The sequence below is a fragment of the Schistocerca americana genome, chromosome 11 (genome assembly GCF_021461395.2).
Source record: "Schistocerca americana isolate TAMUIC-IGC-003095 chromosome 11, iqSchAmer2.1, whole genome shotgun sequence".
In the NCBI taxonomy this organism is placed as follows: Eukaryota; Metazoa; Arthropoda; class Insecta; order Orthoptera; family Acrididae; genus Schistocerca; species Schistocerca americana.
The window spans coordinates 172,138,971-172,211,059 of NC_060129.1; the positions used below are offsets into that span (position 1 = coordinate 172,138,971).

Here is a 72,089-nt window from a genome sequence, read left to right on the forward strand (position 1 = left end):
ACGTTATCAGCGTTGGGAGGTATAAAAAATTATGTAATGGATGGTCAGGAGAGTGTTTCAGTGGGGCCATCGATTTAGGCCATTACAGTATGAAAAGCATTATTTGTCCTACAGTGAAATGTCTGACGTCACTGCAGCCAAAAAATGTGAGTAGAGAGGATGGCAACCAGTTTTTCAGTGAGAACGCGCCAGGTGTTGGAAGAAACTGGACAGGTAAAAAATTGGTGCTTCACCTCTATGGCATAACAAGCTTTTCTTGCTCATTCCCAGTTAACAAACTGCCATGAAATACAGTTTCATAGGAAGTGAGTCTGTTTGACACTGATGAAGTATATTTTGTTTTGTGACAATCTACACAGACTTAAAAGATGATACATAATGAGCAAAGCTAACGCAGTGCAATACATCATCACCCCAACTCAAACTGGTAACTGGGACGATGTAGGGTGCCAAGTTGTCGACTGGTTGAATGTTGTGACTATATCATCGTGCGTGGCCTCTTGGTCATGATGACAGGCTTAAATCAGTTTGTGTCATGTTATTACTTGCCAGCAGATCCAAAATCATGTGGACTTTGTGGACTTATGTCCCATTCGGTGGACCACTCAGTACAGAAGTATTGTTGCAGGGTAGAACTGTAGACTCATCTACACACATATGACTACCACTGTGTCTCATGAGAGAAGCAATCCGTGAGTGCTGGTGGTAAGTAGGAGGGTGGGGAAAGAGGAAGGATAGCATGGAAGCGGTGGGGGAGGGTGCAGTGTTGCTTGTGGGAACACGCAGGAAAATGATGGGGACATGACAAGAAACAAGCTGTCAGTCCGCATGACAAACTGTGACCAAGAGGCAGCTGGACACCCAGTTGCTGAATACGCTGCCCAATACATTGGACCTCAATTCAGTGACTGCTTCACAGCCTGGGCCATCTGGAACCTTACTAACAGCACCAGCTTTTCCCTAACTGAGCAGGTGGGAACTATACTGCAATTATCTTACCTTCCCATAAGCCCCCTGACTGAGACTTTGCTATTCCTTTTGCTCCACACTCCTACCCCCTTCCTGCTCCCACTTCAGCTCTACACAGCCTTCTGTTTCATCAATGCCTTTACTACTCTGTTTCCTCTCGTCTCCCATTGCCATTCCCCTTCCCACCTGCTCAACTGGTAACTTTAAGGGAAGTTCAGCTCCGTATGACAAACCTGAAGAGTCTTGTGAACTTCAGCGGTCATTATCAAGTTTTCAGCCGGTGTCACAAGGTGTTACCTTGATGTCTCCTAGATGACCAAAGTTTCGTCCCGTCTACTGACTAACTAATATTAGTCTCGGAAAATAGAGGTAGTAAAGGTTGCTTAGAGAACAAATACGAGAACTGGAGAAGAGGATTACACGTGCGACTATGGGTTGGTTCTTTCAGTGGCGTACGTACCCTTGTACAGAGCAAGAGCGAATGCAGTCGGCAGCGACGCGGCGGATGAGGCCCCTGGTGAGTTCCCTGGAGCTGTCCTCCGTGAGGTGGCGGACCTCTGCGAGGGCGCGGCCGCACTCCTCGTCCTCCGCGGGCGGCGGCTCGTGGCCTCTGCGCGGCACCAGCCGTGTGGCGGCCGGCACCGCGACGGACGGCGCCTCCAGGTTCTCGCACGTTTCGAACAGATAATAATTTCCTGCGAAACGATTTCCAGTACCCATTAGGCTGGCACACTGACTGATCACACAGGTTCTTGTTGACTGCTACTGTCTAGACGGTCACTGGCAGCCATTGAAATTGCAACAAAAAAATCCACCGAGATCGAACGTTGCCAGGTTGAACTGGTCGCTCTCATATATGCCTGGCACCTGGTATTATCGTACGCGGAGCCATTTGCTACACAGCAAATGGCTGGCAAGTTTGACAACAATCGTTAAATTTCTGACATGTTAAGACCGGTCAGTGTTCTCTATCTTCGAGATCTCCATCATTCTGTCTCCAGCAAAATATTAAGTTCCTGACAGATGAAAATCGTGTGCCGGACGGAGACTCGAACTCGGGACCTTTGAATTCGCGGGCAAGTCCTCGATTGGTGAAGCACTTGCCCACGAAAGCCAAAGGTCCCGAGTTCGAGTCCCAGTCGGGCACACCGATTTTATCTGCAAGGAAGTTTCAGGTCCAGAGTTCGAGTCTCAATCAGGCACACAGTTTTAATCTGCCAGGAAGTTTCATATCTGAGCACACTCTGCTGCAGAGTGAAAATCTCATTCTATGTTACCCATGCTCTCCAAACGTACATCAATACAGAGAGTGTTGGGCTGTTACGTACAGCACGTCCTGCAGACCACTCACCCATTCAAAGCACCTTGTCACGTGTTGCTAAGAAACGGGCACGTCAAAACTCACCAGCCATTGAGCTCCGGTACAGAGTTGAAGAGGGGTAGAATGTAACTATACCTGTCATGTAAGCTTTAGTTCGACTCAGTGTCCAGTCAGATCACAGCCACTGTTGATGGCACAACTGGAGGCTCTGTGTACTACAGCTTGTATAGTCATCAGTCAGCTAACAACGTAATCATAGTATCTCCTATATTCAGAATACACACAGAAAGTACAATTTAGTTATTTTCTGTACCTTCTGCTGTTACGAATCTAGTAGCCAAATGTGGGCTTCTACACCCATAATTTAGCGACGACTTTGAGGTACAGCAAACCAGCTACTTGGTATTTCCTGAAGGAATGCTACTACGAGCCGGACTGGGACTCGAACTCGGCAACTTTCCTTTTTGCCCTCCGGACTGAGCCACCCAAGCACGACTCACGACCCCTTCTCACAGATTTACCTCCGCCAGTACTTTATAGAAGTTTTCCTGCTAAACTTACGGGATTAGCACTCTTGCTTCATCCAGTTTTTCTGATTTTGCAAATTTTCTGCAGTTTTTCAGGTGTGACATGAATTACTCGTCTTTTTTAAACAAAAATCTTGTTCAATATTGCAGCATTTTCAAGAACAGTCTCAAATGTCATCATTCGTAAAAAGACTTCAGCGTCGATTCTAATGATACGTTCAGTACCATACCTTTTATCTCCGACACATAACACTTCAGCTTAGTGGAGCATTATACACTTGAGCGCCAAAGAAACTGGTATAGGTATGCGTATTCAAATGCAGAAATATGTAAACAGGCAGAATACGGCGCTGTGGTCGGCAAGGCCTATATAAACAAAAAGTGTCTCGCGCAGTTGTTAGGTCGGTTACTGCCGCTACAATGTCAGTTAATCAAGACGAGTTTGAATGTGGCGTTACAGTCGACGGGCGAGCGATGGGACACAGCATCTCCGAGATAGCGATGAAGTGGGAATTTTTCCGTACGACCATTTCACTAGTGTACCGTGAATATCTGGAATCTGGTAAAAGTCAAATCTCTGACACCGCTGCGAACGGAAAAAGATCCTGGAAGAACGGGAGCAGCGACGATTGAAGAGAATAGTTCAACGTGACAGAAGCCCCACCCTTCTGCAAATTACTGCAGATTTCAGTTCTGCGCCATCGACAAATGTCAGTGTGCGAATCATTCAACGAAACGTCATCGGTATGGGCCTTCGGAGCAGAGCGCCCATTCGTGTACCCTCGTCACCGCACGATACAAAGCTTTACGCCTCGCCTGGGCCCGTCAGCACCTACACTGGACTGTTGATGACTGGGAACATGTTGCCTGCTCGGACGAGCCTCGTTTCAAATTGTATCGAGCGGATGGACGTGTACGGGAGTGGACACAACCTCATGAATCCACGGACCTTTGCTTGTCAGCAGGGGACTGTTCAAGCTGCTGGAGGCTCTGTAATATGGGGCGTGTGCAGTTGGAGTGATATCGGACCCCTTTTAATTCTAAATACTAGATACGACTCTGGGAGGTGACATGTACGTAAGCATCCTGTCCGTCACCTGCATCCATTCGTGTCCATTGTCCATTCCAACGGCCTTCGGCAATTCCAGCAGGACAATGCGACATCCCACACATCTATAATTGTTACAGAGCGGCTCCAGGGACACATCTGAGTTAAAACACTTCCGCTAGCCACCAAACTCCGCAGACATGAACATTATTGAGCATATCTGGGATGCCCTGCAACGTGCTGTTCAGAAGAGATCTTCACGCCGTAGTACTCTTTCGGATTTATGGACAGCCCTGCAGGATTCATGGTGTCAGTTCCCTTCAGCACACCTTCAGACATTAGTCGAGTCCATACAACGTCATCTTACGGCACTTCTGTGTGCTCGCGTGAGCCTTACACGATATTAGGCAGGTGTACCAGTTTCTTTGGCTGTTAAGTGTAAAAGAAATGAGATGTTGTGGTTAGCATTGTTGTGGATAGGGAACTGTTGACGGCGTTTTCTATGTTCATTTTCGTAACGTCTTTTTGTAATCTACGTTGTTTTATGTGTGGTTAGCTAACATTTTGGGAGAGAGAACCTATATCCATGTAGAAACGGTAACGGAAGAAGCGATCAGTGAAATTCCTAGAAGTAGCGCTGCAAAGCGATGAGCAATGGAGCGAGTTCGCAAGGACGGTAACAGGTAGTAAGGCGAATGGTCGACTTCGGTTACAGGGAAGTGTAGCTCATCTGCAAAGGAGGCCGCGTATAGAAGAATTGTGCGGTCCATTCTTGAGTACTGGTCGTGTGTGTGGTACGTCCGCCAAGTGGAACTGTAGGAAGATGTCGAGGCAAATCAGAGGAGTGCTCCTGGACTTGTTACCGGTAGGTTCGATAGACACGCGATTGTTACTAAGATACTTGGTGACGTCAAATGGGAATTCATGCAGGGAAGACGATGTTCTGTTCGCGAAAACCTGCTGAGGAAATTCACAAGTGGAATGGAACTGACTAATAGTGGCGGCCTGAACCCTCCTGCATTCGCCATGCGGTGGCCTGGCCAGTATCTATGTAGATGTAGATGGAATGCTTGTTACAGGCTGCTTTCCCTTGTACTACACACGAGGGGTTCCTCAGTGCTTTGCGTATTGTACACGGGAACAATGAAATGCGTAGGTGGCTCTAGTTTAATCTCTGATTCCAAACTTTTTACTGGATCGTCACCCTATATAGATAGGATTTCGAGTAATAGCTGAGACTAGTTTGGCCTTTACAGCGTTCCCCTGATGCTCTTATGCGACTCAGAGAAGCCTCTGGCCATTCGAATTGCTCTCTTCGTTGTTGTTGTTATTGTGGTCTTCAGTCCTGAGACTGTTTTGATGGAGCTCTCCATGCTACTCTATCCTGTGGAAACCTCTTCATCTCCGAGTAACTACTGCAACCTACATCCCTCTGAATCTGCTTACTGTATTCATCTCTTGATCTCCCTCTACGGTTTTTACACCACATGCTTTCCTACAGTACTAAATTGGTTGTTTGTTGTTGTTGTTGTGGTCTTCAGTCCTGAGACTGGTTTGATGCAGCTCTCCATGCTTCTCTATCCTGTGCAAGCTTTTTCATCTCCCAGTACCTACTGCAACCTACATCCTTCTGAATCTGCTTAGTGTATTCATCTCTTGGTCTCCCTCTACGATTTTTACCCTCCACGCTGCCCTCCAATACTAAATTGGTGATCCCTTGATGCCTCAGAACATGTCCTACCAACCGATCCCTTCTTCTGGTCAAGTTGTGCCACAAACTTCTCTTCTCCCCAATCCTATTCAATACTTCCTCATTAGTTATGTGATCTACCCATCTAATCTTCAGCATTCTTCTGTAGCACCACATTTCGAAAGCTTCTATTCTCTTCTTGTCCAAACTATTTATCGTCCACGTTTCACTTCCATACATGGCTACACTCCATACGAATACTTTCAGAAATGACTTCCTGACACTTAAATCTATACTGGATGTTAACAAATTTCTCTTCTTCAGAAACGCTTTCCTTGCCATTGCCAGCCTACATTTTATATCCTCTCTACTTCGACCATCATCAGTTATTTTGCTCCCCAAATAGCAAAACTCCTTTACTACTTTAAGTGCCTCATTTCCTAATCTAATTCCCTCAGCATCACCCGACTTAATTAGACTACATTCCATTATCCTTGTTTTGCTTTTGTTGATGTTCATCTTATATCCTCCTTTCAGGACACTGTCCATTCCATTCAACTGCTCTTCCAAGTTCTTTGCTGTCTCTGACAGAATTACAGTGTCATCGGCGAACCTCAAAGTTTTTATTTCTTCTCCATGAATTTCAATACCTACTCCGAATTTTTCTTTTGTTTCCTTTACTGCTTGCTCAATATACAGATTGAACAACATCGGGGAGAGGCTACAACCCTGTCTTACTCCCTTCCCAACCACTGCTTCCCTTTCATGTCCCTCGACTCTTATAACTGCCATCTGGTTTCTGTACAAATTGTAAATAGCCTTTCGCTCCCTGTATTTTACCCCTGCCACCTTTAGAATTTGAAAGAGAGTATGCCAGTCAACATTGTCAAAAGCTTTCTCTAAGTCTACAAATGCTAGAAACGTAGGTTTGCCTTTCCTTAATCTTTCTTCTAAGATAAGTCGTAAGGTCAGTATTGCCTCACGTGTTCCAGTGTTTCTACGGAATCCAAACTGATCTTCCCCGAGGTTGGCTTCTACTAGTTTTTCCATTCGTCTGTAAAGAATTCGTGTTAGTATTTTGCAGCTGTGACTTATTAAGCTGATAGTTCGGTAATTTTCACATCTGTCAACACCTGCTTTCTTTGGGATTGGAATTATTATATTCTTCTTGAAGTCTGAGGGTATTTCGCCTGTTTCATACATCTTGCTCACCAGATGGTAGAGTTTTGTCAGGACTGGCTCTCCCACGGCCGTCAGTAGTTCCAATGGAATATTGTCTACTCCGGGGGCCTTGTTTCGACTCAGGTCTTTCAGTGCTCTGTCAAACTCTTCACGCAGTATCGTATCTCCCATTTCATCTTCATCTACATCCTCTTCCATTTCCATAATATTGTCCTCAAGTACATCGCCCTTGTATAGACCCTCTATATACTCCTTCCACCTTTCTGCTTTCCCTTCTTTGCTTAGAACTGGGTTTCCATCTGAGGCCTTGATATTCATACAAGTCGTTCTCTTATCTCCAAAGGTCTCTTTAATTTTCCTGTAGGCGGTATCTATCTTACCCCTAGTGAGATAGGCCTCTACATCCTTACATTTGTCCTCTAGCCATACCTGCTTAGCCATTTTGCACTTCCTGTCGATCTCATTTTTGAGACGTTTGTATTCCTTTTTGCCTGTTTCACTTACTGCATTTTTATATTTTCTCCTTTCATCAATTAAATTCAATATTTCTTCTGTTACCCAAGGATTTCTACTAGCCCTCGTCTTTTTACCTACTTGATCCTCTGCTGCCTTCACTACTTCATCCCTCAAAGCTACCCATTCTTCTTCTACTGTATTTATTTCCCCCATTCCTGTCAATTGCTCCCTTATGCTCTCCCTGAATCTCTGTACAACCTCTGGTTCTTTCAGTTTATCCAGGTCCCATCTCCTTAAATTCCCACCTTTTTGCAGTTTCTTCAGTTTTAATCTACAGGTCATAACCAATAGATTGTGGTCAGAGTCCACATCTGCCCCTGGAAATGTCTTACAATTTAAAACCTGGTTCCTAAAACTCTGTCTTACCATTATATAATCTATCTGATACCTTTTAGTATCTCCAGGGTTCTTCCATGTATACAACCTTCTTTCATGATTCTTAAACCAAGTGTTAGTTATGATTATGTTGTGCTCTGTGCAAAATTCGACCAGGCGGCTTCCTCTTTCATTTCTGTCCCCCAATCCATATTCACCTACTATGTTTCCTTCTCTCCCTTTTCCTACACTCGAATTCCAGTCACCCATGACTATTAAATTTTCGTCTCCCTTCACAATCTGAATAATTTCTTTTATTTCATCATACATTTCTTCAATTTCTTCGTCATCTGCAGAGCTAGTTGGCATATAAACTTGTACTACTGTAGTAGGCGTGGGCTTCGTATCTATCTTGGCCACAATAATGCGTTCACTATGCTGTTTGTAGTAGCTTACCCGCATTCCTATTTTCCTATTCATTATTAAACCTACTCCTGCAATACCCCTATTTGATTTTGTGTTTATAACCCTGTAGTCACCTGACCAGAAGTCTTGTTCCTCCTGCCACCGAACTTCACTAATTCCCACTATATCTAACTTCAACCTATCCATTTCCCTTTTTAAATTTTCTAACCTACCTGCCCGATTAAGGGATCTGACATTCCACGCTCCGATCCGTAGAACGCCAGTTTTCTTTCTCCTGATAACGACATCCTCTTGAGTAGTCCCCGCCCGGAGATCCGAATGGGGGACTATTTTACCTCCGGAATATTTTACCCAAGAGGACGCCATCATCATGTAATCATACAGTAAAGCTGCATGCCCTCGGGAAAAATTACGGCTGTAGTTTCCCCTTGCTTTCAGCCGTTCGCAGTACCAGCACAGCAAGGCCGTTTTGGTTATTGTTACAAGGCCAGATCAGTCAATCATCCACACTGTTGCCCTTGCAACTACTGAAAAGGCTGCTGCCCCTCTTCAGGAACCACACGTTTGTCTGGCCTCTCAACAGATACCCCTCCGTTGTGGTTGCACCTACGGTACGGCTATCTGTATCGCTGAGGCACGCAAGCCTCCCCACCAACGGCAAGGTCCATGGTTCATGGGGGGGACTAAATTGGTGATCGCTTGATATCTCAGAATGTGTCCTACCAACCGATCCCTTTTTTTTGGTCAAACTGTATCACAAATCTCTGTTCTCCCCTTTCTATTCAGTACCTCCTCATTAGATACATGATTTACCCATCTAATCTTCAGCATTCTTCTGTAGCACCACATTTCAAAAGCTTCTATTCCTTTCTTGTCTAAACTATTTACCAGCCATTTTTCACTTGCATAGATGGCTACACTCAATACAAATACTTTCAGAAAGGACTTCCTGACATTTAATTCTATACTCGATGTTAACAAATTTCTCTTCTTCAGAAACGCTTTTCTTACCATAGCCAGGCTGCATTTCATATCCTCTCTACTTCGACCATCATCAGTTATTTCGCTTCCCAAACAGCAAAACTAATTTCTAGTTTAGTATTCAAGTGCCTCATTTCCTAATCTAATTCCCTCGGCACCATCTAATTCGACTACATTCCATTATCGTCGTTTTCCTTTTGTTGATGTTCATCTTATACCCTCCTTTGCTCTCTTCGCCTACCTTCGGTATCCCCACTTAATCCTTTTTGGTATGCATCCCATTCATTTGACCAGTAAGCAGGGCTGGGTTGCACGACCGTTTTGTAAGGAAGCTCCCGTGTAGACTAATTAGTCGTTAGACACAGCTGTACTCCCATACCCGTGGTTATGTTGTGATGAGTAACGGAGCAGTACACCGAACTTACAGTTCGGCCCTCGGTGCATGGACAGGGTGAATCACTTCTTTGTAATCTCCTCCTAGCATTTTCTCCAATGCAGTTTTAAAATTGGTAATTAGGTGATTGTATTCACGCAACATTCTCTTTTTTCCACGCCTCGGATATATTTATGCCTACAGGCTGCTTCATTGGTTCCATTCCCCACTACGTCCGTCTGTAGGGACTAATGCTGACGGTTACGTGGAGGACGCAAAGAGGCAATTACGGTAATTTTCACCTTGAATCGTAAGAGTAGGTGAAAACCTGGCATTTTTACCTCCGTACCCGCAGCAAATGAAGTCATCTCAAAGCATGCATTGCATTTCCCATTTATATTTTAACAACACACTGATTAATTACATTCCGTCAAAAGTGCAGTTTTTAGGGGTTCCTCTGGCTTTCCTAGGAATGTAAGTGAGAGCTCGTCTCCAGAGCAAATCAGACCAACCATTCCTTTCTACTATTTCAACGCGTTACGATGTGTACATTTTTGATCTATACTCCCTAAGATGACCAATCGATGATTAACGTAGTCAGTTAAACGATTCATAATTAAATGCAGCTCACTAAATGCTTCTCACATTTTACATGTAAAGGTACGCAGTCTCTCTGTTTCTTATATTGCATTTAAATAACGCCGTCGCTCAGAGCGTTCAAGCGTCTCGGAAGCTGTAAGACACCTGCGACACTCAGTGTCTAAAATGCAGCGTGTTAGTGACTGGTCTGTCTCTGCAGCTGTTACGGCCGCGTGATGTTCTGCGTGTACGGCTCTGAGACTGCTTCGAGGCTTGTTGAGTTCGAGAAACTTTCGCAGACCGAGCTATCTTAGAAAATACTCTAAATCACACTTATGTTTACGAAGCGTAGCATGAAATAAACGATAATCAGTGCGCATCTTGCAGCACGCGAACCTAATATACTCCAAATCTCTGCGTATAAAAACAGGACCTTAATGTTCTCGTACCTGAGGTTATGTTGATGATAAAAAGGTAGGGCCCAGTGTTGTGGATGGACCTTGGGCTAGAGGCCATTTGCATACCCAGCAGAAGGTTCCTCTCAGTGCCACTATCCTACAGTACAGGATCAAAGTACGAATAGTACACACTTCATCCTGCTTAGGCAAATGGAGCAAATCGGTTGGCTCTTTTTGCATTTGACGTGGTCTATAATGTGTTTGGGCAACGGCCTTGCCGCAGTGGATACACCGGTTCCCGTCACATCACCGTGTAAGTAGGCTGTTTATGTTTTCTTATTGCCAACGTTACGTAGCGCTCTGTATCAAAATCACTGGCTGTGCTGTGTGCAGTCTGTGGCTAGTTTGCATTGTTGTATGCCATTGTACTGTTGGGCAGCTGGATGCGAACATCGCGTAGCGTTGCACATTTAGGGGTGAGCCGCCAGCAGTGGTGGATGTGGGGAGAGAGATGGCGGAGTTTTGAAATTTGTAAGACTGGATGTCATGAACTGCTATATATATTATGACTATTAACGTAAATACATTGTTTGTTCTCTATTAAAATCTTTCATTTGCTAACTATGCCTATCAGTAGTTAGTGCCTTCAGTAGTTTGAATCTTTTATTTAGCTGGTAGTAGTGCCGCTCGCTGTATTGCAGTAGTTCGAGTAACGAAGATTTTTGTGAGGTAAGTGATTTGTGAAATGTATAGGTTAATGTTAGTCAGGGCCATTCTTTTGCAGGGATTTTTGAAAGTCAGATTGCGTTGCGCTAAAAATATTGTGTATCAGTTTAAGCACAGTCACGTATAATTGTCCAAAGGGGACGTTTCAACCGAAGTTAAGCACTGTCGGGCGTGGCCGGTACTTGGATGGGTGACCATCCAGCCGCCATGCGCTGTTGCCATTTTTCGGGGTGCACTCAGCCTCGTGATGCCAATCGAGGAGCTACTCGACCGAATAGAAGCGGCTCCGGTCAAATAAAACCATCGTAACGACCGGGAGAGCGGTGTGCTTACCACACGCCCTTCCTATTCGCAACCTCAGCTGAGGATGACACGGCGGTCGGATGGTAGCGATGGGGCACTTGTGGCCTGAAGACGGAGTGTTTATAATGTGTTTGATGAAACTGACAGAGGCACCGTTAGTTTATATGCGGTTCCTTGGAAAACCATACAAAAAAGGCTTTTTACTATATTTTCGCCTGCACTGGCTGACCAGAACCCAGCCGAGGATTCCAAGACAGCGATGCACAGCAAATATCCCAAAGATCCCGGTCTCGAACAACCTTGAAAATTGTTTTCATAACTTTTTACATTCCGAGATACAGAGAGGTTAAAAGATATCCTACTTGTACACGCAAAATACGCACCTATAATCAGGTTTGAGACGAAATCATGATACATAAAGTGACGTAACAAGAAGAAATATGCTGTGAGGTGTCTCCGTTATCATCTGGGAACTTCATGTTGTAAAACTAAAATCCATTTGCTCCTAAAAATCAGGTCTGAAGGCGAAACTCAGTTTTGCGTTATTTCAGTTTCACATACTCTATGTGGACAAAAGTATTCGAACACCTGGTTGAAAATGACTTACAGGTTCGTCGCGCCCTCCATCGGTAATGCTGGAATTCAATATGGTATTGACCCACCCTTAGCCTTGATACAGCTTCCAGTCTCGCAGTCATAATTTTAATCAGGGGCCTTTGGGAATGGCAGCCCATTCTTCACGGAGTGCTGCACTGAGGAGAGGTATTGATGTCGGTGAGGCCTGCCACGAAGTCGGCGTTCCAAAACATCCCAAAAGTGTTCTATAGGATTCACGTCAGGACTCTGTGCAGGCCAGTCTATTACAGAGATGCCATTCTCGTGTAACCACTCCGCCACAGGCAGTGCATTATGAACAGGTGCTCGATCGTGTTGTAAGATGCAATCGCCACTCCCGAATTACATTTCAACAGTGGGAACCAAGAAGGTGCTTAAAACATCAATGTAGTCCTGTGCTGTGACAGTGCCACGCAAAACAACAAGGGGTGCAAGCCCCTCCATGAAAAACACGACCGCACCACAACACCACCGCCTCCGAATTTTACTATCGGCACTACACACGCTGGCAGGTGACATTCACCGGGCATTCGCCATTCCCACACTCTGCCATCGGGTCGCCACATTGTGTACTGTCATTCGTCACTAAACACAACGTTTTTCCGCTGTTTAGTCGTCCAGTGTTAACGCTCCTTACACCAATCCAAGGATCGTTTGGCATTTACCGGCCTCATGAGTGCCTTATGAGCAGCCTCTCGACCATGAAATCCTCCCGCCTAACTCTCGTAATACTTGCAGTGGATCCTGATGGAGTTTGGAATCCCTGTGTAAGGGTCTGGATAGATGTCTGCCTGTTATACGTTACGAGCCTCTTCAACTGTCAGCGGTCTTTGTCAGTCAACAGACGAGGTCGGCCTGTACGATTTTGTGCTGTACGTATCCCTTCCCGTTTCCACTTCACTAGCACATCGGAAACAGTAGACCTAGGGACGTTAAGAGTGTGGAAATCTCGCGTACAGATTCATGACACAAGTGACCCCCAATCACCTGACCACGTTCAAAGTCCGTGAGTCCCGCAGAGGGCCCCATTCTGCTCTCTCACGATGTCTAATGACTACTGAGGTCGCTGATATGGAGTACCTGGTGGTAGATGGCAGCACAATGCACCTAATATGAAAAACGTATGGTTTCCGGGTGTCCCGATACTTTTGATCACGTAGTGTAAGTGAAGTATCTATATTTTATTGGCCAATAACTTTATTTTCATATAAGTTACATGCCCTGTTGCAGCAGGGAAAGGAAAGAAAACAACTGAGAAATGTTCGTATCGGACAGAAAAAATGCGATTATGTCCCTGTTTAATTAAAAGACTCTTGACTGAAAACTGAGTGCTATCTGCCCCACTCTACGTTCCTCAGCCCCTCTAAAGATGTTGACATGCAAACATACTCACGCTCTTTTATGCTGAGAGAGAAGCAGAGAGTGACAGTGGCGAAGAGACAGAAAAGTAATAAATACTGAAAGATGGTAGAAAGTGGTTGTGCTAGAGAAAATTCAAACGAGACAGTGGCAGTGTGGGGGGAACAGAGAAGCTCAGAGCCAGTAGAGCAGAAATGAGAGTGACAGAACAGTTCTTTGAAATGAGTGAAGGAGACAGCCCAGGGTGGTGGAGCGGGGGGGGGGGGGGGGGGGGAGGGGGGAAGTGGATGAGAGCCAGCGATATTAAGAGACAGACAGAATGAAGTGTATGACAATGACAAAGAAGAAGAGACACAAGCAGTGGGGAGGAAGAAATAGTATATTAGCAATAAGAAAGAGCAAGAGGGAGACAGAGACAGTGACAGAAGGGTGTAGTAGTAGGACAGAATGGACAGAATGAAGGGGAGTGTGGCTGAGAGACAGGAGAGAATGACAGAGATACACAAAGTTATAACAGCGATGAGATGGGCTGAATGGGTGGGTGACGGAGGACATCTGGAAGTGGATGAGTATTAGCCGTTTACAGGGGAGGACTACTGGATGTGAGCGAGTTACAGGTAGTGGAACTTGTTGAAGTCTGCATGTCAATAAAAAAAAAAGAGCGAATATGTTCGCATGCCTATATTTTTGAGTAAAATTTTACAGGTGCAAAGACAGTAGCTGCTAACCCACTTTTGAATGAGAGCCTTTTATGGAAATGATTTTTTTGTGCTCCGATAGGAGCCATTTTTCCACTGCTAGTGGTATGTTTCTCATAGCTTTCCCAGCGTAATAGCCGGGCGGGGTGGCCGAGCGGTTCTAGGCGTTTCAGTCTGGAACCGCGCGACCGCTACGGTCGAGGGTTCGAATCCTGCCTCGGGCATGGATGTGTGTGATGTCGTTAGGTTAGTTAGGTTTAAGTAGTTCTACATCTAAGGGACTGAAGACCTCAGATGTTAAGTCCCATAGTGCTCAGAGCCATTTGAACCGGTGTAATAGTTTTAAACATGGTTCTCGGGCTTACATTAGCATTTTATCATTGCATCTCCACAATATTACGCCGTAAAAATCGTATGGCTTCACCAGGTGGTGTAGCAGTTATTTTTAAAACTGCAGAAACCGCACGCATGAGCAGACCTCGGTTTCGCACTGTAACGGTTTAATCTATAAACACTTGTAGTCGTCGACATCTGCTGGGGTGTCGTCTGCGTGATACTCACGTATACCATGTTTAAAAATGCTAATAATACTCCTAAAGATAATACAACTACGCAGCTTAAAAAAAGATGGAAAGGATGTTCTACAAATAGATAATATTGAAAACATTTTAGAAGCTGAAAAAAAAGATAGTGTTAGAAAGCAAAGAAACATTAGGAGCAGAACAGCTACACAATTTAACACGATTTTTTTTCTTCTTCCCTGAGTTTACCACGTTTTCCTTCGGGGTCCAAGCTATCTCCATACCAGATTTTATCCAAATTGGTTCAGCGATTTAGTCATGACAATGTAATACACAGAGTTACTTTTACATCTGTAATATATGTATAGGTTGTACGTTCCCTGTACCGTACCAGTTAACCGTTGTCCACCACCGCCTTGGCATATGACTGAGCACATGTGATCATTCCGATATGTTTACAAGTTGTAACACCCAGGTATTTCTACGAGATGAGTGATTCCTATGTGTGAAGTGCACGATTTTATACTTCTGAACGTTTAATGCAAGTTGCCATTCTTTGTGCCAGTTTGAAATCATATCGATTTTCAACATATGGTTAGATGTTTGTGCCGGTTCTTTCGGGTAGCACTTCATTATAGATAACTGCGTCATGGGAGGTTAATATCAATATTTTCCACTGCGTAATCAACATTCAATACGAACATAAATTTCTCAAAGTACACTCTAACACAAAGATGAAACGACACACCACGAAGAAATTATCCGAATCGGTAGATGTGGTGTACAGATATAAACAAACAAGTGATGACAAGCGAAGAAAAAAAAATTCATAGTTTTTTCAAGAGAAAGAGCTTCACAAACTGAGCAAGTCAGTAACGTGCTGTACACCTCTGGTCCTCATGCCGGCAGATATTCGGCTTAGCACTGACTGACAGAGTTGTTGGATGGGCTGCTGAGGGACATCGTGCGAAATTCTGCTCAGTTGGCAAATTAGATCGCCAAAGCCTCGAGATGGTGGGAGGGCTCTTTCCACAATGCTCCTTACGTTCTTTATTGGGGAGAGATCCGGCGACATTGCTGCCCAAGGTGGAGTTTGGCAAGCAGGAATACGAGCAGTAGAAATCCTCGCCGTCTGCGGGAGAGCATTATCGTGCTGAAATATAAGCCCAGGATGGTCTGCCATGAAAGGCGACAAAAGTGGGCGTAGAAAATCGTCGACGTACTACTGTGCAGTAAAGGCGGTGCAGATGCCTACCAAAGAGTTCCTGCTACGAAGAGAAAAGAAACGTCGCCCCAGACCACTCCTGGGTGTCGCGCCATGTGGCGGGCGACATTCTGGTTGGTGTCCCGCCATTGCGCGGGACGACTGCAGACACGTCTTTGGTCTGAAAGCTCAGTGACAGGAGTAGAATCGTCTTCATTGATGAATTCTGCTTCGAACTGGCCCCGATGGCCAGTGGAGAGGTGTCTGGAGGCGCCCCAGACAGTGGTAAGGTAAGTCAAACAACTGCTTGCATAAGGTCAGAGGTTGATCAACGTGTTACAGACTTGCCCAACTTGTGAAGTTATGTTTTTTTTCAATAAATCATCCAATTTTTCTTAAACTACAATTACATGTTTGTCGGTCGATGTACATCACATCTACCAATTTCCGTCCCATTCGCATAATTCATGGTGCGTCGTATTTATTTTGTAGTGTACTTCGCTATGATTAGCTCTGCATCTGTCAAATTAGTCTCAGCCCTAGCTGCGTTATTGCAGTCTGAATGGAACCCCATCACGGTAGTCATTTTAGTAATTTTTGGTTTGATGACTACTCAAATTTATTTTAAGATAAGTAAATACCCTACCTGATATCCTGAGTCGTAGCCTTTGAGTTGACACATATATAAAGATTTATGTCTGTTCATGCATGTCCCACATATTTCAGATTCCTTGCTGCTTGACGTAAAGAAATTCACTACGTTCATAAACAGAATGATACTTTGGGAAAATTACCGGAACCTTACTGTCCAAACTGTATGTCGATTACCCATCGGAAAATATTAATAGTAAGCCCAGGTGATGCAGCCAGCTACACTAATCAGCCAGGAAACTGTTAACACCTAGCTAATAGCCGGTATGTCCACCTTTGGCACAGATAACGGCGGCGACACATCACAGCATGGAAGCAGTGTTGCCTTTGTATGTCGCCTAATTCGCATAAATTCCGGGGAGTGGGGTGATAAGCTCTGACTCCACATTCGGTCACATCGCAGATGTGTGTAATTGTGTTCAGATCTGGTGGCACGGGGACCAGTGCATCAACTGGAACTCGCCACTCTGTTTCCCGCACCACTCAATCGTACTCCGGGCCTTGTGACATCGAGCATTATCTTGCTGGACAATGCCAGTAGTGTTGGGAAACATGATCGTGTACATGGTCTGCAACCAGTTACGATACTCCTTGGGTGTCACGGTGCCTTGCCCGAGCTCCACTGGACCCACAGATTCTCACGCGAACGTCCCCGAGAGCAAAACAGACCCGCTGCCAGCTTGTCTCCGTCCCACAGTACAGGAGTCAAGGAACTGTTCCACCAGAAGATGACGGATTCGCGCCCTGCCATCGGCATGATGAAGAAGGTATCGGGAGTCACGAGACCGTGCAACGCTCTGCCACTGTGGCAACCTCCAGTGCCAGTGGCCATGTGCCCGTTTCAGTCATAGCTGTCGATGTCATGGTGTTAACATTGGCACATGCATGGGTCGTCGGCTACAGAGGCACATTGGTAGAAGTGTTCAGCGCACTGTGTGTTCAGACATACTTGTACTCTTTTCCTTGGGGGGGGGGGGGGGGGGGACGTGGGGAGTCATCAGTGGTTTGATACGGCCCGCCACAAATTCTTCTGCTGTGCTAACTTCTTGATCTCAGAGTAGCACTTGCAACCTATGTCATCTATTATTTGCTGGAAGTATTCCAATCTCTGTCTTCCTATACAATTTTTGTCTTCTACAGCTCCTCTAGTACAATGGAAGTCATTCCCTCATGTCTTAACAGATGTCCTATCATCCTGTCCCTTCTCCTTACCACTTTTTTACCACATATTCCTTTCCGATTCAGCACAGAAGTTCCTCATTCCTCACCTTATCTGTCCACCTAATTTTCAACATTCGTCTGTAGCACCACATCTCAAATGTTTCAATTCTCTTATGTTCCTGTTTTCCCACAGTCCATGTTTCACTACCATACAGTGCTATACTCCAGAAGTACATTCTCAGCAATTTCTTCCTCAAATTAAGGTCGATATTGGATATTAGTAGACTTCTATTGGCCAGGGATGCCCTTTTTGCCATTACTAGTCTGCTTTTGATGTTCTCCTTGCTCCGTCCGCTACTCGTTATTTTACTGCTTAGGTAGCAGAATTTCTTAACTGCGTCTGCTTCGTGACCATCAATCCTGATGTTAAGTTTCTCACTGTTCTCATTTCTACTACTTCTCATTACCTCCGTCTTTCTTCGATTTACTCTCAATCCATACTCTGTACTCATCAGACCATTCCATTCAGCAGATCGTGTAATTCTTCTTCACATTCACACACTATAGCAATGTCATCAGCGAATCGTATCATTGACATGCTTTCACCTTGAATTTTAATTCCGCTCCTGAACCTTATTTCCATCATTGATTCCTCGATGTACAGATTGAACAGTAGGGGTGCAAGACTACATCCTTGTCTTACACCCTTTTTAATAAGAGCCCTTCGTTTTTGGTCCTCCACTCTTATTATTCCCTTTTAGCTGTTGTACGTATTGTATATGACCCGTGTCTCCCTGTAGCTTACCCCTATTTTGCTCAGAATTTCGAACATCTTGCACCATTTTCCACTGTCGAACGCTTTCTCCAGGTCGACAAATCCTGTGAACGTGTGTTGATTTTTCTTTAGTGTTGCTTCCACTATTAACCATAACTTCAGTTTTGCCTCTCTCGTGCCTTTACCTTTTGTAAAGCCAAACTGATCGTCATCTACCGCATTCTCAATTTTCTTTTCCACTCATCTGTATATTATCCTTGTCAGCAAGTTGTATCCATGAGCTGTTAAGCTGATTGTGCGATAAATCTCGCTCCTGTCAGCTCTTGCCGTCTTCGGAACTGTGTGGGTGATGTTTTTCCGAAAGTCAGATGGTATGTCGCCAAACTGATACATTCTACACACGAACGTAAATAGTCGTTTTGTTGCTACTTCCCCCATCGATTTTAAAAATTCTGATGAGATATTATCTAGCCCTTCTGCCTTATTTGATCTTAAGTCCTGCAAAGCTCTTTTAAATTCCGACTCTAATACAGGGTCCGCTAACTCTTCTAAATCGACTCCAGTTTCTCCTTCTATCATATCAGACAATTCCTCCTCACAGAGACTTTCATTGTATTCTTTCCGCCTATCCGCTCTCTTCTCTGCCTTTAACAGTGGAATTCCCGTTGCACTCTTAATGTTATCACCCTTGCTTTTAACGTCACCGAAGATTGTTTTGACTTTCTTGTATGCTGAGTCAGTCCTGCCAACAATCATTTCTTCTTTGATCCTTCCACATTTTTCATGCAGCCATTTCGTCTTAGCTTCCCTGCACTTCTTATTTATTTCGATCCTCAGCGACTTGTATTTCTGTGTTCCTGAGTTTCTTAGAACATTTTTCTGTTTCCTTCTTTCATAGATCAATTGATATATTTTTTTCTGTTACCCTTGGTTTCTTCGCAGTTACCTTATTTGTACCTGTGTTTTCCTTCCTAACCTTTGTTATCGCCCTTTTTAGGGATGTCCATCCCTCTTCAACTGTACTGCCCACTGAGATATTCCTTGTTGCTGCATCTATATGCTTTCTACCCAACATGGAAGTTTGACGCTAGTTCCGCCACAGTTCGCTGCCCAGCCTACGATGTCCGACATCTTTAATGAGGGGTGGCTGCCCAACCTCTGCACGTGGTTCCACTCTGGTTTCGCCGCGTTCTGAAGACACTCACCACAGGACTCCTCTAACACCCGACAACACGTGCCGTTTCCGAAATCCTGGTGCTGTGTCTCTGGGGCAGCACAGTCTGCCATCAGTCAAACTCAGACAGATTGCACGCCTTCCCCATTCTGCTCACAGATGGCATGCTCACCGATACTACATGCAGTGTGCATGTGTCTGACCACCAGGTGGCGCTGTTGTCGCCTGGACGGGGTTACATCGATAGCAGATCGGTGGTCACAATGTGTTGGCCGATCAGTGTATGACGAAGTGCTACTGGAAAAATATCTGCAGGAGTATGAAGGCAGGCTGACAACACGCTTTAAATGTTGATAGATGTTTCGACACAGTATGTACTAAATACAGGACAGTGTTAAACAGATAATTTTAATACCCACTCACGTAGTGGATTCAGATCGCACGGAACAGGGATATTTCGACTGGCAGTCTACACACAGTTTGAATTGCAGCTTTATCCGAAATAACTCGTACTAGCGCAATGCGTAACGCGAGCACAGAGAGTGTTTTCCAAGTCGAAAACGTAGCTGTTGCTCAGTGATCTGATTGGCAACGTGGAGAATTTGAGGTGGCTAGGCAGATGTATGCACGCCCGGATGGGTAGAGGTCTGCGCGGATAAGAAAACTGCAATCCGCATCCGCACCGCATCCGCAAGTTCCTTATCCGCATCCGCATATATTTAAGTTTTGAATGAGTAATTAATAGTAATAGACAGTAGTACTTAGAATTATGGCATGTAATGACATAGTTACTGTTAGGGTGCCATTTCTGCGACAACTTAACTAGTTTCGACTTCTTGAATCACAGGAAGTGCTCTATACCTACTCTAAAGCAGACCATTCCAAACAGGAAAGCATTGGCGCTCCGGAGCACACACAGTAGCGGCTCGGATCTTGTGAGATTGGAAACGCTATTTAAAAAAATAAAATTCAATGTAATAGTATTCAATGATGAAAATACGTGTATAGAAACAATTATATTTCGCTGCTCTTGTGCCAAGGCAGCTGAAAATGACGATGGTTTTAAACTGTTACTAGCACATTGCATCGTTTACCGACAGTTTTTTGGTACTCACTGCTTGGACGTGTCAATTTTTTAAGCCATTCATGTCAGCTGATGATTATATTATAGCTTACGCGTTCAGTCCTCGTCATTTCCAGGTGAAAATATTTACAGTATGAGGCCTACACTGCAAAACTCTGGTGCACCTGTGAAAAAGTTAAACTGCCAGCAATAATTGACGTTGTCTGGAAGAAATAACTCGTCTTCCGAAGAGTGACAACAAAATCAGTCGTTACAGAAATTAGGAGTGGTTGGATGAGGTAGCAGTTCCTTAGCACGCACTGCACCATACTTGGCCCCCACATCAATAAGAAACAGTGCCGTCTCGAGAAATCCAGATCCACGCGCAATTTCGAATGGTAAAATGTCTTTGCTGACAAGATTGATAAGTTTTTCTGTCGCGGCTGTCTTCAAATTTGGCGGAACTTCAGGAACTTTCACGCCTCTCTTGGTATTTAAATAAGTAATTATGCTACTTTGTCGAGCCTCACACGAATTTTTTAGCAAATTTGAAGTTCCACTTTTGTGTCCAGTGTAGGAATATACTTTTTTTTACATGCAAAACAAGCCACTATATGTTTTATCTTTTCGTTGCCATCAAATAAGTATGCGAATTTTTTCCAAATTGGCGATTTCAATTTGTTTTCCTTCAGTAATGTAAAATCACCTTTTTTCACCTTACACGAAATTGTATCCATCGATGTGGTGTTCATTTGACGAAAGAACTCTCACTGATATTTGCTACGATGCACGTTGTCACTCGGTCACTGCAAAGCGCTAACTCAAGGCAGCGGAGAATTGCAACGGGCACCTGCCTGGTAGACAGTGGGCAGGTTTGCCCCCCAGAGAGCGCTTCACTTCACAGGCCACAGAAAAGACACGGTCGAGGAAACGGATTAGGCACAGGTCTCTTGGGTACAGCTACATTGGTCGTAGCCGGGGCCTGACAACAGACATCCGCTCTACTCGGGCCCAGCAAGATTCCAAGAATGTCAACAGACTTGAAGTTTTCAACTAACATTGCAACATACGTACTGGGCAGATGCCTTGCTCATTATCCGCAGATGACCCGCGGATATCCGCGCCGGTCGCGATTTTATCCGCCAAGTAACAAATACCGCGGATATCCGCGGATATATCCGCGAATATCCGCATCCGCGCAGACCTCTACCAATGGGAAACTTTTCAGAACGATAGAGATGAGATACCGGTACGTCAGTGAGCGAGAGGTCTGTTCAAGGCTTCATGAGAGACGCTGGACTGCACCTGTGTGGAATCGTTAGCGCCAGGATTTCACCCGGAACAAGTCCCGCCCACTCACCCCCGGTTTTCCCGGTCTTTGTTCGGCGCCTGGGCATCGTTTCAGTTGACCCACGTGGCTTACCGCGTTCGGCTGCACTTGGAGTGAATGTTACATTAATATCTTGCTAGGTCTTAAACTTTCCCAGGTAGTTAAAAGACACATTACAAGAAGAAACATACTTCTATGTGAGAAAATGCGCCCAAAGCTAAGACAGGATAAACCTACCCTCAAAGAATAATTTGTTTGGAGAAAGAGGAACCACACTATACTTGACACTTAAGTTTCATAACTCAGACAGTATACGCGAAACAAGCACCAATGTTCACTATACTTCCAGAGGGCATCAAAATTACTTTGTTGTTGCTAGATCGATCCAAGCTGATTTCGCGTGCTATTCACTGAATAGTTTTGCTGAAAAATTTTAGGGGTGAAAGAAGAACTAGGACGTTTTACAGCCATGAAACACCGCAGCATATATTTCCTCCATAACTGCTCTGTGACAAACATAAACATCACATTATTATTTTTTTGAAATGGTTTGAATGACATTTACGAAATTAATAAATCTTTTGGTTAAAAACAGACAGGACAAAGAATAACGAAACATTATTTTTCTGAGACGTTTGCAACAGCATATAGGTCACTAATCACACAGAAACAGCTACAATTCTTTGTAACTTCGTTTATAATGCGCAGGTATGGTAATTGGAAGAATTTACAAGTTAAAATTCACCCATTACCCATGCAAATACTAACGAAATATGTGATACATGCAAATATCTTACTGCTTTCATTAGGCATTTCTACTTTATGACATTCTTATATTCTTTAATTTTCGTGAGCTACTATGAGGGCCTACATAAACAAAACAACCTTCACTTATTTCTATATAACGGTGATTTTAGACAACAGAGTTATTCGAGTGCATCCATGGCTTTACTGCCGACATGACAGATTCAAGACCATTGTTTTCGCACTGTATGTTTGCTCTGCTGTTTCCCTCAAATAAACGTATTATAGTAAGTGAATTAGTTAATGAAAATTTCTGCTTATTGCCCTTAAATAACATCACGTTATTTTTTGTTTTCTATTGCTGGCGATGCTTTCAATTCTCTATAAATATTTTTATTTCTTTAATAATGCACATTCATATTACATTACTATCCAGAAAAGCTTAAATTTCTTATCGTTACTGAATTTCATCACAGTATAACACGTGTTGGACTGCGATGATAACAACTTTGTTGTAGCTTCCAGTTTGCGGAACTGGCGGCCGTTTAGGGGAGGGCCTTACACTATGGATAGGCGTGGAGGGGGGTGAATGGGCGGGACTTGTTCCGGGTGAAATCCTAGCGCTAAGGGCACGTGCACCTGTGGCACCTGAACTGCCGCTCGCAGGAGCCCCAAGACTTGGCTCGTCTGCACGCTGGCTGCCAGTGGGGGTGGGTGCTGCCGACTCCAGAGCTTCAGTCCGGCCTGCTCTGCAGACCTGCAGCCTTTGCCGTCGACTTCCCGCCTGCCTCCCAACACGCTCTCACCTCCCGGAATCACACCCTCTTTACATCCCCCACCATGTCCTGTCTGCCCACATTTACACAGGAAACCAAAAATCCTCATCATTATAATGGACATACGACGGGTGTTCAGTAAGTAACGCAACACTGTTTCTATGCCAACAGTTATGTTTTATTCAGGGTACCAAGACACCATACTATCCCCCAGTTCTCTGGCTCCTAAACTCTATTTCTGAACACAACGTCGGTTCAGTGCGACACCCTTACGCCGCCTCATTGGGAGGGCCTCATGGCACCACTCTACTGGGTGATGACGGAGCATCAATAATTTCCCCATCATCCACGCACTGCTTCCCGCAGTGGTTATCCTTCATTGGACCAAACAGATCGCAATCGGAATGTGTGAATTCAGTGATGTAGTATGCACGAGGAAGAACAGTCCCATGAAGGTCTGTGAGCTCGTCTCGGGTGTGTAGACTTGTCAAAGGTCTTCCACAATCATGGATGACGGCGGCGTGTTTGTTGCTGTCACAAGTAGTTCAACTTGCCGCGAAACTGAAGTAGATGCTACCTGTGAGCTAGAGGTCATTGTTGGCAACCGGAATAAAATAATAACTTGATCCTTTTACCGACCTCCCAATTCAGGTGATACAGTTGCTGAAAGGTACAAACATAACTTGAGTTTGAATTCAAACACCAACCCGACTCATACGATTATAGTTCGTGGTGACTTTAATTTACCCTCGGTATGTTTAATTCCGGAGGTACGCATAAAACATCATCCGAAAGTGTGCTACAGGCATTCTCTCAAAATTATTTCGAGTAGTTAGTTTATGAGCCCACGCGAATAGTAAACGGTTGTGAAAACACATTTGACCTCTTAGCAGCAAATAATCCTGAGTTAATAACCAGCATCACAATCGGTATAGGGATTAGTGAACACAGGGTTGTCGTAGCGAGCTTGAGTATTGTAATCCGCAAATCCACGAAAAATAGACCTATTCAAAAAAGCAGATAAAAATGCATTTGATGTCTTCCTAAGAGACAATCTCCACACATTCCTAATTAATAATGTAAGTGTAGACCAGATGTCGCTTGAATTCAGAGAAGTAGTGTCGGCAGCAACTGAGATATTTATACCAAATAAATTAACAAACGACGGAGCTGATCCTCCTTGGTACACAAAACGGGTCAGAACACTGTTGCAGAAATAACGAAACAAACATGCCAAATAGTATCCCCTGACAGACGCAATATCCCCACGATTGGCGATCTTTTACAATCTCGGAATTTGGCGCGCACTTCAATGTAAGATGCCTATAACAGTTTCCACAACGAAACTGTCTCGAAACCTGGCAGAAAATCCAAAGAGATTCTGGTCGTATGTGAATGGCAATAAACAATCAATGTGTGCTCTGCGTGATAGCAACGGAGATACTATCGAAGACAGTGCTGGCAAAGCAGAGTTACTAAACACAGCCTTCCGAAATGCCTTCACAAAAGAAGACGAAGTAAATATTCTAGAATTCGAATCCAGAACAGCTGCCAACATGACTAACGTAAAAGTAAATATCCTCGGAGTAGTGAAGCAACTTAAATCGCTTAACAAAAGCAAGTCTTCTGGTCCGGACTATATACCAATCAGGTTCCTTTCGGAGTATGCTGATGCATTAGCTCCATACTTAACAATCAAATAAAACCGTTCTCTCGACGAAAGATCCGTACCCAAAGACTGGAAAGTTGCACAGGTCATACCAATATTGAGGAAAAGTAGTAGGAGTAATCCACTAAATTACAGGCACATATCGTTTACGTCGATATGGAGCAGGATTTTGGAACATATAGCCTATTGTGTTCGAACATCATGAATTACCTCGAAGAAAATGGTCTGTTGACACACAGTCAACATGGGTGTAGAAAACATCGTTCCTGTGAAACACAACTAGATCTTTACTCGCCCGAGATGTTGAGTGCTATTGGCAAGGTATTTCAGATTGATTCCGCATTTCTGGATTTCCGAAAGGCTTTTGACACTGTACCACACAAGCGGCTTGTAGTGAAATTGCGTGCCTATGGAATATCATCTCAGTTATGTAACTGGATTCATGATTTCCTGTCAGAGAGGTCACAGTTCGTAGTAACTGACGGAAAGTCATCGAGTAAAACAGAAGCGATTTCTGGCGTTCCCAAGGTAGTGTTATAGGCCATGTGGTGCTCCTTATCTACGTAAACGATTTGGGAGACAATCTGAGCAGCCGTATTAGGTTGTTTGCAGATGTCGCTGTCGTTTATCAACTAATAAAGTCATCAGAAGATCAAAAGAAATTGCGAAACGATTCAGAAAAGATTTCTGATTGGTGTGACTATTGGCAGTTGACCCTAAGTAACGAAAAGTGTGAGGCCATCCACATGAGTGCTATAAGGAATCCGGTAAACTTAGGTTACACGGTAAATCAGTAAATCTAAAGACCATAACTTCAACTAAATACCTAGGACTTACAATTACGAACAACTTGAATTGGAAGGAACACAGAGAAAATGTTGTGGGGAAAGCTAGCCAAAGGTTACGTTTTATTGGCAGGACACTTAGAAAATGTAACAGACCTACTAAGGAGACTGCCTACACTGCGCCTGTCCGTCCTCTTTCAGAATTCTGCTGCGCATTGAGATCCTTACGAAGTAGATTTGACGGACTTCATCGAAAAATTTGAAGGAAGGACGTTTTGTATTATCGCGAAATAGGGGAGAGAGTGTCACTGAAATTATACAGGATTTAGGCTGGATGTCATTAAAACAAAAGCGTTTTTCCTTGCGGAGGAATCTTCTCACGAAATTCCAGTCACCAACTTTCCCCTCCGAATACGAAAATATTTTGTTGACACCGACCTACATAGGGAGGAACGATCACCACGACAAAATAAGGGAAATCAGAGATTATACGGAAAGATATAGATGTTCGTTCTTTTCGCGCGCTACAAGAGATTGGAATAATAGAGAATTGTGCAGGTGGTTCGATGAACCCTCTGCCAGGCACTTAAATGTGATCTGCAGAGGATCCATGTAGATGTAGATGTAAAATTCAGTTCGCATTTTTGTGACGCCAAACATGCAGAAGTCGTTTCTTCAGTTCACTGAATGTAGCGCAGTACGCTTCAGATTTGACCTTCGCACCATGAGGGAGAAGATCAAACAGAATAACCCCTTCACCCCTTCAGAATCCGACAAGACGGACGCCGTTACTTTACCATCTGACGGTACAGCTTTCAGTTTTTTCTTCAGAAGTGGGGCTGTGTGGCGCCACTCCATGGATTGTCGATTTTTCTTAGTTTCGAAGTGATGAATCCAAGTTTCATAGCATGTGACGATGTCAAACAAAAAATTGTAACTATCAGTCACGTAATGTGCAAGCGTTTCCGCACAGACGGTCCTTCCATGAAGTTAAAATCTTCTGGGCTATTAGGCCGCTTCATATTTCCTCTAAAATAATCGATGTTTCGGCCTCTCTGCTGGGATCTTCTTCAGGATCTTCCGGTGTCCACTGCTGCTAGAACATTCTTTTTGTTAGGTGACGAGGAACCCAGCGGGCGGACACCTTTGAGTAGTTCACCTGGTGGACGAGCGTGTCGGCGCTAACAACACGGACGTCCAGTTCTGCAGCGAGATGTCTGAGTGTGATCCGCCGATCATCTCGAATGAGAGTGTCCGCACGTTCCAACACTGCAGGAGTCACAGCTGTGTGTGGACGGCCGGCACGCGGCAGATCGGAAGGTCTTGCGCGACCTTGCGATGACGTCAGATGCTTCGCCCAACGACTCCCCGTGCTTTCGTTCACTGCCACGTCACCGTAGACATTCTGCACGCGCCTGTGAGTATCTGCGACGCTCTGGTGTTCCGCCAATAGAAATGAGAAATTCTCTCTGCTTGGAACGCACCTCTGTTACAGACGCCATTTTAAAGGCTACGTATTGTCCCCCACCAGCTATCGGAGCTCCATGAGACAATCGGCGGGAATGTTCCAATATGTACCATACAAAATTCCGTATTTTTTCAATCAAAAATTTCCGAGAAAAAATATGTTGCGTTACTTATTGAACGCCCCTAGTGTAGTGGTTTTAATTTCTGTGATGCGCCTCTGAGCTGCATACGTTGAATATCTCGTCACGTATATTTACCTGACGCACTGCCGCCATTCCTTGTTTTTTACTCGTGTAAGAGAGTCACAGTGTTACAGTGTTTTTCCACCTACACTTACACAGTTGACAGTAAGCTAATAAGATAGCTGATTACTCAACAGTCTTCGGATCGGTTAAAACAATAATCCAGCAGGATCTGCCTTTATATGCGGTAGTGTGGCTCACAGATGAGTACACGCCGGAAATGAAGCAGCAGTCAGAGCACTGAATGGCAGCAAGTGGACCCACAGTAAATAAAAAAAAAAGAAAAAAATTATATTCAGCTGCCTAAAAATTTATGGTCAGATTATTCTACCACGCAAAAGACATTATCCCCGCTAGTTCCGTTACGAAGGATAGGAGAATATTTTATAAAAGGGCGACTCAAGTCCCCTTTAGGAAAAGCACCGAGAAAGAGCAATAAGAGCCCTAGACTAAGAAATACAGGAGAAGATTCAGTGTCTCTGGAAGCAAACAACGCTGAGCCCGAGAGAAGCGACCTCGGAACCATCCGATAATGTTTATCTCGGTTGAGAGATAATCTCGCAAGAGAACATTTAAAGTGTTTCGTACCTGCTCCGTGTTACTGTTCGTTGTGGTGATCCTCGCAGTCGGTAGCACTGTCGTGAAGTAAACTCATGAAGCGAGGCCCCTGATAGGCAGCTATCATCAACAGCCGAAACATTGGGATGCCATCGTAGTGTGTACTTTGCAGATAATCAGTGCGAGCTTTACAGTAATGTTCATGAGATATTAGTAAACTTGTAAATGCAGAAAGCTTCGAGGTCCTAATCAACACACAGATCTTGGCTGCATTGTGTCCAAGAGCCAGCGAATCCACTTCGCACGCAGCACAGCCCACTGCGTAGTTTGGTACGACTGCGTGGCCTCTCGTCTCATCACTGTCCTCGTCATCTGTTTGGAGAAGGCTGGAAGTTTACTGGATCGGAGTAGCGTCGCAGTGGCTGAAAGACATTGCCTGACATTTTTTACAACATAATTAATCATTAATACTTGTAAGTAACTAATTCCCGACGTTGCCCAAAATGTTTAATATCTGTCAAGAAATTGATTGGCCCTGTGACTTGTTGATACCCACAGCGAAATCAACCCGCTTGGGAAACAGCAAACAACTTTTTTTCTTCCTTACTGTTGCTTCCCCCTCCTCCCCCCCCCTGCCCCCACCACCCGCCAACGTATGGGCTTTGGTTGGATCGTCAGGGGATACTATTTGCCGTGCTTCAGTCACATGAGAGGAAAAATTTTAGAAAAGTATTATAAAAGCTGGACATGTCAGTTGCCAAAAAAATTTACGTTTTGTACAATAAAAGACAGATCGACACTTATGCAAGTCAAAATACAAGAAGTTGATTTAGTAATTAATTAAATTACAGATACAGATGAATGGAAAATGAGAGTCGCATACGAATATACAGGGTGAGTCACCAACTATTGCCACCAAGAGTAACTCCGAAAGTATGATAGGAGCTTAAAAGTTTGTGGGAGAAATGTTGCATGGGACAACGGTGGTCCTAATATGACGTTGGTTGTTTGTTACTAGGTGGTGTTGTGTCAGAGATATAAAGGTCAAATTCGTTTTCTTAGGTGGCATGCTATAGTTGTTACTTATTAGCTGACAGCGGCTATCGAGACGAATCGAATGACGTGTAACAGTAAGGTCTTTGAAGATCAACGAAGGTCAAAAACGCGGAATGAACGTCCATGTACAGAAGGTGTTCGAACTGATGACCATTGGTATCAAGTCAGTGGTGCAATCTTCTTATCATGGATTGAGTGGTATTCCTTCTCACTTCGGCACTTGTCGAACCACATGCTCTGACAATTCTCTCTCGCATATCTTCAGGTGTAGTAGGAACGTCTTTATAAACACTGTCCTTTATGAATCCCCACAAGAAAAACTCCAGATGTGTCGAGTCTGGCGAACGAGCCGGCCGCGACTCGTCTCCTCCGCGTCCAATCCAACCATCTGGGAATTGTCTCTGCAACTCGTTTCTGGCCATCAGCGAAAAATGTGTCGGACACGCAAAGTGTCGATACTACATTCTGTTCCTAAAGGTATTTCTTCCAATAACAGACCTAATGTTTCTTGCAGTAACGCGGTGTACTTCCTAACATTAGGATCTCATTCGATGAAATAGGGGCCTGTAATTCTGTCCAGAATCCCACACCGTACAGTCACCGACCACGGTTTTTGGTGTGCAACTTGCCGCAGCCAACATGGATTTTCAGTTGCCCAGTAATGTATGTTATGCCAATTAATCAATTTGCGCATACAATTCTTCATTTGAGGAAGAGAACCAGATTTGTAACTTTTTTATATCGTAAGATGGCATGCTGTTGTATATGCGTATAAATCAGTTCAAATGATACTTTCTTAAACTTTCCGTGTGACTTGATTATTTAATTGTTCAAATGGCTCAGAACACTATGGGACTTAACTTCTGAGGTCATCAGTCCCCTAGAACTTGCAACTGCTTAAACCTAACCAACCTAAGCACATCACACACATCCATGCCCGAGGTAGGATTCGAACCTGCGACCGTAGCGGTCGCGCGGTTCCAGACTGTAGCGCCTAGAACCGCTCGGCAACTCCGGCCGGCGATTATTTAATATTAAGCTAAAAGTAAAGGTAGCTCAAGATAGCTTTAGCGCCCCTCCTTGAGGTTTTTCTGTATCCGCCACTGCTCGTGTGTAGGTATGTGTACAAGTTTCTGAAAAGAGCCACAGGTCGCAGTTGGTATTATGTATCTACAGGTTTCGCTCTCCAAATGACAATACCAGCTCTTGCTAAAAGTATATGTAGCTTACGTCCTCCCAAAGGTTCACTATGGGATCATGTAGAAATTTGAAGTAAATCGGCGAAGAACTTTTAGAGTTATTTCGCAAAAACCTTTCCTCTATATATACCACATACACATGTATTTAAATCCAGATTACGAAATATTATGCAGACAGTGACCTTCCTCTTCCCTTGAAGGTAAAGTGTGCAAAATTTCATGAAGATCGGAATAATACAGTAGATTTGTATGAAATACAATGAAACGAACACTATACACCGTGTATCATAATTAATTGTATAAACGCATACAGTTGAAAGTACACGATACTAGAAGCAAAAAAGTCTCAGGAAACATGGGGTCGATAATGGATATCTTAAGAACTACGAGCAGTTTTTCATCTTCGATACTATGAAGCAAATTTCTTCTACTGCAAGCTCTTTGCTTTCCACATTTTGGGAAGTAGTAGTAGGGACCAAAACAAGAAAAAGTGTCCAGTAAACATTGGCTGTAAAATGTACACCTTAAGAGCTATGAACACGTGCTCATCTTCGCTACTTGGAAACACAACTCTTCTAATGAACAATTGCTTATAACTTGACAGGTTTGCATTTTATAGCAAATGTTACTGGACATACTTCCCAAAATGTGGAAAGCAAAGAGCCTGCAGTAGGTGAGACCTGCTTCACAGTATCGAAGATGAAGAATTGCTCGTAGCTCTTAAGGTATGCATTTAGGACGCTATGTTTACTGAGACTTTTTTGCTTCTAGTATCGTGTACTTTGAACTACATGCGTTTACACTAGTAATTATGATCCACAATATATACATTCCTGGAAATGGAAAAAGAACATATTGACACCGGTGTGTCAGACCCACCATACTCGCTCCGGACACTGCGAGAGGGCTGTACAAGCAATGATCACACGCACGGCACAGCGGACACACCAGGAACCGCGGTGTTGGCCGTCGAATGGCGCTAGCTGCGCAGCATTTGTGCACCGCCGCCGTCAGTGTCAGCCAGTTTGCCGTGGCATACGGAGCTCCATCGCAGTCTTTAACACTGGTAGCATGCCGCGACAGCGTGGACGTGAACCGTATGTGCAGTTGACAGACTTTGAGCGAGGGCGTATAGTGGGCATGCGGGAGGCCGGGTGGACGTACCGCCGAATTGCTCAACACGTGGGGCGTGAGGTCTCCACAGTACATCGATGTTGTCGCCAGTGGTCGGCGGAAGGTGCACGTGCCCGTCGACCTGGGACCGGACCGCAGCGACGCACGGATGCACGCCAAGACCCTAGGATCCTACGCAGTGCCGTAGGGGACCGCACTGACACTTCCCAGCAAATTAGGGACACTGTTGCTCCTGGGGTATCGGCGAGGACCATTCGCAACCGTCTCCATGAAGCTGGGCTACGGTCGCGCACACCGTTAGGCCGTCTTCCGCTCACGCCCCAACATCGTGCAGCCCGCCTCCAGTGGTGTCGCGACAGGCGTGAATGGAGGGACGAATGGAGACGTGTCGTCTTCAGCGATGAGAGTCGCTTCTGCCTTGGTGCCAATGATGGTCGTATGCGTGTTTGGCGCCGTGCAGGTGAGCGCCACAATCAGGACTGCATACGACCGAGGCACACAGGGCCAACACCTGGCATCATGGTGTGGGGAGCGATCTCCTACACTGGCCGTACACCACTGGTGATCGTCGAGGGGACACTGAATAGTGCACGGTACATCCAAACCGTCATCGAACCCATCGTTCTACCATTCCAAGACCGGCAAGGGAACTTGCTGTTCCAACAGGATAATGCACGTCCGCATGTATCCCATGCCACCCAACGTGCTCTAGAAGGTGTAAGTCAACTACCCTGGCCAGCAAGACCTCCGGATCTGTCCCCCATTGAGCATGTTTGGGACTGGATGAAGCGTCGTCTCACGCGGTCTGCACGTCCAGCACGAACGCTGGTCCAACTGAGGCGCCAGGTGGAAATGGCATGGCAAGCCGTTCCACAGGACTACATCCAGCATCTCTACGATCGTCTCCATGGGAGAATAGCAGCCTGCATTGCTGCGAAAGGTGGATATACACTGTACTAGTGCCGACATTGTGCATGCTCTGTTGCCTGTGTCTATGTGCCTGTGGTTCTGTCAGTGTGATCATGTGATGTATCTGACCCCAGGAATGTGTCAATAAAGTTTCCCCTTCCTGGGACAATGAATTCACGGTGTTCTTATTTCAATTTCCAGGAGTATATATATATATATATATATATATATATATATATATATATGTGTGTGTGTGTGTGTGTGTGTGTGTGTGTGTGTATGTGTGTATGTGTGTGTGTGTAGATTATTATAACTATGAAGATGTTTGGCGTCCCTTCTGTGGGTGATCCGCGATCTACATGACTGTATGCAGGCAGGATGTCTTCTCAAGTACCGTTCCACCCCTCACAACTACGGCCTGCTGTAAGCACCACGCAGTCTGACTCACCATGTCAGCTAAGCACGTTCACCGGCCATTGCAAAACACTGGTAGCTCTACAAACCACTGCTCGAAATAACAGAGGGCACTGGAAAACTAATATAGCGACTGGAAACGGATGTAGCTGTTCAATGCACTGCAGTACATACCGACAGGAACTGCAAAGAATATACACTTGAGCGCCAAAGAAAGTGGTGTGGACAACACCGACATTGGGCCGTTGATGCCTGGAAACGTGTTTTCTGGTCGGGCGACTCCCGTTTCAAATTCCATCGAGTGGATGGACGTGTACGAGTATGGAGACAACCTCACGGATCCATGGATCCTGTATGTCAGCAGTGGACTGTTCAAGCTGGTGGAGGCCCTCTAACGACGTGGACCATGTGCAGTTGGAATGATATGGGACCACTGGTGCGTCTAGACACGACTCTGACAAGTGACACGCACGTAAGGATCCTGTGTGATCACCCACATCCATTCACGTCCATTGTGCGTTCCGACGGACTTGAAAATTCCAGCAGGGCAATGTGACACCCTCGCGTCCAGTATTGTTACAGAGCGGCTCCAGGAACACTCTTATGAGTTTAAAATCTTCCGCTGGCCACCAAACTCTTCAGACATGAACATTACTGAGCATATCTGGGATGGCTTGCAACGTGCTGTTCGGAAGAGACCTCCGTCCCGTAGTACACTTACGGATTTACGGACAGCCCTGCAGGGTTCACGGTGTCAGTTCCCTGCAGCACTGCTTCAGATACTAGTCGAGTCGACGCCACGCCGTGTTGCGGCATTTGTGCTTGCTTGCTGGGGCCCTACACGATATTTGGCAGGCGTACCATTTCTTTGGCTTTTCAGTGTAAAAGACATCAAAAAGGTGTTCATGCTCAACAGGTGTTCTGTGGGGGTTTCATGGAGAACACATTAGCGATAATCTGCTTCGCGCCGGCCGGTTGTTCTTTCTTTGTACGAACGTTCTGTCCCTTCAGTCTGCCGATGCCGCCTGAGAACGCTCGTACTGTCGGCATTAGGAGGCGCTTAACTGAGTCGCTGATGATACCTGCTCAGTACTGTCATGACAGACAGATCAATTGTAACACGCAGAATGCCGTTCGCCATTTTCGCTTATGACACGGAAATTTACATTTGGCTATCACTGCGCATGCACCGAATTCCGAAGCCTTGCCCCTGCAAAAAGATCGCAATCTTCAACTACCTTCTCCAATTTCTTTCGTTCTGATTGATCTACACGGGTAATTTGCAGACTTTCCCAATTATACTTCAAGATATCGTCTCGCCTGAAAAACAGATTAGGCAAAGTCCATAGATCTGTAGACTTGAAACTGAGGTGTCGGTTTCGTCTAAAAAACTCAGTCCTAATAAACGTAGTCCTTCAAAGGAAACTTGAGTCTCATTTCAAACAGGCACCCCATACGTTCAATTATAGGTTATGGTGACTTCGATCTACCCTCGATACGTTGGAAAAAAATATATGTTTATAGTCGGTGGCATGCAAGAAACTTATTTCGAAATACCACTGAATGCTTTCTTAGAAAACTATTTCGAACTGTTAGTTCAGGAGCGCACTCGAAGTGTTAATGGTTGCGAAACTATATTTTAACTCTTAGCAACAAATAATGGTGAGCAAATAGAGAGCACAGTGGCTGATACACAGATTAGTGGCTACAAGGTTGTTGTAGCGAGACTGAATACCGTAACACCTAAACCCACCAAACGTATGCCATGTTATCAGAAGTATCTGGACATTTGGCTGAAAATAACTTACAAGTTCGTGGTAATGCTGGAATTCACCCTTAGCCTTCATGACAGCCTCCACTCTCGCAAGCGTACGTTGAGTCAGGTGCTGAAACGTTTCTTGGGGAGCGGCAGCCTATTCTTCACGGGGTGCTGCATTAAGAAAAGGTATCGATGTCAGTCGGTGAGGCTGGGCAAGAAGTCGGTGTTCCAAAACATCCCAAAGGTATTCTGTAGGATTCAGGTCATGACTCTGTGCAGCCCAGTCCATTGCAAGGATGCTATGGTCGTGTAGCCACTCCGCCACAGGCCGTGCATTATGAATAGGTGCTCGATCGTGTTTTAAGCGTAAATCGCCATCCCCGAACTGCTCTTCAACAGTGGGAAGTACAAAGATGCTTAAAGCCGGCCGGAGGGGCCGAGCGGTTCTAGGCGCTACAGTCTGGAACCGCGCGACGGCTACGGTCGCAGGTTCGAATCCTGCCTCGGGTGTGGATGTGTGCGATATCCTTAGGTTAGTTAGGTTTAAGTAGTTCTAAGTTCTTGGGGACTGATGAACTCAGGAGTTAAGTCCAGTAGTGCTCAGAGCCATTTGAACCATTTTTGAAGATGCTTAAAACATGAGTGTTGGCGTGTGCTGTGACAGTGCCACGCAAAACAACAAGGAGTGCAAGCCCGCTTCACGAATAACACGACCACACAATAACACCACCGCCTCCGAATTTTACTGTTGGCACTACACACGCTGGCAGATGACGTTCACCGGGCGTTCGCCATACCCACACCCTGCCATAGGATCGCCACATTGTGTACCGTGATTCGTCACTCCACACAACGTTTTCCCACTGTTCAATCGTCCAATCTTTACGCTCCTTACACCAAGCGACGCGTCGTTTGGTATTTACCGGCGTGATGTGTGCCTTATGAGCTGCCGCTCGAGTACGAACTCCAAGTTTTCGCACCTCCCGCCGAACTGCCACAGTACCTGCAGTGGATCCTGATGCAGTTTGGAATTCCTGTGTGATGGTTGGATAGATGTCTGGCCATTACACGTTACGACCCTCTTCAACTGTCAGGGGTCTCTGCCAGTCAACAGACGAGATCGGGCTGTACGCTTTTGTACTGTGCGTGCCCCTTCACGTTTCCACTTCACTATCACATCAGAAACAGTGGACCTAGGGACGTTTAGGAGTGTGGAAATGTCGCGTACAGACGTATGACACAAGTGACACCCAATCACCTGACCACGTTTAAGGTCGGTGAGTTTCGCAAGGCGCCCCATTCTGCTCTCTCACGATGTCCAATGACTACTGAGGTCGCTGATGTGGAGTACCTGGCAGTAGGTGGCAGCACAATGCGTCAAATATGAAACACGTATGTTTTTAGGGATGTCCGGATACTTCTGAGCACATAGTGCACATGCAAAATACATCTACTTAAAGAAGCAGATAAAAGTCCGCTTCACGCAGTCTCCACTCTTTTCGATCTCAATATCTAAATACAGACAAGACGGGGTTTGAATGCTAGGAAATGGCATGGACCGCAGTTGAGCGATGCTTATCAAACAGTTTCCCCATGATACACAAAACATATCAGAACGGTGTAGCAGAAGCAACAGAAAAAAACCACGCAAATTTTTAAAAGAAGGAAAGAACACCTAGATCGTCAAAGTTTTACAGAAGCTCGAAATTTAGCGGGAACCTCGATGGGATATGTCTTGAATAGTTTTCTCAAAATCTGAAAGAAAACAGAGAGATTCCGGTCATATGTAAAGTACAGCAGCAGCAAGACGCAATCAATACCTTCACTGCGCGTTAACAATGGTGGTGTTACTGATGACAGTGCCAGTAAATAAGAGTTACTAAACATCGTTTTCCGACATTCGTTCACTGAAGAAGTCGAGGTAAATATACCAGAATTCGAATAAAGAACAACTGTCAACATGAGTAACTTAGAAGTAGTTATCCTCGGTGTAGCGAAGCAGCTCAAATCTTTTAATAAAGGGAACTCTTCCAGTCCCGACTGTATACCAGTCAGGTTCCTTCCAGGCTACGCTGATGCAACAGTTCGGTACTTAGAAGTCGCATACAACCGCCCTCTCCACCGAAGATTCGTACTCGAAGACTGGAAAGTTGCACGAGTCACACCAAGACTAAGAACGGAAACAGGAGTAATCCCGTGCATTACAGATCCACATCAGTAACGACGATTTGCGGAATGATTTTGAAGATGCACTGTGTTCGAACATTATGAATCACCTGGAAGAAGGCGTTTTATCGAGAGATAACTAACACATATTCAGTAAATATCGTTCTTGTGAAGAAACAACACGCTCTTTATCCTCACGAAGTAATAACTGCTATCGAAAGGGGATGTCAAATTGATTTAATATTTTTATATTTTCAGAACGCTTTAGACACTGTTCCTCACAGGCGGAATATTATCAAATTACGTGTGTATGGATTATCGTCTCAGTTGTGCGAGTGGATTCGTGATTTCATGTCGGAAAGGTCATAGTTCGTAGTAATCGACGGAAACTCATCGAGTAATTCCCAAGGAATATTTATGGGACTTCTGCTGTTCCTGATCTACTTGAATCATTTAGGAGACAATCTGAACAGTCTACAAAGATTTTTTTCATCTGTATCTACATCTACACGGGTAAATCACATTTAAGTGCTTGGCAGAAGGTTCATCGAACCACTTTCACAATAATTGTGTATTATTCCAATCTCGTACTGCGCGGAGGAAACGAACACCTGTATCTTTCAGTGCGAATTCTAATTTCCCTTATTTTCTTATGGTTATCGTAGGTCAGCGTAAGCAAAATATTTTCACATTCGGAGGAGAAAGTTGCTGATTGAAATCTCGTGAGATGGTTCCGTAGCAACGAAAAACGCCTTTGTTTTAATGATTTCCGGCCCAAATCCTGTATCACTTCAGTGACACTCTCTCCCACATTTAGCAATTATACAAAACGTGCTGCCCTTCTCTGAACTTTTTTGATGTACTCTGTCAATCCTATCTGGTCCTTAGGATCCCACACCGTGCAGCAGTATCCTAAAAGACGACGGACAAACGTAGTGTAGGCAGTCTTTTGAGTAGACCCGTTACATGTTCTAAGTGTTTTGCCAATGAAACGCAGTCTTCGGTTAGCCTTCCTCACAACATTTTCTATGTGTTCCTTCCAATTTCAAATGTTGGTTATTCTGATTCCTAGCTATATAGTTAAACTTAACGGTGCTTATATTTGACTGATTTATCGTGTAACCGAAGTTTAACGAATTCCTTTTAGCACTCATGTGGATGACCTCACACTTTTCATTGTTTAGCTACAATTACCAATTTTCCCACTATACAGATATTTTTTCTAAATCGTTTTACAATTCGTTTGGATCTTCTGATAACCTCGTTAGTCGATAAACATCATCTGCAAGGCGGCTGCTCAGACTGTGGCTCTGAGCACTATGGGACTTAACTTCTGAGGTCATCAGTCGCCTAGAACTTAGAACTAATCAAACCTAACTAACCTAAGGATATCACACACATCCATGCACGAGGCAGGATTCGAACCTGCGATCGTAGCGGTCACGTGGTTCCAGACTGAAGCGCCTAGAACCGCACGGCCACACCGGCCGGCGCTCAGACTGTCTCCCAAATAGTTTACGTATATGAGGAACAACAAAGGTCCGATAACACTACCTTGGGGAACGCTAGAAATCACTTCATTTTACTCGATGACTTTCCGTCAGTTACTACGAATTGCGATCTCTCTGACAGGAAATCACGAATCCAGTCGCATAATTGAAACGATATTCCGTCAGCACGCTATTTCACTACAAGCCACTTGCTGCTGATGCTGTAATTTACTATTGTTGTAAAGTCATCAGATGATCACAAACAATTTCAAAGTGATTTAGACAGCCGGCCGAAGTGGCCGTGCGGTTAAAGGCGCTGCAGTCTCGAACCGCAAGACCGCTACGGTCGCAGGTTCGAATCCTGCCTCGGGCATGGATGTTTGTGATGTCCTTAGGTTAGTTAGGTTTAACTAGTTCTAAGTTCTAGGGGACTAATGACCTCAGCAGTTGAGTCCCATAGTGCTCAGAGCCATTTTTTTTTATTTAGACAAGATATTTGTGTGATTTCAAAAGTGGCAACTGACTCTAAATAATGGAAAGTGTGAAGTCATTAACATGAGTAGTAAAATATATCCGCGAAATTTCAGTAACACGATAAATTAAAGAAATCTAGTTGAGTTAAACAATTAGAGGTTAGTATTACGAGTAAATTAAACTGGAAATGTCACATAGGTAATGTGTGTGGGAAGGCTAACCTAAGGCGTCGATTTAGTGGCAGAAGATTATAAAACTGGAGCAGGTCCACTAGAGAGACTGCCTACACTACACTTGTCAGCCCTGTTCCGGAATATTGCTGTATTGAGTGGGATTCTTACCAGGTAGGATTGACGGACATCGTAAATGTCCAAAGAAGGGCACTCGTTCTGTATTACCATGAAATAGGGGAGAGTGTGCCACGGACATAATAGCCGGCCGAGGTGGACGAGCGGTTCTAGGCGCTACAGTCCGGAACCGCGCGACCGCTGCGGTCGCAGGTTCGAATTCTGTCTCGGGCATGGGTGTGGGTGATGTCCTTAGGTTAGTTAGGTTTAAGTAGTTCTATGTTCTAGGGGACTGATGACCTCAGAAGTTAAGTCCCATAGTGCTCAGAGCCATTTGAACCATTTGAACTGATATAATACAGGAATTGGGGTGGCTGTCATGAAAAAAAGAAATACGTTTCACGTTAAGACGGGTTCTTCTCATGAAACTGCAATCACCAGCTTTCTCCTCAGAGTGTGTGAATATATTTTTTTGGCGCCCACCTACACAGAGAAGACGAGGAGAAATCAGGGTTCACATGGAAAGATTTAAATGTTCATTTCTCCCGGAAGCTGTTCGAGAGTGGATCACTAGCCACGCAACCTGAGGGACAATGTAGTTCGATGAACTGCTTAAATATGAATTGTAGAGTGATCATACAGATGTAGACGTACAGGTTGTCCTTCACTGGTGGCCTGTGAACGTTTTACCTTGTTTCACAGCACTATGTGCAAGTCAAGCCGCCTGTTTGAGTTCATAACTGTGCAACTGCGTAACGTCGAGTGGGTCGACACTGTACGAAGATGTACTCACCGAGGTCTTGGCAGTACGTCTCCCACATCAGTCCATCGCCGTAACTCATTTCGTCGGTGACGCTGGCGACGTGGTTACAGACACAGTCGAGCACCGAGGAGTTATCTGCTGCCAGCAAAACCAGCAGCGACGTAGCTACGCCCGCTGCGTCCATTGTCAGCTACTCACGCTGAGGTGGGAACGAACACACGCGGTGCGTACCGCAGGGAGCACTGACTGAGTGTGCGCTACGTGCAGCGGAAGTGTTTCCGCAGGAAGGTTAAACCGCAGGAAGCGTGACGTCTCTCACCCGTGACTCGCTCATTTTTCCCTTTACTTTACCAGTCATCAACTGCGGACACGCATTCGTCACAAAAGAGTATTTGTTTCACAAATACGCCTGCAACGTGGACTTAGGACGACATCGAGTTACACTAAGAGACTTGTAGCAGATGTCTAGGCGTACTGGTTTACTATTTCGACACAAAAATCTCATGACGTGCCAGTCTTTAATAATGAATTGAGAATTGATGCACATTCAAGTGCCAAAGAAACTGGTACACCTGCCTAACATCATGTAAGGCACCAGCGAACACGCAGAAGCGCCGCAACACGACGTGGCATGCACTCGACTAATGTCTGAAGCAGTGCTGGAAGGAATGAAGACCATAAATCCGCAAGAGGGAGTGGAGATATCTTCTGGATAACACGTTGCAACACATACCAGATGTGCTCAGTGATGTTCATGTCTGGGGAGTTTGGTGGCCAGCGGAGGTGTTTAAACCCATAAATGTGTTTCCGAAACCACTCTGTAGTAATTCTCGACGTTTGGGACGTCGGATTGTCCTGCTGGAATTGCCCGAGTCCGTCCGAATGCAAAGTGGACATGAATGGATGCAGGTCATCAGGCAAGGTGCTTACCTACGTGTCACCCGTCAGAGTCGTATATAGACGTATCAGAGGTCCCATATCACTCCAAGTACACATGCACCACATCCTTACAGAGCCTCCACCAGCTTGACCCCTCGCTACTGACATGCAGGGATTTATGATGTTGTCTCCATACCTGTACACATCCATCCGTCGCTAGAACTTGAAACGACACTCGTCCGACCAGGTAACATGTTTCCAGACATCAACAGTCCAACGTCGGTGTTGACGGACCCTGACGAGGCGTAAAGCTTTGTGTTGTGCCGTCATCAAGGGTAGACGAGTAGGCCTTTGGTTCCAAAAGACCATATCGATTATGTTTTGTTGAATGGTTCGCACGCCGATACTTTTTGATGGTGCAGCATTGAAATCTTCAGCAATTTGCATAAGTGCTGTACTTCTGTCACGTTAAACTATTCTCTTCAGCCGTCGTTGGTACCGTTCTTGCAGGATGTTTTTCCGGCCGCAGCAATGTCAGAGATTTGATCTTTTACCCGATTCCTGATATTCACGTCACACTCGCGATATGATCGTACGGGGAAAACTCCCCACTTCATAATCTACCTCGGAGATGCTGTGTCCCATCGCTCGTGCGCCGACTATAGCACCACGTACAAACGCACTTAAATGTTGATAACCTGCCACTGTAGCTGCAATAACCAATATAATGATTGCGCCAGACACTTGTTGTCTTACATAGGAGCTGCCGACCGCAGCGCCGCGTTCTGCTTATTTACATATCTCTGTATTTCAATATGCATGCCAATACCAGTTTCTTTCGCGCTTCATTGTAGATCGGAAAAGGGCGTTCAAAAAGTTTTGCACAGTGGTCGCTAATTTTTTTATTTTTTGCAGGAGGTGAGTTAAATTTTTTGTGAACATACTTGGAACATTCAGCTATAAGTTGGTGTATAATAGTATTTCCTTTCATTTACAGGTGAGCCTTAATGGACCGTGAAGTAGATGTCAGGTGGCGACTACGGTCGATGATGGAGTTCCCCTTTCAAAAGAGGCGATGACTCTGCCACATTCATTCACAGGAAGTTGCTCCCTGTTAATGGGGAGGAAAGTGTGAATCGCAGCAGTATCCAGCGATGGTTGCAGAGGTTTAAAGAAGTTGATTTCTCTCTACTGGACAATCCACGATGCGGTAGACCATCGACGGCAGTGAGTGACGTGAATAAGGAGACCATTGACCAAATCATCCAAAATGACAGATGTGTGACGACACGACAGATTGCTGAAATGACTCGTTTGTCATTGGGTAGTGTGGTATCACTGGTACAGTCACTAGGGTACAGAAAAGTCTCTGCACGTTGGGTGCCCAGATTACTGACAAGCGAAATGAAAACGATGAGGAAGAATGTATGCTAGGGTCTCATGAAGACCTTCACTGAAGAGTGGAAACAGTGTCTTGACGGCGTCATTACACAGGATGAAACATGGTTGTTTTCGTCCGAACCTGAGAGCAAAGTCCAATCCATGGAGCGGCACCGTCCAGGTTCCCCTCGGGAGAAGAAAAAAAAGACTTTCACGAACAGCAGGGTGAAAGGTGATGGCCTCGTTCTTCTGGGATCAGTGTGGTGTCGTTTTCATCGACTTTTTGGAACCTAGCTCCACAGTTAATCGGGACCATTACTGTTTGTCAATGGACAAGCTGCGACGTGCCATCAAGACCCACAGACCACAGCTTCAGCGTCAGTTCTTCAGACTACACCGTGACAATGGCAAACCCCATACAGTTCTTATGCCTCAGAAAAAAATCAGGACAATGGGTTGGAAAATCGTTCCTCATCTTCCCTACAGTGTGGACTTGGCTCCGTCTGGTTTTTACCTCTTTGATCGTCAGAAGGCCCGCCTGCGCGGTAAAACATTTGATAGTGGGACTTATTTCCTGTGTCACGCGATGGTTAAAAGTCAATCCCCAGAATTTTACCAAAGTGCATTTACGTCATGGAAAGAACGTTGGGCCAGATGCGTCACAGCTGATGGAAGCTACATAGTGTAGGCTCAATGTAGAGCTAAATGTTCCAAGTATGTTCACAAAAAATTTCACTCTCCTCCTTCAAAAAATAAAAAAATTAGAGACGACTGAGCAAAACTTTTTGAACGCTCTTTGAGTATTAAATATATTCGAAATTGCGAACATGGACAACCATAAGCTGTGGAGTGGAATGACGACAGGGAAAGTTTGTGCCGGACCGGGACTCGAACCCGGACGTCCCACTCGTCGCGAGTGGCCGCCTTGCCATTAGGCTATCCGAGCGAGACCCGCGGCAAGCCGCAAACACCTGTTTGTTGTCAACCATGTCTCTGCAAGCTGTACTCTTACCTCCATTATGTGTATTCCAACACAGGGGAGACATTTCTGTATAAAGTCGCCTGCCTACAGTCGGAGGATGAATACGCCATTGCAGAGCCTGTGTTATTCCGAATTACGATGCAGGCACGTCGAAGCGAACTTCACGTTGTAATTCGGAATAACACAGGCACTGCAATATCGTATCGTTATATAAACCCGTCGATAACTGCGTTTGTAACAAAAATAAATTTGTTGATCAAAATGATTGTCGATGGATACGTTATGCAGGAAATACGCTAATGAGTGAACACATGACCACCACGGAAGTCCGGGAAGTTGATTGCCGCCAGGTACCGCTTAGTGTGTGTATATATTGTAGTAAGTGTGAGGTGTCGAGATGGCTACTATTGGCGAGAAAACTGCGCTACTAGTATATTAGTTGAAAAGACGAAGCCACCACATCAGCTGGGGGGGGGGGGGGGGGAGGGAGAGTAGGTGGTAGTTGTGAAGGGTGGAGAGGCGGGGTACGCCTGGGGGGGATTCCTTCGAAATGGAGAAAGCTGCACCCCTATAGTCGGATCTGAAAATCGCAACACCAAGGAGCAGTTCTGCAACTGAAACGTAAGTTGGGAGGCGTCTTTCTGCTTCAGTATGATGATGTCTGATGATGTCTATGCAGATTTAAGAGCGGTGCCAGTCGCACAAGAGTGTGGCTAGCAGCGCCACTATGGGGATGCAAATCAGGTTTCCTTTATATACTTTCTGCAACGTCCGTGAGCGTTAATTACCTTTGAAACTGTCCGCCCCCGGTAGCTGAGTGGTCAGTGCGACAGAATGTCAATCCTACGGGCCCGGGTTCGATTCCCGGCTGGGTCGGACATTTTCTCCCCTCAGGGACTGGGTGCCGTGTTGTCCTAATTATCATCATTTCATCCGCATCGACGCGCAAGTCGCGAAAGTGGCGTCAAATAGAAAAACTTGCACTTGGCGAACAGTCTACCCGACGGGAGGCCCTAGTCACACGACATTTCATTTATCTTTGAAATTGGACTTTGCCATTTGATGTTTGTCACTGGGGCTGAAAGAGGTTGTGTATTAGGGCTACAAGAAGGTCCATGTTCCTTTTGCAACATTACAGAAAAACTTGCCCCGAATGTTGCCACTGTACATCATTGTTGCCAGAAACGGTCACGACAATGTACTGCGGAGCCAATAAGATTGGACTCCAAACGGCCACGTGGAACTACAGAGAGGAAAAACAATTGTGCTTGGCGTATGGCTCTGGCGTACCGTACTGCATCTGCAGCGGCAGCTTAGGTGGTAGTTGGCACCACAATGACGCAATGAGCTGTTACAAGGCGGTTACTTCAAGAACAGGTCCGAGGTGGATGCCTTGTAGCGTGCATTCTACTACCCACAGACCAGCGACGTTTGAGAGTTGAGTGGTGTCAAGCGAGAACTCAGTGGAGCGCAGCAGGGTGGAGGTGTCGTGTGTTTCCTCGTGGAGGCTGGTTCCACCTCGGTGCCAGTGATGGCCGGAGTCGACTAGGAGGAGGCGACTTGAGTGCCTGCAGCCGACCTGCCTGCCTGCTAGGGACGCAGGGTTACGGTCTGCAGTGGGGCTTCGTGTGACTGCAGGATCACTCTCGTGGTTACTCCATGCACCCTGACTGCTAAGTTGTACGTCAGTCTGGCGATTCGACCTGTTGTGCCCAGAAACGGCCTCCGAGTTCTGCTTTGCTGCCGTGAGGCGATATGCGAATGAACTACACTCCTGGAAATGGAAAAAAGAACACATTGACACCGGTGTGTCAGACCCACCATACTTGCTCCGGACACTGCGAGAGGGCTGTACAAGCAATGATCACACGCACGGCACAGCGGACACACCAGGAACCGCGGTGTTGGCCGTCGAATGGCGCTAGCTGCGCAGCATTTGTGCACCGCCGCCATCAGTGTCGGCCAGTTTGCCGTGGCATACGGAGCTCCATCGCAGTCTTTAACACTGGTAGCATGCCGCGACAGCGTGGACGTGAACCGTATGTGTAGTTGACGGACTTTGAGCGAGGGCGTATAGTGGGCATGCGGGAGGCCGGGTGGATGTACCGCCGAATTGCTCAACACGTGGGGCGTGAGGTCTCCACAGTACATCGATGTTGTCGCCAGTGGTCGGCGGAAGGTGCACGTGCCCGTCGACCTGGGACCGGACCGCAGCGACGCACGGATGCACGCCAAGACCGTAGGATCCTACGCAGTGCCGCAGGGGACCGCACCGCCACTTCCCAGCAAATTAGGGACACTGTTGCTCCTGGGGTATCGGCGAGGACCATTCGCAACCGTCTTCATGAAGCTGGGCTACGGTCCCGCACACCGTTAGGCCGTCTTCCGCTCATGCCCCAACATCGTGCAGCCCGCCTCCAGTGGTGTCGCGACAGGCGTGAATGGAGGGACGAATGGAGACGTGTCGTCTTCAGCGATGAGAGTCGCTTCTGCCTTGGTGCCAATGATGGTCGTATGCGTGTTTGGCGCCGTGCAGGTGAGCGCCTCAATCAGGACTGCATACGACCGAGGCACACAGGGCCAACACCCGGCATCATGGTGTGGGGAGCGATCTCCTACACTGGCCGTACACCACTGGTGATCGTCCAGGGGACACTGAATAGTGCACGGTACATCCAAACCGTCATCGAACCCATCGTTCTACCATTCCTAGACTGGCAAGGGAACTTGCTGTTCCAACAGGACAATGCACGTCCGCATGTATCCCGTGCCACCCAACGTGCTCTAGAAGGTGTAAGTCAACTACCCTGGCCAGCAAAATCTCCGGATCTGTCCCCCATTGAGCATGTTTGGGACTGGATGAAGCGTCGTCTCACGCGGTCTGCACGTCCAGCACGAACGCTGGTCCAACTGAGGCGCCAGGTGGAAATGACATGGCAAGCCGTTCCACAGGACTACATCCAGCATCTCTACGATCGTCTCCATGGGAGAATAGCAGCCTGCATTGCTGCGAAAGGTGGATATACACTGTACTAGTGCCGACATTGTACATGCTCTGTTGCCTGTGTCTATGTGCCTGTGGTTCTGTCAGTGTGATCATGTGATGTATCTGACCCCAGGAATGTGTCAATAAAGTTTCCCCTTCCTGGGACAATGAATTCACGGTGTTCTTATTTCAATTTCCAGGAGTGTATTTACTGAACTGTGCATTCCGTTATAAATTCCCCAACGTGATTCTTATGCACTTAATGATACCAAGGTAATGCTCTTCCTTATCTATATAAACGATTTCGGAGACAATTGATGAATCGTCTGAGGTTGTTTGTAGATCGGCTCTGAGCACTATGGGACTTAACTTCAGACGTCATCAGTCCCCTAGAACTTAGAACTGCTTAAACCTAACTAACCTAGGGACATCACACACATCCATGCCCGAGGCAGGATTCGAACCTGCGACCGTAGCGCTCGTGCGCTTCCAGACTGAAGCGCCTAGAACCTCTCTGCCACTCTGGCTGGCTTGTTTGTAAATGATGCTGTCATTTACCATCTAGTAAAGTCATTAGAATATCAAAACCAATTTGCAAAACGATTAGAAAAGATATCTGTACGCTGCGAAAATTGGCAGTTGACCCCAAATAATGAAAAGTGTGAGGTTCTCCACATGAGTCCTAAACGGAATCGGTGAAACTTCGGTTAGACGATAAATCAGTCAAATTTAAAGGCTGTAAATTCAACTAAACACCTAAGAATCACAATTAAGAACAACATTAATTGGAAACCATACATAGGAAATGTTGTGGGTAGGTGAACCAAAGACTGCGTTTTATTGGCTAAAGATGCCACAGATCTACTAGAGAGACTGCCCACATCACACTTGTCCGTCCTCTTCTGGAGCGCTGCTGTACGGTGTGGGATCCCTACCAGACAGAATAAACGGACTACATCGAGAGTGTTCAAAGAAGAGCAGCACATTTTGCATTATCGAGAAACAGGGGAGACAGTGTCACTGACACGATACAGGATTTGGGGCTGACATAATTAAAACATAGGCGTTTTTCGTTGCGGCAGAAACTTATCACGAAATTTCGATCACTAACTTTCGCCTCAGAATGCGAAAATATTTTTTGACGCCGACCTACACGGGAAGAAACTATGATCATCATAAAATCAGGAGATCAGAGCTCGCTCAGAAGGATATAGGTGTTCGTTTTTTCCGCACGCTGTTTGAGACTGGAATAATAGAGCATTATCGTGAAACCCTTTGCCAGGCACGTAAGTGTAATTTGCAAAGTATCCCTGTACGTGTAAATATAGATTAAGGGTTTACTACGAGTGATATTACGGACTTAAAAGGCCGTCTATAGTTCTTTCACTTGCTTGCATAAACTGTGATAATAATTAATGTAATGCATGAAACTTCCTTGCACATTAAAACTGTGTGCCGGACCGAGACTCGAACTCGGGACCTTTGCCTTTCGCAGGCAAGTGCTCCACCAACTGAGCTACCGAAGCACGACTCACGCCCCCTCCTCACAGCTGTACTTCTGCCAGTACCTCGTCTCCTACCTTCCAAACTTTACAGAACCTCTCCTGCAAACACGGGACGTTTGGAAGGTAGGAGACGAGGTACTGGCAGAAGTACAGCTGTGAGGAGGGGGCGTGAGTCGTGCTTGGGTAGCTCAGTCGGTGGAGCACTTGCCCGCGAAAGGCAAAGGTCCCGAGTTCACTCATCAAACAACAGCGGACAATTGATACACTCGTTAATATTTCTGTCAAACTGATTTCATGCCTAGTGCATGTCCCACTAAGGTCTCGTTTTCAAGACCCAACCTGAAATACCTCCCCCTTGTTTTCTAACACAAGATTTACTAAGAAGATAGTAATAACTCAACATTATCGTAAAATGAATAGAGCACATCCACAACTCAAAATATCTACAAAAATAATAACAATAATAATAATACCATAACTAGTAATGAGTAAAATTTGCACAAAATAACTTTTTTTTGCTATTTTTTCTCTGTAAATGACTAGATCGAACAATCAATGCTTATTCCCAATCCATTCTGCCACACGTACACATGTAGTGTACAAAGACTCAGAAAAAGCTAAACTACAACAATAAACAGTGCAAGAAACAAGTAACGAAATGTGACTGACAGACTCTCGAAAAATATATATAAAAAAAGGCACCAAATGAAATAATTACCTGGTCAGTACAGTAACAGAAAAATGAAAACAAAGAATGGATTGTCTCGTCTTTACAAGTAAAACGCAAACTGTAATTGTAAAACGAAAATTGTTATTTTGTAAATAAAAGTCTATATACGTTCCAAAAAAAAAAAAAAAAAAGTTCGAGTCTCGGTCCGGCACACAGTTTTAATCTGCCAGGAAGTTTCATATCAGCGCACACTCCGTTGCAGAGTGAAAATCTCATTCTGGAATTATTTTATGCCTGTTTGTTTTTAATGTTGTTGCCTTCTTTTTTCTTACCTCAATTTCTTTGCGATATAACTTGTGGCTATTTAATTCGCGTGAGCTGCTATGAAATTTTATTGTATGTATGTCTACTATCTTTCTTTTCTGCGATACATTCTTTGCTTTAGGAATAAACCTCATTGCCTTCAGATGTAGCGTCTGTGACTTAGATATGGCGTCGAACAAAGACATAGAGTAGAAAAATCTCTGGAGTGTGCACTGCGTGATGCTCACGTTGTCAACATTAAGCAGAAATTATCACGTGATCTCGGCATGACTCTGTTTAAGAACAGTTCATCTTGGCCATTGAGTCCTGTCAAAACGTTCCACAATGCATTTCAAATGGCGGCATTCAGTCAAGCCGTCAACAGACCGTAACGTCTCGTCACGTCACGGCAGGTCAAGGTTTCCCGGGAAGGAAATGTCGACAGTATCATCGTCTGCTAACGTCGTAAGTTAACCTATTTTGCCGCACTCACGTGTGTTATAGTAGTGGATATTGTGCTTTGTATCTTCTTAATATTTCTTTTATTATTGTGCTTTATTTTCGGGGCAAATTGTATATGTTTCATGCCGAGTAGCAGGTTTTTTGCATTGGATGTTTTTACACAAGCAGTGTGAGATATCCGAAAGCGACAAAATTATTTAGGTTTGACAGTAACAGAACAGATGCCCACTTTGCCACAGCACAGAAATGTCGACGTTTTGAAATGTTGTTTCACGTCTTAGCACAAACGAAACTGATCAAGAACATACCTTATGAGGTTTTCTTTGGCCATTAACAACCTTGTTTCCTCAGTTGCAATACTATATTCTCACACAGACTAAGCGAACTGACGTGACATGACGTGACAGGCAGTGTGAACACGCGCTGACGTGACGGTGCAGTGAGACGACGTCCGCTCATTTTACTCATCTAAGCTGAGAGAAGAATTTATTCCAGGTATCGAATGCAATTTGTTATGGCGTCTACAAAACGCCTGTCCCAAATGCGCAGCACCTACGAAGGGACTCTGTCGGTACTAAGGATATGGCGGCATTCCAACTTTACGGACAGACATACGCCGCCCCGAGGTCACGTGCCCACTGTGGCAATGTGTGTCGACAACAGAAAATTAAATCCGTGCATCCGAATGCTCACCCTGTGGTCAAAGCCGAGGGTGAAACGGGACACTAGAATTTATTCATTGCTTTTTTACCGTTTGTGTGTCATTAAATGAGGCGTCTTTATCGTCCTTGCGCCAATGAAATTCGTATCCTTAACACCTGTGCAATGCTGTCACGTTATGTTGGCTTCTCATCTCCCTGGAACTGAAATAGTAGAGACTGCACGAATTCGAGCTGCTGATACTTTGATTCATTTCGCTGTCGACTTTGGCAAAGGCAAATTCTCGTACTTTTCTGTAGTATGGTACATATGACACATGGACATGTTTCTCATTTAAACCTGTGTATGATGTGGGTATTCCTTTTGCCATGTGTCACATTTTCATGCTATGAAGTGCTGTTTACACCTTGTAGACACAGAAAACACTCATCTTCCAAAGATGTATTTGTAAGTGTATTCACAGAAAACATAGTTATTCCAAAGATGTATGATTTTATGTACCTATGATCTTCCTGTGAACATGTCATCGTACAGGGACATACAATGCATGCTATTCATCTGGGGCCATCAGTCAATCAGTATCTTCCATAGTATATTTTCAGACCAAATTCCCCAAACGTGTAACTACTGTACTAATGTTCATTCTGTGGCTCGATTATTTAATGACTGGAAAACATATTTGCTACCTGTTTGTCATATATTTAGACGATTTTGGATTTTCTGCATGCTGCACATCCATTTCAATAGATCTCAACGATGACTTCACTTAACAATGTCTAATTATACCGAATGAACGTGATAATGACTTAAGAACAAAACCATGATATTAATATAGGACAAGGAAGTCTGTACAGTCAGAAGGCGGAAGTATCATTCAAGAGCTGTGATCGTCATTGATTAAAGCTGTGTTTCATTTCGGTGATATGTAAAGTACAGCAGTGAGCATCACTTACCTGTCACCTCTTACACACTTGTGCATCCTGTTATCTGATAGGTTCGCCGACGACGAGTTCACCTAGCAGCCTACGCATGAGCAATATCTCGCTGGCAATGTCATGAGCAATTGTTGCCAGTAATTGGTCACAAAACACACCAGCGATTTATATAGCAATTTTAATCAGTAATTCGAACGCCACTAGGTCTGGAACACCTGCTACCGGAAATTACCTGGAGTGATGAGCAAAATCTCGCATGTCGGTTAATATTCGCAGAAAAACAAGATTTTAAATGTATTAACGTTGTTTTGGGATGTTACCGACTGAAAATTGTAACATGTCAACTAAAATGGTGCTCAGACTTAAACTATCTGCTCTTCTTCCTTTTCCGTTATCTTGGTATTTCTAACAAGGCGTCAGGATTAACACATCGCAGCTTATATGTATTATGGGTATTTTATGCTGTACTACATTGTTGTCAGTTAATTTTTCTCAAAATTTCCCTGGAAAGAACTACTCGTGACAATTCAAACCTATTCGTGAAAAATGCGTGTTTCTCCTAACTCGTACACATTTTTAAGGCATAATATCCAGGAACCCATAACAGAGAGAAAAAAATCGTAGATGCAAGTTTGGAGAAAAATGCTCTACAAAATCTATTGACACTGCTTCTACCGAAATTTCCACTGGAAAGTAGACATATAGGGAAAAACATTTTGTCGCGATTTCGGGTGGTTTTTCGAATGTGACCACATGCACACGTCCGCTCTAATGTCGAGACCTTAGATTTTACAGCAGGGGTAAGTTAATATAACATACTAAAAATCTGGAACTACCGGAATAAATGCGATCGCGGATTAATGGCATTGAGCTACAGGTTGTTCGGAATTTCCGGTTACAAACTTCTAATACTTGTAGAGGGGAGTGGGTACATAATATTTTGAACAAAAACCCGTGGCCGAAAACGTACGGTCTGTGTTCAGCTGTTGAATTCATCCACTTCTACTTGAGGAATTGTATTATGCGTTGTTGTTGTGGTCTTCAGTCCAGAGACTGGTTTGATGCAGCTCTCCATGCAGCTATCCTGTGCAAACTTCTTCATCTCCAAGTACGTATTGCAACCTACATCCTTCTGAATCTCCTTAGTGTATTCATCTCTTCGTCTCCCTCTGCGACTTTTACCCACAGCGCTGCCCTCCAATACTAAATTGGTGATCCCTTGATGCCTCAGAGCATGTCCTGCCAACCCATTCCTTACTCTAGTCAAGTTGTGCCACAAATTTCTCTTCTCCACAATTCTGTTCAGTACCTCCTCATTGCTTATGTGATCTACCCATCTGATCTTCAGCATTCTTCTGTAGCACCAAATTCCGAAAGCATCTATTCTCTTCTTGTCTTAACTATTTATTGTCCATGTTTCACTTCCATACATGGCTACATCCATACAAATACCTGCAGAAACGACTTCCTGACGCTTAAATCTATACTCAATGATAACAAATTTCTCTTCTTCAGGAACGCTTTCCTTGCCATTGCCAGTCTACTTTTTATACTTCGATCATCATCAGTTATTTTGCTCCCCAGATAGCAAAAGTCATTTACTACTTCAAGTGTCTCATTTCCTAATCTAATTCCCTCAGCATCACATGATTTAATTCGACTACATTCCATTATCCTCGTTTTGCTTTTGTTGATGCTCATCTTATATCCTCCTTTCAAGATACTGTCCATACCGCTCAAATGCTCTTCCGGGTCCTTTGCTGTCTCTGACAGAATTACGATGTCATCGGAAAACCTCAAAGTTTTTATTTCTTCTCCATGGATTTTAATTCCTACACCAAATTTTTGCCGGCCGAAGTGGCCGTGCGGTTAAAGGCGCTGCAGTCTGGAACCCCAAGACCGCTACGGTCGCAGGTTCGAATCCTGCCTCGGGCATGGATGTTTGTGATGTCCTTAGGTTAGTTAGGTTTAACTAGTTCTACGTTCTAGGGGACTAATAACCTCAGCAGTTGAGTCCCATAGTACTCAGAGCCATTTGAACCATTTGAACACCAAATTTTTCCTTTGTTTCCTTTACTGCTTGCTCAATATACAGATTGAATAACATCAGGGATAAGCTACAATCCTGTCTCATTCCCTTTACACCCACTGCTTCCGTTTCATGCCCCATAACTCTTATAACTGCCACCTGGTTTCTGTACAAACTGTAAATAGCATTTCACTTCCTGTATTTGACCCCTGCCACCTTCAGAATTTGAAAGAGAGTATTCCAATCAACATAGTCAAAAGCTTTCACTATGTCTACAAATGCTAGAAACGTAGGTTTGCCTTTTCTTAATCTATCTTCTCAGGTAAGTCGTAGGGTCAGAATTGCCTCACGTGTTCCAACATTTCTATGGAATCCAAACTGATCTTCCCCGAGGTCAGCTTCTACCAGTTTTTCCATTCGTCTGTAAAGAATTCGTGTTAGTATTTTGCAGCCATGACTTATTAAGCTGATCGATCGGTAATTTTCACATCTGACAACACATTCTTTCTTTGGGATTGGAATTATTATATTTTTCTTGAAGTGTGAAGTCTTGAAGGCCTGTCTCATACATCTTGATCACCAGATGGTAGAGTTTTGTCAGAGCTTGCTCTCCCAAGGCCATCAATAGTTCAAATGGAATGTTGTCTACTCCCAGGCCTTGTTTCGACTTAGGTCTTTTAGTTCTCTGTCAAACTCTTCACGCAGTATCATGTCTCCCTTTCCATCTTCAACTACGACCTTTTCCATTTCCGTAATATTGTCCTCAAGTACATCACCCTTGTATTGACCCTCTATATACTCCTTCCACCTTTCTGCATCCCCTTCTTTGCTTAGAACTTTTTTTCGATCTGAGCTCTTGATATTCATACAAGTGGTTCTCTTTTCTCCAAAGTTCTCTTTAATTTTACTGTAGGTAGTATCTATCTTCCCCTCAGTGAGATAAGCCTCTACATCCTTACATTTGTCCTCTAGCCATACCTGCTTAGCCATTTTGCACTTCCTGTCGATCTCATTTTTGAGACGTCTGTATTTCTTTTTGCCTGTTTCATTACTGTATTTTTATATTTTCTCCTTTCATCAATTAAATTCACTATTTTTTCTGTTACCCAAGGATTTCTACTAGCCCTCGTCTTTTTATCTACTTGATCCTCTGCTGCCTTTACTATTTCAACTCTCAAAGCTACCCATTCTTCTTCTACTGTATTTCTTTCTCCCGTTGTTGTCAATTGTTACCTAACGCTCTCTCTGAAACCCTCTACAACCTCTGATTCTTTCAGATTATCCAGGTCCCATCTCCTTAAATGCCCACCCTTTTGCAGTTTGTTTAGTTTTAATCTACAGTTCATAACCAATAGATTGTGGTCAGAGTTCACATCTGCCCCTGGAAATGTCTTACAATTTAAAACCTGGTTCCTAAATCTCTGTCTTGCCATCATATAATCTACCTGAAGCAGTCCAGTGTCTCCAGGCCTCTTCCATGTATACAACTTTCTTTCACGATTCTTGAACCAAGTGTTAGCTATGATTAAGTTATGATCTGTGCGAAATTCTACCAGGTGGGGTCCTCTTTCATTCCTTACCCCCATTCCATATTCACCTACTACTTACCCTTCTCTTCCTTTTCCTACTATCGAATTCCAGTAACCTATGACTATTAAATTTTCGTCTCCCTTCACTATCTGAATAATTTCTTCTATCTCATCATACATTTCATCAATCTCTTCGTCATCTTCGGAGCTAGTCGGCATATAAACTTGTACTACTGTGGTAGGCGTGGGCTTAGTGTCTATCTTTGTTACAATAATGTGCTCACTGTACTGTTTGTAGTAGCTTACCCGCGCTCCTATTTTTTTATTCATTATCAAACCTGCTCCCTATTTGATTTTGTATTTATAACCCTGTATTCACCTGACCTGAAGTCTTGTTCCTCCTGCCACCGAATTTCACTAATTCCCACTATATTTAACTTTAACTTATCCATTTACCTTTTTAAGGGGATACGGAATCGGATTTTGGGTTAAAAAATCGAATTTTTTTTTTATTGGCGTATTATATTCTGCCATGTTTCCTCTTTAAAATGACGTATCATACATAGCTCTACTACAATTATAACTATTTTATTTTTATATATTTGTGAGATCGGGTATTGCGCTTTAGTTATACACGTCTCTCGTGGCTGACCATGAACTTTTTGGCAGTACGTTTAAAGTGACATGAATTCAAATATCCCGGTTTCCAGCGACTATTTATACACTAGTTGCCCGAAAATGTTTCTCTCTGGTTTCCTCAAGTTACTCTTTGACTTTGTGGCGGGACTGTTTTGTAAACAGTGTGATATAAGAAAGTAGTTGTTGTTGAGTTACTTCGTATTTAGTGCTTCATTTTCCGCAGTGAAAATGCCTAGAGCTAAAGCAAAAGTATTTAAAAAGCGTGTGAACTGGCAAAAGAAAAGAAATAATGATTCATTAGCAAAGCAAAGCAGTTCATCATCATCACTGTTGGAAAATGTGAATCCACTTATTACTGATTTGCCGAACGAACTTACACCAAATGAAAACAGTGCTTCTCATAAAAAACTAAGAGATTTGGAAGAGAAATATAATTTACTTGATAGAGGGAATGAAGTTTTTGAACTCATTGATACGAATATATTGTGTGAAGCTCTTGAAAACAGTTTGTGCTGCAAAAAATGTCATGGAAACGTTTCTCTGAAAGTAGAATCCCATGTTGGCCTGGCTGCCCAGTTTAATTTAATATGCAGTGTTTGTAAATACAGCTGTAAGTTTCCAAGTTCGGTTTCAGTAACTGTAAATAATGGATACAAGAAAACTGAACTTTATAGTGTAAATATTAGGTTAGTTTATGGATTGCGAGCAATTGGTAAGGGCAAAGCAGCTGGTGATATGCTATGTGGTGTTCTAAATCTTCCAAGTGCACCTTCAAAGTTTGAAGCTTACAATTATGTACTAGGATCTGCAGTTGAAGATGTAGCACAGAAGTCAATGCAGGTTGCTGTGGAAGAAGCAGTGGAAGAAAATGACGGCAGTCGTGACCTCACAGTGGCGTTTGATGGCACGTGGCAGAAAAGGGGCCACAGCTCCAACAATGGTGTTGTAACAGCAACTAGTGTTGATACTGGCAAGGTTATTGATGTTGCAATAATGTCTAAATACTGTAGGTGCACAGGCAGGCTGAAAAATGAACACAGTGATGACTGTATTGCTAATTATTATGGTAGTAGTGGTTGCATGGAGGTTGCTGGGGTGAAGAAAATTTTTCATCGCTCTTCACAGTGGTATAATGTTCGCTATGTCAAATATCTGGGAGATGGTGACTCTAAAGCATTCAAAGAAGTTTTGGAAAGCAAACCATATGGGAACAGTGTAAATATAAGCAAACTTGAATGTATAGGACATGTGCAGAAGAGAATGGGTGCCAGGCTGAGAAGGTTAAAATCAGTTATGAAAGGGAAAAAACTAGATGATGGGAAAACCTTGGATGGCAGAGGAAGATTGACTGATTCCATAATAGACCACATTCAGAACTGCTATGGCCTTGCAATCAGGCAAAATACAGGCAATCTTGAAGAAATGAGGAGAGCTATATGGGCTTTATATTTCCACACCGCATCCACGGATGAGCATCCACAACATGGTTTGTGCCCCAAAGGTGAAAACAGCTGGTGTAAATACAATAGGGGACTAACAACAGGAGAGAAATACATTCACCACCACAGTCTACCATCAGCCATCATGGCAGAAATAAAGCCCATTTTCAGAGATCTGGCTGACAGAAGTCTTCTGATGAAATGTCTTCACGGAAAAACGCAGAACCCCAACGAGTGCTTGAATAGTGTGATATGGCATCGTCTCCCAAAAACAGTGTTTGTCGGAATTAATACACTACATTTTGGTGTGTATGATGCTGTGGCAACCTTCAATCTTGGAAATATAACTAAATGCCAGGTCCTTCAAAAGTTGGGTATGTGTGTTGGTTCCCGTACGGTACGTGCTATGTTCTTTTTAGATCAGCACAGACTAAGGCATGCTGATAATATAATCAAGACATTAGTGAAAAAAGCAAGACAGGTGCAGAGGGGTGCCAAAAGAAGACTTGAAGATGATTATGAAGACTGTGAAGGGGGTATTAGCTACGGATCAGGAATGTTTTAATCTTCTTTCTCCGTTTCCCGTAAGTTTACTTTTTACTTCATCTAGGAACATTATCTCAGGTACTGGTCAACCTAGAAGTCTGAAATTTTTATGACGTAGTGACATAGGTCCCTATTACATACTGAAACAACGATTTTTTAATTACTTGATTTACAAAAGACTTAGGGGTGATAGTCTAGTAAAAAGCGATGGAAAAAATTTACTTAAAAATAAATGTACAATATCTCTGTAAGAAAATACTTTGACAATCAACTGTTGTTTCAGTATTGTTGTAACATATGAATGCACATACAGTAAAATTTTTACCTCTCTGTCTCCAGTAGTTTGTGAGAAAATGTTCCCTATAGTAGGCATATATTAACATTGCGGGGATAGGTGATTCCGTATCCCCTTAAATTGTCTAACCTACCCGCTCGATTGAGACGTAACACATTACAATTATTGGGTAACAGTTCGAAAGGAAGCATAACGAAACATCCACTTATCACTATAATACATTAGTTTGTATCAACACACTACGCCCTTCCTTACACGTCGGTGATTACATACAAGCATCGGAGTCATGCTGGCTTTCATATTCTTTGCAGCAACACCCTCATACTGAAATTTTTAGATCGCTATTTACAGCTCCTCTCAAAATACGGAAAGTAAAGAGCTGGCCGTAGAAGCGATTTGCTTCACGGTATCGAAGATGAAGAAGAGGTCACAGCTCTTAAGGTAAGTGCTTTAGAGCACACGTTTGCTAAGGCTTTTTTGTTTCGAGTGATTGCCGCTGGAATATCCGCGAATATCGAAGGTCCCTGCTGAGACACCTTCTGCATTTGTGTCTGTCAGGTATATTGTAGCGCTAACAGTAGCCCGGCAGTCATTTCAGGCTTCACAATATAGTTGGCGGCACTGCTGCACCAACTGGTTGTCACCAACCCGACACCACAGCACCACAGCTATCGATTCGTTCAGTACAGCGTTTTCGAATTCAGATCATTCGTGTGCCGCGCAAGGTATGATGAAGATAAAAATGTCGTCAGCGTCAAAGTAGGTGCCATCAAATTCGTAACACGTATTTCCTGATTCGCATATCGGAAAAACCCAAGCCACAAAAGGCATTCGATATGACCAGAAAGGCATGCTGTTATGGCATTGACGACAACACATCAAAGTTTTCTATTTGTTGTGAAAGACAATCAATAGTTACTGTATCGGTTCTGCCTATGAAGGTTGTAATGTATACTGACTATTGTGGAACAGGGAGAAACAGAGAGAGAGAGAGAGAGACAAAACGCTAAAAACTATCTGCTTTTCGAGCACATATGTGATTCATACATGTTAAATGGCGTAAGACAAATGTCACGAACTACATACGAACATTTCAGCTCATTTCCCACCTGATCTGGAGGCGAGTAACTCACACCGCAAAAATTCGCAACTGCGACTGGTTACCATCACAGCTGTCTCCGCTCTCCTGCTGACTGGTGAATTATTCTTACCTTTGCGCCGAGAAAACTTCCTTGTCCACACTGAGAACTGAAATTCAAATCTCGTGTTACCGATTTCTTTAAAAGAAAACTAGTAACTTCGAATTCTCTTTTTATGCAGGTGTCTATTACAGAACAACCATGACTAAAGCCGAAAAGGAGTAAATAAGATTTTAGAGCCGCGTTTGTCGACCTTTTCGACTCTTTGGCACACCAACTTACGTGACACCCCTGCATCTGACCATTTTTCGTAGATGCAGAAAAGCGAACACATTATGTTCATACAATACATCTTTTTATTATTATGCGTGTAATAATGATGAGTGATTTCTCTCGAATTCAGCTATTCCAAGAAATGGTTTGGCGATAAATTTTTTGTGGTCAAGATGTTTTATCTGCGGACCACGGGAACAAAAAGGACTCCGCCCGAACACGCTTTGAAGGCACAACGGTTCCGACCAGCCGCCGTGTCATCCGAGGCTCACAGGCATTACTGGATGCAGGTAGGGATGGGCATGTGGAGAGCACACCGCTCTCCAGGCTGTTGCCAGTTCTGGTGACCTATGTCGCTGCTTCTCACTCGAGTAGCTCCTCAGTTTGCCTCACGAGGGCTGAGTGCGCCCCGCCTGCCAACAGCGCTCTGCAGACCCGGACAGTGACCCAGCCAGGTGCCAGCCAAGCCCGACAGCGCTTAACTCAGGTGATCAGATGGGAACCGGTGTTACCACTTCGGCGAGGCCGTTTGCTGGAAGACCAGAAGGCGCTGAGGATCCTACGACACACCTGACGTGTATTTGTGTATATCGCGTCGCAGCGGCTGCGTGTTGTCTAACCACAGTCTGGAGTTAACAGGTTACTCTCACCACACTGGTGCCCGTTTTCCTTATGCACAGCGACGGCAGCGCCCCAAGCGGACAGTAACCAGCACTCCTGAAGACGATAGGGGATGAGAGCCGGCAGTAGTGTGTGTGTGATGACTTACAACACAGTTTTCACAAGAGGCAGCGCGTGTAGTGCAGTAAAAATCGGCATCAACTAAAAAACTGCGCCGTATTTGTCTCTCTTTAGTTTGCTAAAGACCTCGGGAGGTACAGAGTGGTACATTAAGCGGGGTTTACACGGGCAGGTATCGGCCGCGCACGTCAACTTACACATGTAAAGGTGCGCGTGTGGGCGCCCAAAATAGCACGTCGTAGCAACTGGCGCACGAAGAGATGAAAATTGAAACCAGGTGTACCCAGTATCTTGTCTCGTTTTGACTTTAGCCATTTACCTACCTTCGTGCAAAATTTGAACCCATTTATGGAAGTTAAAAGTACAGAAGCTGCACGTTTCAAAAAATTCGCGGAAAAACGTTTTTTCTGAATGCTGTTGCACGCAAAATGCTATCGCTGCAACTACAAATGGTGCCATTAGCTGTGCACTAGTTTCATCCCAATTAAAATCTTTTGCAAAACGAATTAATCGCATTCCACAACTTGCCTGGGCGCCAGCTCGGGGTCGTCGTTCGAATCTCGCTTAATAGATTACTCTGTAACGTAGCTGCACTAAGACAGATGTCGAATGGCTACACAAATGGCCGCCGGTTCGAAGTAAACCAAAGGCAGTTAACCCTACGCAGCCAGCTCAGACAGGAACCGAGCACCAACACCTCCCTCCCTCCCTCCCCCCACCCAGACACACACTGTTACAGTGCTCCTGCGCTGTAACGATAAGTAGCCCGGGACGGGAAAAACAGTCTCGTAGCGAACGTAATTCAATGTTTACTGTCAGTCATAACAAAAAAGTTAAGCGAACTGTCGATTTGAAAACAACTACGGCGATGGTACTAGTCCCACGTTACCCAGTATACGTATTGGGAAAAATGTTACTCCAGTTTTATCCAGTTAATGAATTTTTCGCCCCTGTATTTTGGACGGCGCGTCTTTTTCAGTAAGCCAAAATTAAACCTCCTGGGAGATTAAAACCGTGCGCCGAGAATCGAACTCGGTCCGCCACACAGTTTCAGTCTGCCAGGAAGTTTTGTATCAGCGCTGACTCCGCTGCAGAGTGAAAATCTCATTGTGGAAGCCAAAATTAGACGCACCTGTGCAACTTTGTTTTATTAGTTTGCTGAGGATGACAACCAGATTCGCAGTGTGTCTCAAACTAACCGGTGCTCTTTCACCCTGCACTCAACACAGAGCATTTTCTTAGAGCAGGGTTGCCCAATCTGTGGCCTGTGGAACATTGGTGCTCCGCGAGGACAGAATATGTGCTCCACGAAAAAATGTTTATAACATGGCCAGTTTTTTCGTGAACACCTTGACGATATTAATTTTTATTTCATTTTATTATGATTACTGTGTTATTAGTCATGAGTTAAATTGAAGTAATCACTGAATAAAACAAATCCTTCTCATTTTTTAAAGTTTTTTTTAACATTCAAAACAAAAAAGGCGTTCCGTAAAAGTACCAGCATTCTCGAAGAGTTCCGTCAGAGGAAACGTTTGGAAACCCCTGTGTTAGATGGGTACTTGATATTACGTTACAGTGTTTGTGCCACGCCTTGTCCGTCTCTGCGCTATATTCGGAGTAGATAAAAGTGAGGCAAAGTACCTTAGGTTTCAGAGCAGTGTGTTCTGTACGAAGCTTAACAGAGCGGCACAACGAAATGGGCAGTGGCGAAATACTCCGTGTTGGTGAAAGAGATGTAGGAGAGACGAGCACTACCGCAAAACACAAGGACAACAGACTCTTTCTCTCTCAGGAGTTTTCCATCTTCAAGATGTCCTCTATGAAAATGGGTAGGTCGTAGATTTGTGTTTACAGACAGGGAAGGTAATATTGTTGAGTTTACTGGATTACAGCGAACGACATTCTGTGCTCCTTCTACATTCGAGGCATACGAGGGTTTGTAAGGGTGAGTGACGCGTGTAGGTAGAGTGCACCACACGAGGACATTAAGATAAGAAATGGAGAACGAAGCAGCCGGCTGCGGCAGCCGTCGAACTGGCAGGTTTGGACCGAAGTTCGCCTCGTGCGCAGCTGTGCGCCGCCGGTGTAGTGCGCTGCTTCGTGAGGAAAGCCTTCGTAGGGCGAGCACGGCGTGGCAGAGTCCGCGGGGGACGCAGCCGGGAAGCTGCTCCAGCGGCAGGGGGGGACCCTCAGGTCTGGAGCAAGGTGCGGAAACTTAGGGACGGTACGTTTTTGTAGTACACTCCGCAAACGAAAGTGGAATAGAATAGTACACACTATTTTCTTGTACCAGCCAACTAGGTAAGTGTTTTCAAGGCCGTTCCGCTCCCCACACAGGGTGGAATGGACCTCGACTTTTCCTCTTTTTTTTTTAAGTTTCTTCGATGACACGTCTTAGAGGTGAGCTGGGATCCACCGTCCTCGCTGCCTGTGCCAGCACACGAGTCACCAGCCCACTGTTTGCTCTTCTGTCGGGCAATCCGTCCCTCAGTTGGAGTCCAGTACAATTCCTTGCGATATGTTCGTGCCGCATCTTCGCCGTCTTCGGATGTTTCATTTTCTGTAGAGTCAATTTGTTTTTCTTTTGTGTTCCTCTCCTGTAAGGGAAGATATGTTTCTTCTCCTTTCTTCTTCTCTTCTCCAGCCAGCAGCCTGATCTGCCCGTGAAGAATAACAGACTCAAGATTGTCGTTTGGCGTCTCAGACACACATAGTACGTATAAAGTACTGAAATGGAAATGACAAACTCACAGAAGGTCGGAAGAAGAGTTTTAAGGAAAATACTGGGAGCTAAAAGAGACGATAATGCTGAGTACAGGTTAAGACCAAACAGAGTGCTGTACTTGAAAACTGAAAAACTAAGTGATGTAATGTAGAAGAGAAGACTACAGTTTTTTGGAGGTATATTCGGAATGGACAACAACAGACTAACCAAACGTATATTCACATTACACTATAGCTACAAATCCTAGCCCACATGGTTCATAGAGAGTGGAAAGGACATGGAAAACGCTGGAATTACAATACACACAACAGAAAACAGAATACATTTCAGAAAGTCAGTACAAAAGGCAGAATTTCAGGAGGAAAAGAAAACAACTAGACGAGAGTGGACTCAACAAGAAAGGGAACAACACTCTAAAAGGAGGATGGAAATCTGGAAACTAAGGAAATCTAATACAATGAAGAGTAGCCAAAGTTGATTCATCGTACCCTCCAAATAGGTTATTTGAAAGAAGAAGAAGAAGGAGAAGAAGAAACTTACAGTAGACCTATTTCACAATCTATTTCGCTATCCCACAGCCTCTCCAGCAAGAATTTTGCTCGAGGATGTTTACACATGTCAAAGATGGTACTGAAAAATTCGTCTGCGTAATATTACACAAAAATAGTAGAAAACTAGGAAGTAGTGTAGTATATTATAAAGAAACATAAAAAGATAACAGAATATGCAATATATACATGTGACTGGCATATATGCAGTGTAAACAAGTCATGAAAAACTTTTTTGTTTTGTAAGTGGCAGTGCTCCGTCGCTGATAAATTAATTTGCAAAAATCATCGTCCATTTCTTGCTCAGGTGCACTCCAAGTAAAGTTACAAATGTTGTGTATTTAGAATACGCTACATTCCGTTTGGAAGCAGTGTGCACAATTAAAAGAAAATTGTCCACTAGATTTGTGTGCACTAGTTCTAAAGTCATTAATTGTGGGAAAAATGACACTGACGGCATTATCCTTTGCCGTTATTCTGCACAAAATGTCGTGAGACTGGCTGAGATTACGTCGTCTGCTTGTCGTAGCAAATGTGTATCGAAGCAATGTCTTTTCGTGGTTTTCGTACACGAAGCTGCTGGCTCGAGTGTACACAGTACGCTGTCCAGATCATGCTGGAGTGTCTTCCAGCACTCACTCACATCGCTGTGATATCTGACCAGGTGAGAGCGTCGTACCCTGACTGAGTGGGGGGCGGCTGAGGGCGGACTCGGTGGACGCTGCACCTGTCCATAATGAACCCAGTGACAACTCAGAACCAGACCGCTCACAAAAGGTACTTCCACGTCACTTTAACAAAATCTCTGTGAAGCCATCTAAAATCACGATAATCGATGTGGCATGCCGTCGTAAGGAAAACGTCCATAATACGTCCAACTGTCTCACAGTGCAGAGAATAACTCTACTCGAGTCCATCAATGTGCTGTTTTCGCAAAGTACGTGTATCCTGCTACAACGCAGTGAAAGAAAATAAATCTTTTACATTTATCTGAAATTGCATATGGTGAATTCTCAGATTAAAAAACAAAGAATAACAAGCATTTCTTACGAATATTCAAATTACAATATACACTGCTGTGTCGGCAGTGACATATCAGACAGAATAATCATAATGGAAATCGGTTTCACGCTGTGAGAGAAAAGAAACATTAAAATACAGTAGCCACTACACGTACAATGCGTTGTGAGAGTATCAGTAGGCAAACATTGCCGTCTGCCTTCTTACTGTTCACACGAGCATGCGTCTGCCACTCGTGTTGTTATGCAAGCGTACAATACTGATTTCTGCAGCGCGTATGTTTTTACATACTCGAGTAGATGCCCATAAGGATACAGGCTAAAGGGAGGGAAAGGAATGAAATGTGAACAATATTTTACTTCTGTAGGGAAAAAAAAGAAATTATTACATCTGTCTTTTGCCTCTGAGTCACAAAACATAAAGCAAACGAAAATGTGTTCACGAGACCTTAACCTATGCACGTGCCAATTACTTATAACTGCCCCAAATGCAAAATTTAAGTGGTATCAGGAAGAGTACGTAATATATATGAAAAAGTAAAGTCAAGGTGCAGAACGAAAACAATTAAGAATTTATCTCTTTCCGATGAAGTCTATTATCTAGAGGCGAAAAAGAATGAGATATTGTATTCTCCTGTACCTGAGAAAAAAATACACTAGCGCAAGCAAAGTCAGAAATTCATCAAAACAAGTACATCGTAATAAGCGTCTTCAAACCTTCTCATTGCTGTTCACAAAAAAATGCATATTTTTGAAACAATGAGTTTATCTTCCTGTAAATTCATAGCCTTCTATTATCGTTTTGCAACAGCTTCTCTCAAACCATTAAAGTAATACTCGTCAGAGATACACACCAAAACATAATCAACAAAGCATGCAACAAGACGAAAATCATCGTGTAGTCCGTGACAATACCTAACATCAATATGCCACTTCATGTCATAAATAATAAACGCCTGCATAATAATCATAAAAAGATCACTATTCCCACTTCCTATTATCTCATCGTATTCTCATTATAAAAATCTATAAATCATTGGTACACATACTTCATCTATAATTAAGCCTTAAGTCTTCACTTCACATACGACACCTACAATAAAATTCCGACAGTGAATGAAGAAATCCTGACTATATCTCAGTCTTTGAGTATCTCAGTGCAAGACGCTTAAATTGAATATCTCCTCCGATTACTGACAGTACGTGGTATACCTGTGAAAAAATATATACTCTACCTGTTTTATCAGTACTGTCTGGAATCCGATGTTGCATACTTCTGTACGTTAGCCTGTAAGAGAAAATGCTTTATGACGCGCAAAATTCGATTTATTGTTTCTCGTGTTGCTTTTATCTTCTCTGATGCCTTTGTCATTGACGAAAAAAATCATTGCTGCCTTCTTTTACGTAATCTCTGCTTGTAAAATGATGTAGTGTAAAGGTCGGGGTGAGTTATGTTAGAGCATGACGTGATGTGTGCTCTGTTGTATCTATTACATAAAAATAATGACTGTGAATATTAACATACAAAGTGGCTTGTACTTATAGTACTGTATGAGAAAAAATTGTTATTTTCATGTACACATACATGTCAGTGAAAGAAAACCTGTAGAAAAAGGTTAACTGCTACTCGCAAACGGTTGACGTCATAAGAGAGTGAAATACGTGTTGTCAGAACATAAGTGTTGTATATTAGTATGGTGTAGTCATCTCAAGGAAGAGTAGAAAGTCAAATAATTATACAATGAAAGGTTTTATATTGGTGAGGTGATGGAAACCTCTGGAAACTTTCGTTCTGAGTGTTTCAAGATGTACTACGTTCGGAAGTGGGATTCGTCGACTCCGAAATCGTCCATTATACAGGAATACAAATATTTGACACCTGTTCTTTGCTTTAGAAGACAATGGGTGCGCTCGAACTAAAACTTTTTGTCCAACTTTGAATTTTCTATTGTGACTTACGTTCTTTATTAGCATTTTCCTTTCCTCAGCTGCCTTTTTTGTATTAGTAATTGCAATGTCAATCAATTCACGATGACGTAAAGATTGTGACTTGGGGAAAGAAACAAGTTCTTTTATTTTGTCTGGGGGATTTTTATTCTTCAAAAATAAATGTGACGAGAGCAAAGTTGAATCATTAGGAATTCTATGAACGGTGTGCTGAAATATCTGTCCCATTCAGTGTGTTGTTTGGTTCGTCTGTTGCTGCTTCACAAGTGTCTACCTTGGCTTTGATTCTTCACCTGTATTGGCGAGAGCAAAAGATGTGTCAGTGAAAAATTGTGTATACCATTGTGTATTGTTTGTGCGTGGAAAAAGCTCCAATCTGTTAATTTCCTGTTCCTCGATGGAAATGCTCTGCTGAAACTGTACTGTTAATCTCTTGAATTAAACAAAGTTGTTCCTGTGCTTTGATGATCTGCCAAATAATGTTGTTCATGAAATTTCCCCTCTGCGCTGATCATTTTCGTAGCAAACAGATCGTGAAATGGAAATGTCTCACCTCGTAATGTAAGTGCTCGGAAAGGCAGTGCTTGCTGCTCTCCGCGTGCCAGTTGCAAAGTTCTGACTGCAGTTGCTGAGAGCTTACTGCCGATGCTCCAGCCAGCAAGTAAACTGTGTTGTACACACCACTGAGTGAGAGACTGCTTTAAATAAAAACGACATGGACTGAGGATGTGGACAATGCTCTTAGGTGAAATATGCCCCGACAAACAGTTTTTACATTATCTGATACATTATTAATTCTATGAAATTTATGTTACAACATGCATTAACATTGAAAAAGGACAACATTGATGTCAAATGCTTACTCTCACAATTGTTAGAAAAATAATTGACAGACATGAAAAAACCCTTACAGTGAAAATTAAACAATCTTTAATGAAAAATCTCAATTCCCTTCACATGGCTGTCTAATTCAACAATGAATCTAACTACGCGCGACTGCAGTGCCACCAAATAAAAAAATGTTTCCTTCACCCCAGCAGCGATGACAAAGACGAACACACCTTCCAGCGACATAGCTGCTCTGAGCAAAGACAGCGAGCGAATAATAAGCGATTCAGAAGTGTCTCTCAGCGTCTGAGACATACGTAGTACGTACAAATCCAGAAGTGCAAATAACAGACTCCCAGTAGACCTGTCCAGTGACAGGTTTGTTCTCCTGCTCTTTCTCGGCAGGTTAAGCTGTGTATTCTGGCTGGCACCATTTACTCTGCCACCTGCTGGGCTTTAACTCCAAATAAAGATGAGCTACTGGAAAACTGGCGTTGAGAAATGGCCAAATATGTACTTCAGTCTTTCATCTGGCAAGCGATTACATCTGATTAACGATTTTAACATTACATCCTGGAACCTCGAATGCTGTCTACAGATTCCTGTATGAAATGTAGCAATGGGTTTGTTCGCCTTCTCTTTATCAGCAGGTTAATGAGCATCTTATGGGTGCCGCCACAAATTTCTGGGTACCATCTGGCTGCTCGCTGCTGCTGCTCATACGGGAAACAGCCGCGTCTCAAGTAGCCAGGAGCGGGAGAAGGCACTGCTCATACGCGAATTCAGCTCTGCGCATGCGCACGAACGCGCTGGCAGCTGCTCACAGGAACCTCGGGCTTCCCACGCAGTCGCCGCCGCGCGTGCGCAGTGACGCCTGTTTCCTGGCGCTCCCTGGCAGCTGCTCAGACGGACGTAAGCAGCCGTAGCAAGACGAAAGGCCGCACAAAAAATTGTCGCCAGAAATAGAAAATACTCTTTTCCGTTACAGATGTGACACAGGCTGAACTTAATTTATCAGCGTATGACGCGGAATGTACAAAGTAGCTGTTTAGCGGAAGAGTGGAACTGTTTTCTGGCAACACTTCGATGGTTAATTCTGGTTGTGAATGGCGGTAGCTTTTTAGTTTCATTTCTTTCAGCTAAACACATATCTGCAAAGAAGAGGGATTTGCTTCCTGAAAGCGGAAGGAAAGCGTGATGCATTACAACTGTGACAACACTCATGTTGCCACTTTTCCAGATGTCGATGAGTCTTCCGTCACTACTTTGTGTGTGGGTGACGTTGACCTTTCCACAAGTCCTGCACTTTCCAGCCGATTGACTCAGGTAACAATGGACATTGAGCCACCCACAGTGATAATGTGTATTACCCTGTATCCGCCTCTTAACGCCTCTCAATGAAAGCGTCCTTTTATCGCAAATTCAGAGGCTGGTTTCATTGTTCACGGTAGAGTCACTGTGAACAGCGATCGTATTCTTTACATATCAAACGAAACGTACCAACACCTAAATATGAATTATATACTTTTAAGACCTTCTTCTCGGTACCTTCTTTATTATCTTTCTGGACGTGATTTTCTGCGATGTTTTCGAAGCGGGTAGTCCAACTTGGTGAAGCTACAAATTCTTTCGCTCCTTATATCGTTAGCAATATCGGAAACCATGTCATGCAAGATGGTGTTTCTGTCACTGACTTTTCTATTGCTTCATAGGAATAGGTCCAAAGTGTTTATATTGAACGTCGCGACTATTGACGACCGGATTTCACGTTATTCTGCATCTCCCTATTCATCGGATTGCTTTCCACCAGGGCTACCAGTATGTAAGCATTCCTTACCACACACTTCTCAGCACGTTCTTTCATCCCATACAGCAACGCTTTCTGTGCTTGCGGCATGGAAATTGTAACTCTTAAATACCTTCTTTATTATCTTTCTGGACGTGATTTTCTGCGATGTTTTCGAAGCGGGTAGTCCAACTTGGTGAAGCTACAAATTCTTTCGCTCCTTATATCGTTAGCAATATCGGAAACCATGTCATGCAAGATGGTGTTTCTGTCACTGACTTTTCTATTGCTTCATAGGAATAGGTCCAAAGTGTTTATATTGAACGTCGCGACTATTGACGACCGGATTTCACGTTATTCTGCATCTCCCTATTCATCGGATTGCTTTCCACCAGGGCTACCAGTATGTAAGCATTCCTTACCACACACTTCTCAGCACGTTCTTTCATCCCATACAGCAACGCTTTCTGTGCTTGCGGCATGGAAATTGTAACTCTTAAATTTATTTCGGAAACATTTGCTGGTCATCTAAGTCACTATCGTTGGCCGTTTCTTTACGAGAGTAACTGCCTACGATTTCTTCACTTCGGAGAACCAGCAGTCGGTTTTATCGAGCATTTCAGTCCCAACGAACCACATGCTGCACTATTCAAACGCTCATCTGAGAGGTTAACTACAATTTTGTTCTTCACACAGTCCTTACAGGTGTTTGCCATTGATGCGTCTTTCATTTCGATGCATTCAGTTGGCGCCAATCCTAAATCTCCGTAGCAAGCTGCGAAACATTCACGGCACTCACTATGACCTGGGTGGCGACACTGAATGCGAATAATTTTTTTAACACGAATTACGCTCATGAGGTGCTGGTAAGGATTTATTTCCTACTGGGCGTTGTGTAGCTGTGGCTGTGGATAAATGACGAAACGTGTAAGCAGTGGGCGTGGCGGGAATTGTGTACGACGTGAGATCGACTTAACGGCACTACTTTCAGTTCTGGAGGACACGGTGTGTGTTTTGCCGTAACCTCTCACACCTCGCTACAGCCGGCAGCTGGGTACAGGAGTGCGCTGTGTCGCCTCTACACAGGGTGTTCAGTACCACGGCGACGGTGTGGAAGATTGCGTGCGACGTGGTACGGAATGCTTAATGCAGTTCCTATCGCAATATTGGGTATAAATAGCAGAGGACGCGAAAATACAAAACTAAAGCCAACAGGCGCTCGCCATCCAGAGTAGCTTAACTAGGGTCGGCAGACGAGAATCGGTGTATTCGAAAGGTACGGCCGTGTGGGCGTCTCTCCACACATACAGAATTCACAACTGTCGGCCGAAACCGGGCAATATTTTATGCAAGGATGGCCGCCCTGCATTGTGTAGGATGCGGTAATGAAGTTACGTGTGTGAGTGGTGGTGAAGTGTTGGTCTGTTTCTACTGTACTCCACTCCGTTCCACCCTCGATTTGATTCAGGAGATGATACTGCCACTAAACTGGACGCTCACGCTTTTTGGAAAATGCCCATAATGCAGAAATATCTCGTGTCGGCACTTAAATGAGAAATGGAAACGGGGTGTCCTATTTGCTGTGTCAATTTTCAAGTACTTTGGGCCATAAATCTGAATGAACCTGTGAATTTGATAAATGCACTCAACTTCTGTAGTATCGTTGTAATTACATTCGTTGTAGATCTGTTGCCGACTGTGGTGTCACCGCCAGACACCACACTTGCTAGGTGGCAGCCTTTAAATCGGCCGCGGTCCGTTAGTATACGTCGGACCCGCGTGTCGCCACTGTCAGTGATTGCAGACCGAGCGCCGTCACGCGGCAGGTCTAGAGAGACTCCCTAGCACTCGCCCCAGTTGTACAGCCGACTTTGCTAGCGATGGTTCACTGACTACATACGTTCTCATTTGCAGAGACGACAGTTTAGCATAGCCTTCAGCTACGTCATTTGCTACGACCTAGCAAGGCGCAATATTCAGTTACTATTGATACTGTGAATCATGTACCGTCAAGAGCGACGTTCACCAGATATGGATTAAAGCTAAGTACTCCACCAGCTACGTCCGTTTTTTCTAAATTCTAATATCCTTGACCTGCCTGCCTGAGCTAAAACGCGTGCTTTTCGGCTTCCTCTAGTAACACAGTGTTGGCTCTCCTGCCAACCAAAACACCGACAGCACAGGTGTTGCTTCCTTTCACGGCAGTAGCAGGCGGTGTGTGTGTCGGGCGGTCTGGCTGTGTACTCGGCCTGCCGTGTGCTGGAGACAGCGTTAGATCAGGGGGACTTTGTACCGACATACGTCGAGTAATGAAAACATGTCCGTATTTCACATACTTGTAACTGTGTAGTTTGTTATTGTTATGACATTGCGTATGGCTGAAGTTTTGAGCAGAAATTTTATAACGCGACGTTTTGTCTCATAAGTGAAACAACTGTTGTCGAAATAGCGTTTAGTGTTTGTACACCGTATACGGCCATTAGGTAGATGTAACCTGCTGAGATACAACGGCGAAATTACTGGTAGATCGGGACCACGTTTGATCCAGCTTTCACGCTTCTCTTGATACAAATTATCTTACATTCGGCATCTCCACTGATCTCTCTCATGCATTCCTACTTTTCACTGCTTTAAACACCAGCGGTCGACCTCTCTTTACGACCTACGTTGCGACCGGAATTTAGAATCTCGTTGCTACTGACTTCGCGTTTCACCCAGCTTTCCGTCCCTACTGCTGTGTGGACATTGTTACTGCTTATAAGCGAGATTAGTTCTGAGAACTTTCCGTAGACGCTGCTGCAGTTAACTAATACCACGTTGGGACAGTGAGAACAATTCAAGGCCAAATTCTCCAGATTATAGCGTGCTGCATGCGTGACGGCGCTGGATCGGTTGTAATGAACACGTCACGAGTTGAGTGGATTCTGGGAGCAATGGCCGCCCAACGTCGGTCTGTCGCCAAGGGACGAAAAACCAGACAGAGCTCTTAACAGACGAGTAGTCCAAAGATATTTCTCGCACCGTCCCTGAGGACTAACCTGCCACAGCATTTCACTTACCAAATATTCTACAGTCCTCCGTTCCGAATCATTGATACATGGGAAGCATGTCAGTACAAACGGCACAATTTCAGCTCCGTTCTCGATTGCTTCCTGAGTTACAGTAAGCCTAGCGTCAGAATGAACCTTGTCCACTACAGTTGTGAAGCAGCTTTTTGGAAAAGGAGGACAATGCAATTTCATAATCTCAATACAGTTCAACAGAACTGTATAAAAATTAAATTTTGAACGGAAGTACGTGAAGGATACGCTCGGCACTTCTGCTGATCGTAATGGGAACTGATACTTTGAGCTAAAACTTATGAAAGCTGTTTACTCTTGTGGACATGAAGTTTTTCACTCGATTTCAAACTTTTTTATGAGAGTACAACACATTAGCGACTGGAACAGGAAAAGGCTGAAACACCTGTGGTACTCAGAGTATCCTCCGTCACACACCAGAATGCATCTGTGAAGATATCACATCATTTGAGACGTTTCTGATCGGTAAATTGTTTCAGAAAGGTGTTATTTGCCAATTTTTTAAGCCGTTTGACACAAACTCAGATCTGTTAAATTTTATGTTCACTTGGACTATAAATACAAAAACACTTTTGGTACAGTTATTGTTTGCAAGTGTAAAGATAAAGATTAACAGTATCCAGGGCCAACATTTTAATCTGAGTCATTTGTTTTGTAGACAAGTAGCGTATATAAATTACACTGAAAACCGCCTGCGCTCTCGCAGGCCAATTGTTTCAGGTACTGGCTAGCCTGGGTTTCGCATCGTGTAGCGTGTTCTTCACATACTTCTGTTCAAAATTTTATTTTTACACATTTCTGATGCTCTGCACTGAGATTTACATATTTCGGTATCAAAATAAATTTCAATAATTTCTCAGACACCACACAGACACTTTAAACGACGAGTTTAAATAAATACGAACACGTTTCAAAAGATATCACTTTAGTTTCATCGCCAGATATATACGGTGAATGCCGTTGT

General features: G+C 44.2%; 1 protein-coding gene across 1 annotated transcript; it reads right to left on the reverse strand.

Annotated features, from left to right (window-relative positions):
- Positions 1-1,413: 1,413 nt before the first annotated feature.
- On the reverse strand, positions 1,414-40,007 carry LOC124553486. The gene is made up of 2 exons (XM_047127342.1): positions 39,828-40,007; positions 1,414-1,664 (listed from the first exon to the last, which is right to left on the reverse strand). Exons 1-2 carry the CDS (start codon positions 39,979-39,981, stop codon positions 1,414-1,416), a joined length of 405 nt encoding a protein of 134 aa, XP_046983298.1. The 5' UTR covers positions 39,982-40,007.
- Between the last annotated feature and the right edge of the window lie 32,082 nt (positions 40,008-72,089).

Excerpts from the sequence above, each read along its gene's own strand:
- LOC124553486 (XM_047127342.1), bottom strand. The coding sequence starts at position 39,981 with ATGGACGCAGCGGGCGTAGCTACGTCGCTGCTGGTTTTGCTGGCAGCA. Across the intron at positions 1,665-39,827 it reads GACGTACTGCCAAGACCTCG|GAAATTATTATCTGTTCGAA; the intron begins GTGAGTACATCT and ends ATCGTTTCGCAG.